The sequence below is a fragment of the Hippocampus zosterae genome, chromosome 6 (assembly GCF_025434085.1).
Source record: "Hippocampus zosterae strain Florida chromosome 6, ASM2543408v3, whole genome shotgun sequence".
NCBI lineage: Eukaryota > Metazoa > Chordata > Actinopteri > Syngnathiformes > Syngnathidae > Hippocampus > Hippocampus zosterae.
In genome coordinates, this window is record NC_067456.1 from 16167303 (window position 1) to 16239391 (window position 72089).

At 41.4% G+C, this 72089-nt stretch overlaps 3 protein-coding genes across 10 annotated transcripts in view; all 3 read right to left on the reverse strand.

The window, feature by feature from the left end:
* Nucleotides 1–14438: 14438 nt before the first annotated feature.
* Nucleotides 14439–42960, reverse strand: gapvd1 (GTPase activating protein and VPS9 domains 1). 6 transcript variants are annotated; one of them, XM_052068584.1, is made up of 29 exons: nucleotides 42801–42960; nucleotides 36611–36814; nucleotides 36203–36470; nucleotides 35537–36109; nucleotides 35354–35437; nucleotides 35127–35261; nucleotides 33477–33669; nucleotides 32820–32900; nucleotides 30169–30326; nucleotides 29842–29971; nucleotides 28895–29020; nucleotides 28571–28744; nucleotides 26638–26775; nucleotides 24936–25070; nucleotides 24188–24307; nucleotides 23886–23963; nucleotides 22903–23249; nucleotides 22376–22463; nucleotides 21594–21626; nucleotides 20958–21029; nucleotides 20724–20843; nucleotides 19902–20028; nucleotides 19718–19830; nucleotides 19191–19350; nucleotides 18918–19105; nucleotides 18575–18788; nucleotides 18209–18281; nucleotides 17909–18106; nucleotides 14439–16802 (listed from the first exon to the last, which is right to left on the reverse strand). In XM_052068584.1, exons 2-29 carry the CDS (start codon nucleotides 36793–36795, stop codon nucleotides 16662–16664), a joined length of 4452 nt encoding a protein of 1483 aa, XP_051924544.1. In that variant the 5' UTR covers nucleotides 36796–36814; nucleotides 42801–42960; the 3' UTR covers nucleotides 14439–16661. The 6 variants fall into 6 exon arrangements, with proteins under 6 accessions (XP_051924544.1, XP_051924545.1, XP_051924548.1 ...); XM_052068585.1 differs by lacking the exon at nucleotides 42801–42960 and having other exon boundaries at nucleotides 30169–30323; nucleotides 36611–36859; XM_052068588.1 differs by lacking the exons at nucleotides 32820–32900; nucleotides 42801–42960 and having other exon boundaries at nucleotides 30169–30323; nucleotides 36611–36858.
* A 1325-nt stretch (nucleotides 42961–44285) lies between these two features.
* On the reverse strand, nucleotides 44286–50885 carry unm_hu7912 (un-named hu7912). Its single transcript, XM_052068590.1, has 2 exons — nucleotides 50642–50885; nucleotides 44286–48691 (listed from the first exon to the last, which is right to left on the reverse strand). Exon 2 carries the CDS (start codon nucleotides 48640–48642, stop codon nucleotides 45442–45444), a length of 3201 nt encoding a protein of 1066 aa, XP_051924550.1. The 5' UTR covers nucleotides 48643–48691; nucleotides 50642–50885; the 3' UTR covers nucleotides 44286–45441.
* Nucleotides 50886–59762: 8877 nt separating this feature from the next.
* The window catches only part of syn1 (synapsin I), a 14594-nt gene continuing 2267 nt past the window's right edge, over nucleotides 59763–72089 (reverse strand). The window contains exons 4-14 of one of the 3 annotated variants that reach the window (XM_052068598.1): nucleotides 70987–71078; nucleotides 70253–70409; nucleotides 70072–70161; nucleotides 69524–69586; nucleotides 69300–69442; nucleotides 69143–69217; nucleotides 68945–69047; nucleotides 68713–68853; nucleotides 68116–68185; nucleotides 62674–63115; nucleotides 59763–61598 (exon numbers count right to left, since the gene is read on the reverse strand). In XM_052068598.1, coding sequence (XP_051924558.1) covers nucleotides 61469–61598; nucleotides 62674–63115; nucleotides 68116–68185; nucleotides 68713–68853; nucleotides 68945–69047; nucleotides 69143–69217; nucleotides 69300–69442; nucleotides 69524–69586; nucleotides 70072–70161; nucleotides 70253–70409; nucleotides 70987–71078 — 1506 coding nt within the window. In that variant the 3' untranslated portion in view covers nucleotides 59763–61468. Of the gene's footprint in view, nucleotides 61599–62669; nucleotides 63116–68115; nucleotides 68186–68712; nucleotides 68854–68944; nucleotides 69048–69142; nucleotides 69218–69299; nucleotides 69443–69523; nucleotides 69587–70071; nucleotides 70162–70252; nucleotides 70410–70986; nucleotides 71079–72089 lie in introns of all 3 variants that reach the window. The other 2 variants (XM_052068596.1, XM_052068597.1) reach the window with 2 other exon arrangements.

A 72089-nucleotide genomic window follows, 5' to 3' on the forward strand; every position in this document is an offset into this window, starting at 1 on the left:
TGCTAAATGTTCCAAAAAAAAAGCCATAAGGTGACAAAGGCAGACATTTTATAAGCTTGTAAATGAGTCCAACTTGCATGAAATACCTTCAAAAGGTCACAGAAACCGTGTTTGATATAGAATTTTCTCAAGAAGGCATGAAGAACATGAACATCTAATGAAACTAGTATTAGGACATTTCGAGAATCCAAAATAAGAAAGATGAACAACAAGGCCAAGATCTTACCATATTCTACCATGAGTAACTTCTGGATGTGCATCTGTGACCTTTTTCTCAGAATTGTACATTGAGGGTGGCTCCAAACATGGTTTCAACAAGTCACCTATGGCCCTTGTGCTTACACTCACAAGTGCTAGCTAGCCCCATAAGTGCACTCACTAAAACAACTTTCAATTACAAATGTGAATTGAGCATGCAAAGTGATCCAGGAATTGGAAAAATACTTGAAATTGCCTTTGGACGAGAACACTCGGTGCCTTGATTTCTTATCACACCCGAGTCGTGAATTACAAACTGATACCAGAAGACACTTGGGTGACTCCTATTACAGTGGAACAACAGAGGATAGGTTTCATCAACAGTTGCTCTCCTAACTGTATGCTTGAGACACGGACTTAAGGCTCTGGTGAAACCTTTCGAGGGATCCTCGGGAGTCAGTGTGATAAGCAGACCTGCTTGACTGAAGGCTGCTAGAGCACCTGAGCAAAAACGCACAACGTAAAGTTTGCCCCCCGGTCAGTTTGAAAATCCCTCGGAAGTCCAAACAGCCCCAGCTGTAATTGTGCGTAACGGAATAGCTTCGGGGAAGTGTGAAGCAGCACACATAAGGGTCAACAAATACTGATCCAAGGAAGTGGGCCAGCACAATCAATCAAGATTCGCTCAAATGGCTCACCAACTGCAGGAGTGGGATGCACCGACATGATTTCTGGCTCAAGTTTATCAGCACTTTGGCAGACATGACACATTCCAAGTGTTGTGCAACAGCCGATGGAATACCATAGCCCGCGCCCGAAAAAAGCCTGAATACTCAGTTAATTATCTTTCGAAAACCCATATCACCACCATGCAAAAATCCAAAGAACATAATCTTCCAACGGGCAGGCACCAAGAAGGGTCATTCTATAGTGTTTTATCACTCCTTTGTTTAAAACAATGTCTCCTATGATGTTGTAGTAAAAATGAAGAAGAAAAGGAACTTTATACGGCACCTTTAAAAGTGTTTCCATCGTGCTTTGACAGAACTCCAAAAAATACAGAATGGAGACAAAATGTGCTGCGAAAATCAATTCCTGTTCGTACACGTTCATCCAGATCGTTTCAAAGAAATTGCATATGACATCTTTCCATGGAAAGTGTTGATTTTTTTTTTTCAAACACATTTTTTGTAGGTTAGAGATACAACAATTCCATCCAACACCAGCAATGTTTTATTTCACTCTGTACAAATATTTGAAAGCTAATTTTTCAAAGTAAGATTTTAACGACGTGACTATTGGGAGTCAGTGGCCCGAGCCACCGGCTCAGTAGCCAGAACCCTTTTAATTTGTTTGCAGAATACGGAGGCGGGGGGGTTGCAATAAATTAAACTACGACTGCAATGTACCCCTAATTCAGCTTTGACCAGAAGCGGCTTCCATTGTTGTCTTTTATTTTGGAGTGTATCCACTCAATTGCTACTTCCTTCGCAGCGGGAAAGGCATGAACAAAGCTCTTTGGCATCCCCCAGCACAGGTAGGCGCCCGAGGCCGAGTCGTGCCGCACTTCCCATCCTTTTCCAGACCTGTCACTATTCATTCCTGGGCTGCCCTTCTCTCAGCGCCACAACCTCAACAGCGGTATCGCTCATGATAGAAAACAATGAGCGTGATTTGTGAACTCTCTGCGTCTTTGTAATTTCATCAGTGTAATGGGATTATATTTCAAATCACCGGTCCTTTGTTCATTACGCGTTTAAACTCCTCTGACAGGCAAAAACTTAAATAAAATGTGCATGTCAACCCTGGTTGACTCTGGCTGCTCTCGCACTTGATTAGACAAACAGTGCAGCAGGGCTGTGGAACCGGGGAAATAATGTGCTCGTTTATTCATTTTTCAGACAAGTCACAATAGATTTTTAACGACCAGTGTCTGACCTCCCTTAGGTATTTCATGCTTAGGGGGGTTAATAAAGCCTAAAACTCGCGCACCAAGGCGAGGAGCACGCTGAGGAGATGCCCGTGATGAAATAAAGACAGGACCGAATCAAAAGTCTCTGAATGGCCGCTTCAGCCCCAGAGAGAGGGGGAGGGGGCGAGGGCGAGGGTGGTGGTGTTGGGGTTGAGGCTGAATAGGGAGACTGGTATTCCACTTAGAATCCAATTCCACAAGTCTCTGTGGGACAATTAAGCTGGGAAGAAGAAGCAGTCTTTTTCTCAATGCACTGGGGCGTGTATATTAGACGCTACAGCCGTGGCCATGCAGCCGCCCACAAAAGACTTGAGTTTGCAAAGATTTCAACAAGAAAGCCTCTTAAAACTTTTGTTGCTCTTTTAGAACGCTGGGAGAAAAGTCTGCAAATTGATGTCACGGATCCTCTCTGCATCCAGTGAGTTTACCTCCATTTGTCATACCCTGCTGTTCCATAGTTTTTTTTAAATGTGTTTGCAGGGCTATTACGTGTGCAGCCGGTAGGCTTGATATGCCTGGTATCTTGGGGAAATGTCACAAGTTTGAGAGCGGCACACAGCGACAGAAAGAAAGGGAGGGCAGCCTCTTGCAGATGTGCTGCCACTTCAAGCATCCGTCTTGTTTTCCTGCTTGGCTCATTGCTCTATTTGTCTGAATCGGTGTCATTTTTGCTCACTCAGGTCAGCTGCAATTCCAGCTCCTCTTTCGTCACAGACACTTCGCAATTTTAATGTGATGCATGTGGGATAGCGGGCAGCTCAACACAGGCCCTGTCACTGCTTATACACGGTAAAGGTATACACCGCATGTTTTGATGATTCCATGTCCTGTTTACACCACTTTCTCCCAAACCATCACATGTGAAAGAACCTATCTTTGTGCCCAGCACAAGTCTAGCGCAAAGTGCAGTCTAACTGCATGCTTGAGTGGGGTTTTCTTTCCTCTGATATTTTTGTAGACGGGTGCAGTTAGACAGGGCTATTTGTGTCATTGTGGGAGTGAACAGAGTCGACTTATTTCCACTCATTCCCCAAAAATACAGAGCAAGAGAGGCGCCCAAACAGCTGTTGCCATTGCGGGAGCATTGAGCGAAGTGCGCAAAATACGTTGATTAACAACGGCTCCGCTTGCAGATGATGTCAATTTGACCGGGGCGATCACAGATTACTCCTGTGAAGTGGGAACTCGAAGACTGCCTTCCACGCCGATCTTTCATGTCTATACTGTACGTGTAAATCAACACCCCTCCGTCTAACCCCAAATTAGATGTGTTGCGGCCCAGGGAGTGTTTTGAAAACTACACTAAAGATGATGATGGTAAAAATATTGAATGAAAAAGGATTATACTGCTACGAGGATTGACAGAGTTTGATACACACAGATGTGATATTCCTGAATGATCTACCATACGTAGCCTGGGAGCAGAATGTGTCTGGCAGCACTTTGAACAAATCCACAAAAATCGCATTACACCTCCTGTGCCACTACTTAGACTGCAGGTCTTATTTTTCAGACAAATGTTCACCTATACACAGGTTGAAATTGACTTTTTTCCCACATGACCGTCTGTTACAGGGGAATTTGTATTTCAAAATGTTGTAATTTGTGAAAAAAATGATAATATTGAATGACACAAAGGTGTACGCATTTATAGAGGAGTGTAGCGACATCACAAATTCTTCCTCATACAATTCTTACAATAATCCTTCAGACAAGTGTAAAAAGAAGTTGATGCTTAAGTTAAAAACTAATCATCTAACATCCTTTTGCGATGCACATAAATTCTTGTGATGCAAAAGTATTTGCTCACAGCACTCAATGTTTCAGACTTAATTTCTGGTCTCTGCCTCATTCCTTCCTTTTCGTTGGTGCAGTTCTCCGTTGGGTGCCTCTTGGGAAGAGAGAAAATTACATCCTACCGAATAATTAGCAAAGTTCAGAGCAAACTAAAATCTGCCCTGCTCTCCTACAGTTCCCAACACTGGCAGCTTTCTCTTAGCAACTAATTAATTCCGCCTCTGAGGTTTGCAGACAGCATTGGTCTTGGATGCTGCAACAGCAGAATTAAAATTAAAAAAAACACAAAAAAAAGGAAAGAAGGATGAAATGAAGAGTAAGTGCTTTTTTTTAAAATTGTTTTTCCGTTTCATCTTTTTATACTCCCAAATAAATATGACAATGGTATTCCTGGAGGGAGTATTATTATTTCACACATGGATGCATTTTTCAAATAGAAATAACAGTGTTTGGCTGCCATCAGACAAGATAGCAAATAGCAAAGCTCCCTCCGTCCATAATGTTCTTTAATTATTATAATGTCTTCATCCATATCCGGCAATGTTGCATGAAAAAGGAACAGCGGAGCCCAACCGGTATTAAATGGAAATCACTAATCTCGCTTCTTCGCGGAGAATGAATGAAATCACACTGCTCGGAATGCAATATTACTTATGTTATCTGCACTGTTGCAAATCATATTTTTCAAATCAACTTGGATGTTCACAGCCTGGAGTTGTATCTTGACATGTATGTGTAATAGAGGTCAGCTCGCACTGAATGTTGCTACGCAAATGAAATGGTCGTTATCGCATAAATATAAGAGTATTTCCAGTAAATTTGTTAAGCTCGCTGCAAAATGATTTGGCACCACCTGAATGGTAAAATCCCTTGTCGGCTATTGTGCCTTCTGGTGATGGAAACCATGTTGTGGTTTCACAAAATGGCATGCAAAACTAGTTGTACGTAACACCTTTGTTGCCTTGACTACTCTTCTTCTGCTTCTATTTCTTCGTATACTTTCTTTTACCGGCTGGCAAATACCTTTGTTGCATTACAGTCACCTTCTTTAGTATATGAAAAAGAAAGTGACCACCAGTGGTCACGGGGCGTGCTGGAGCCCATTACAGCCGTCTTCGAGCAGTCGGCGGCCTATACCCTGAACCGGTTGCCAGCCAATCACAGGGCACAGAGAGACGAACAACGATCCGCGCTCACACACACACCTAGGGACAATTTAGAGTGTTCAATCAGCCTGCAATGCATGTTTTTGGAATGTGGAAGGTAACCAGAGTAACCGGAGGAAACCCTCGCAGGCACGGGGAGAACTTGCAAAGTTCACGCAGGGAGGCTGGAGCTGACACGCTAACCACTCGATCACCGGACCGCCCTCTTCTAGAATAATAGTTATTTAATTGTTATTTTATGTCTACGAGTGACTTTGGTTGTTAGGCAACAGAGTCACAAGAAATATATTTAAAAAAACCAAAATCCCTTTTAAGTAGGAAAGCACAATACTGTACCTCAATTGGAACACATTTTAACCTCAAAACCCAGGATTTATTGTGTGTGTGTGTGTGTGTGTTTGTTTTGTGTGTGTGTGTATGTGTGTGTGTGTGTTGTCTTGTGTTTTTGGGGTGAAGGGGGGAGGGAAGATTTAGCTTTTTGATAAAGGAATGTGAGGTTGATGCGCTAACCACTCGACCACTGGGCCATCCTTACTTTATTATTATTATTATTATTCAATTTCTTTTTCTGCCTTCTTTTGGCAGTTGGCAAATAGTTTTGATGCATTATCGTCTGTAGAAGGTGGCCGTAATGCACAGAAAGTGAAAATGATTAGGGAACTGTGACTTTGGGTGCCAGTCGGAGCGCTAATGGCCCTGGCCATGTCCAAATTTGTAGGCTTTACCCTTCAAAAGCCAAATTTTGTTGGCCACGTGACGTAACTTCCGGCGAAACAAACCAGAACTTTCGTTAATATGACGCAAAATTTGGGTGAAATATTTAACTCACCTGTTGGGTTCATTTAACCAACCCCTGCTGAGTCCAATTAACTATTGCTAGGATGGCCCTTTATTCAGCCAGCAGCTGGATGAAAATGGAAACCAATTTGGGTTATTTTTGACCCAACTGTTTTTTTGTGTGAAGTACTCCAAACCTGAGAAAACATATGGTGATTTCTGATGTAATTGTGGCCTGGTGAGCCTGTTGTGCTTTTTCCTGAGTTTGAACCAAAAGTTTATTCAAGACCATTTGTTGTGGCTGAATTTATTTTGATTTATGTTGTTTTGTCAAGATTTGATTTAGATGTTTTGTTTTTTAATTGGGCAATATCTGAAGGAGCATGAATATGTTGCACTTTTTTTCTGCGTCATAATTTTACTCGTGAATCCAACTTTTGAGTACTCTACTCCATGCATTAAGCGTGCAGTTTTACTATATTTTCATGAGATCACTTGTGAACGCATGTTCACTTTACAATAAACAATCCAAAGATAAAAGGGCAGATTGCTTTTTTGTGATTAGATACCGGTATCTTAATTTATGGGCTTTGATGCCAAAAAAAGAGTTACTTTCCTTCTTTCTTTATTCATCTAAACTTTTTTAGCCCATTTTTTGACAGCACACAGCATTTTGTTTTGGTGCTGGTGGTTATGTAGTGTCATTGAATCAATTCTGTTAATGTGAAGCAAAATATACAATCAGGTGCTTCTGTGCTACCCTTTATAGTGAACCATTCCAACTATTTATTAAGACATTAACTCAAAGTTCCTAATTAAATGTTATCTGCAAAAGCAAAGTTTAAAATCCCGATGATTTGAGCGTAACAAAAACAGCAGCTAATTGTGATATGTCATAAACCTTGAGTTAAACACTCGAGTACAAGTTGCTCATTAGAGACGCTGGGGCCACCGGGCCGGCGACGAGTGGCTGTGTAAAAGCTTTAAAAGGCAACTCAACAACCTCCTTGATAAGGCTGCGGGTTGCAGCGAGGTTGTTTATGATGTGGAAGCCATGAGAGACAGAGGAAGGGGGCAGTCATTATTTTCTCCACAATTACCTGAAGTCCTTGATAACGAGCAAAAAAAATGCCATATAATTAGAAAAACACCAGCGACACCATTATTGTCAGGAGAACGCAACGGTATAATGAAGCAATTATAAATGAGCCGCTTTGTGCTTGTCATTAATTTCAGCTTTTAAGGATGTGGAGATGAAGCATGGCTGAGCGTCGGCAGCAAAACGAGCTCAGATGACGTTTGGGGTGTACGAGGCTGGGGGAAAACATTGGTCTGTGTTGTGTGTGGGTGTGGGGGGGAATTGGTGATGAGTCCAGCAAGTCTCACTCCCAGTGGACATGCTGCGCTTTAAACATGCTATAAAGACCCTCTGCACAGTCAATTTCGTAGAGGACATTCTACTCTAAAAAGACTATACAGTATATGATCCCATTTTAAAATTGAAGAATATAATATTCAGAGTAAATTTTATCCTGGAAAAAAAAATGGAGCGATATTGTCTGTACTTGGAAAAAAAGGAGACCCAAAATTTGGAGACTGTCACCAGCGATTTACAAGCTCGTCTTTTTAGAGGTCAAATGTACTCGTGTCGGGTTGCAATTGTTTTGCAAAAACATAAGGTCTCTATTCCTCGGCCACAGACGAATATTATCCCGCAATGATCAAGTTGCCTTGAGAGAAGAAAATAAGGTGGTGCAACTCAACCTTATCTCACATATCACAAAGATTGACTTCTTCCTCTTTTACTCTGACATCTTGAATCAATTAGGTTGAATGTTTTCATTTTTAAAAGTTCCAACAACAAAAAAAATGACGTAACTGAAAACAAATGTACATGCTGTGAAACTCTTTGACCAAGAATGAAACATATCTGGGGGAACCCAAACCAAATTAACATTTTAGTTACAGCAAAGTTAAAACTAGCTATAAAATGTGAAATATTTTGTCCAATCTGAAATGCATGTTCTAATGTAAAAAGTATACGAAGTGATGGTTTGACCCCTTTCATCAATCATTCATTCATTCATTCATCATCCAGGCAACGGTACATTCAAAGTTGGCGCCAGCAGTAACCTTCGTTAGGTTTATGCTGTCTGTCTGCATGTCTAAAAGTGCATTAGCAATCAACCAATGAAAACCTGCTTTTTCGTTTTCCAATGGCCATCTCTTTTGACCGACATATTTTAAGTATTGTAGTCTCCAGTGCCATTCAACTTCACCGTGTCATGCTGAGATGTTTTGTATATTGTATGGTTTGGTTTATTTGTATTTATAGTTAAAGACGTTTGCAAAACAATGTTGCAAATCACGAGGCGGTAGGACACAGTGCAACCTTCCAGGATAATGTTACGACCGATGAGTGTGGATGGAGCTGACAAGCGAGCTCGCAGGAATGCATCGAATTCGCTTGTTTGTTTCATCAAAGGCGTCAAAAAGACCAAAGGGAGCACAATGCCACTGAGTGAGTAACGTCACCGCAAGTGGCATCCAGTGACAACACAACTCCAAAGACTGTCCTCCTCAATTAGAAATGCCGTCTTATTAATAGATCCTACAGCGCACTTTATCATATTGTCTCGAGAAGGCTATTGGAAGAAAGGGGCAATTAGGACCCAGAAGCTGCGAGGCTCCCATTATTTTAGAATTTAATGACCACGCAACACAGAAGTAGATGTAGAAATGAGGGCTACAATGCTACAATTATGCATAATCTGGCAGATCTTACCGCACCCCCCTCCAACACACACTGTGCCCGCCTTGAATAAATTTACATGGAAATGCATTCCTGCCTAATTTATTCTGAGAAATTAGAATATACATTACAAATATTTCCATGGACGACATTCGGCAACGTGCGGTTCGGAAATTTAATGACTTATTTTCCCTATATGCCGGTTTATGGATTCCGTTAGAGGGGCTCAAGGTTTTTGGCGAAGACAGATAATTAATAAGATATGTAGATATGGTGATATGTGTTGTTTTTAAGATGTCCCATCCACACACGCACGCACAAATGTATGTGTGTGCGCGAATATGCAGTCAAACCAAGCGTCATTTAGTACTAGTGGCAAGATGCATGACTCTGGACACAACCCAAAAGCAGGGATTATTGACATGGATGCTCGCCCATTAATAAGCCGCTGTATCCTTTGTGTTCGGGGTCACCGTCGCCGCAGTTAAGTATAACTTGTCAAGGCTGCTCGAGCTGCACAATGCCTACCTCATGCATCTCCTGTCAGCAGGCATAATTCCTGGATGCTGGCCCGCCGCTGATTTCTGCATAAGTGATGCGAGCCTTCGAGTAGAGTTAGGGGCATGAGTCTGTTGCCATTGAGAGATGTTCATCATTCTTGATCTGGCTCTGTCAAGACCGGGTGTTTTAGTGCCTCTCACGATTAGGCAGAATTGACAGGCCAAGAAGGCAGTGAATAGCAAAAAATGTGAGGAACTAAAAGGGGTTGGTGTGGGCTGCAGGGTGAAGTGGAGTGTGGCCGCCATTTAATCTGCAATTTATCAGTTTAGGCTGCACCATGTAACATCAGGGAGATTACATTCTAGGGAGACGGCGCTCCATTTCTCCCTTGTCCCCCCTCCCCTATCTCCTCTCACATGCCTCCTGATGTCGCCTGACGGCAGAATGTGCAGGACAAAGAGGGAGGACTGTCTTTACTGTCACCATTATTGTTTGTCAAACCCTTAATTAATATATAGCACTGTGGACTTCTGTGTGACCAAATGCCTGCGTATAGTATCCGCACAGACGGCTTCCTTTATAGAGGTTCTTGTCATGAAGTAAAAGTTGAAGAAGATTAACACGCGCCCGTTGCATTTGGAGACACAAACACACATGCGCGCGCGCGCACACACACACACACACACACACACACACACATACACTGCCATTGATGTCTGTGACCTTGGAAGACACTGATCACATTGGACCAATAAATGCTTAATTGCCATTTTTCCGTCGGGCTGCTTTATTGATGGTGTTTCCAAAGTGATTAATATGAACTGCTAACAAGATGTTGCACTCAGCTCTAAACAAAGCTGAGCAGGCATGTTGGAATACATTGACTTCTTGGAATTTTGCAAATACAGGCTGAATTAATTTCAAGGATTCCAAATGAATCCCGATAGAATTTCCAACGTGACGCACATACAATGTCATTGTTAAATTCATGAAAAATATTTCTCAATCGCGGCTTGCAAACCCACCATCTTATTTAAAAGGATCATTAAAAGGGTCACTGACTCTGTAAGGTGTCTACCAATAGATCTCTTCCTCTAGTAAGACAAAAGCAGAAATATGAAGATAGGGGCTGAAAGGAAGGAAAAGCCAGAGCAGCCTGGTGTTAAAATGGTCCAGGAGTCAAGTAGAACAAGTCTGGTGGCTGGAGGGCAAACAAAGCAGGAAGCAAGAAGAGGTCGTTCTTAATAGCTAATGGACTGTCAATGGTCCAATTGTAATATGTCGAACGCTCTGAAATATGTTTGCATTGATGTGCAATTGGCCTTTTTTAAATCCCTGCCTAAACTGTATAAATGCATCCTAGACAGCAGAGGTCACCAAGAATGGTGCCCGTGGACCACATACATGACCAGCTCACCAGTGACAGGACATTGTGATTTCCTAAGTATGGTGTAGAAAAGACCATCTGAAAATGAAAACACTTCCAGAGATTTATAGAGTGCTAAATTACTGTTGACGAGTCATTGCATGATCACGAGCTTCACGTTGGTGAATATCATTGTTACATGTACATGTACTGTAATTACACATTCTTAAAGGTACAGCAGTTGTTGAGAACGTGTTATTTCAAAAGTGTGTGTCACACTGGTAGCCCATCAAACGAATCAGTACCCAAGACGTTAGCTCTCAATTTTTACAGGATTGGTGACCCTTGTATAAAATCGCAATCGAAGCCGCCGATGACAATGTGTAGTTTCACGCCCGAAATAAGTTCCAGTCTTGATAAGCCACACTGTATACCCAGGGATATTTTGTACACGATGGTGTCTACACTTGGGGACAGAGAATTTGATCCATCCTGAAAGGCGGATTGAACTCTCACAGGATGAAGACGTGACATCCACGGCTTACTTGATGTCAGTGATAGGACAGCTCACTTGTAGATCGGGCATGTTGCCAGCCAGCTCTCTCTGGGTCTTGAATGTTGTCTCTGAACAAAGGCCAGTGACACAGATGACATTGAGGGGAAACCCGTCACCTGTTGCGTAAGGACGGGATAATCATACGGGCAGGGGGGGATGCATGACTGTGTGTGTCTGTGTGTGTGTGTGTGTCTGTCTGTGTCTGTGTGTGACTTGTCAGGACAGCAGTCAGCGCCAAGGCTGGAAATCCACCCTCGTGACAGAGATGATCAGCATCAGAAGCCCATCATCAGCCGAGATCATGTCCACAGCGAGGGTCATGGCAGGCACTGACACCACCACACTGTCCACTTGGAAGACACAAAAACGCTGCATCTTTCTAACAATGTTCAAGTCAGTCCGCGTCTCTGTAACCATTTCTCCAGGCATGAGCTTTATTGCACCCAGGCATGCAAGTAAAATATAAAATTTGTTCGCCTCACCTACCAACACTTGAAAATTGCTTAATTGTAACCCCAATGAAACAGGCGTGTTCCAATCACAGAGAGAATTTACTATTAAATTTATGGAAATGCATGAGCGAGACTTGTATTAGTTGTAGGCTACACCTGTGCTTGTCAAGGTACTCAAGTATGCTGGATAATTGGCTGTTGATTGCTGCCATTAACATCTGACGGCTAAGTGCATCTAATTCCCGTTCCATTTTCATGGTTCAATTTGATGTCGCCACCCACTCGTTCCTTCATAGGTGATTAGCTGTGCTGATAGGGTTTTTTCTCTCCCCTTTTTTAATGATATAAGCACAATATGAAGAAAGAGCCGTAAGACTGTAATTGACACATCCCTAATTGATATTTGTTGACATGAGCAGTAAAAGAAAATATGGGTCGTATCATTTATCCTTATGTTTCCATTTTTTAATGCTCAAATAAAAGGATTGGAACCAAAGGATGCTTTTAATTGAAATGATGTGATAGCACATTAGTTTTATTATTTACGGTACCTCTAGCACGTACTGAACTAAGTCATGGTTTACCTATTTATTTTTATAAAGCTTTTCTTTTCAAGTCTTTGTCTTGCCAGTTTAGCCTTTCACAGAATTGGTGCTTCCTGTTTGCATCTCTGCAGCATCACCACCTCCGGGCGCCAAGACGAGGTATCCCTTTGAGTTTTAATCTCCTCGTCTGCCTGCAGCCTTGCGGCGATTTCAGTTTAGTTTTAATATGTGCATTTGACATTATGTTCATTTAGACCTCCCTTCTCTGCCCTTCATATCCTTAATTTAATTGATGTGCTTTTGCCTTATGTTGTTTGTTTTGTCCTTCGTGATGAGATTGGGCCACCACCAACCGCCATTGTATTGCATCTGAACGGTTGATGGGGGCTAGTTTTTAAATAGCTTTCACATGCTTTTGTACCTTATTCCAAATGCTTTTATACTGTCACCTTACAGCTATTTTGGAATGTCTTTTTTTTTTTTTTTACTTTGCACTGTTTTCCACAACCTAGTCATTCATTCAGGTTCTACAACTATACTTTACTTGGTTTTATACCTTACTCAATGCCCTTTTACAACACTGTGGCCTTGTAATGTGTAATTTCATTTTCATTTTATTCCGTCGATCTTGTCATCTCATCATCGTTCCTTCATTCAGGTAGTTTTTCTACAGCTAATACTTAATTTGCCTTTGCACTTTCTTCAAAGCGCTTTTACGCTGTTAGTGTATCATTTTTACTTCATTAGTAAAGTATCCACTTGTCTTTCTTTTTCATTCAGATAGTACTACAACTACTGTATTTTAATTGCTTTTACACCTTACTCACAACTTAATGTGGTTTAATTTGCAACTTATTTTTATTTTCCTCTCCATCATCCTCCATTCGGGTGGTTCTACAATATTATACTATATATATATATAGTATAATGTATTTATTTATTTGCGTTAAGCCAAATTCATTTACTTTTGATGTCACGACACAACAATGTTGTTCTTTGTTTTCAGCTGTTCCGAGAGGGACTCGAGCGTACTGGCAAATGGTGTGTCTGCCATCTGCAGGTTCCAAGTAGAACAGCACGGACTTTTTCAAATCACGATTCACCTTAAACTTCCTTTTTCATCACTGCTTTTCATAGCAGAGCTAGAATGATTGTAAAGAAACAGTCAGCGCGACTCTCTCCAAACTAGCCACGTTCTGTCGAAAGAAGGACTGCGTTAATGATGAGGTGATGGCACTTGCTTGGGGGGGGGGGGGGGGGGGGGTTCCTCACAGTACACACAATTTTCCAAATATTCATCTAAAAATATCTGTATTTCGCCTCACATTTACACCTTGCTAAATGTGCTTAAGACTGTGTCAAATAGGAGTATGGGGACTACACAACAGAACGTGTCAATGTATTAATTTCATTTTTTTGTTGTTGTTGTCGTCTCCTTTGAGGCAGTTAATAATGAAGGAGTAAGACAGTACCTCTCACCAGAAAATAATACTGAGGATCACTGGAAGCTGTTTGACATCCGACAGTGCCTCAAAATGTGACCCTCTCATAATAGCATAAACATTATCATTAATTTTACAAACGAGACATTCGTGTCTGGAATTTAAAATGTTACTAAAACATCCTTTGAGGTTGTCGTCAAAAAAGAATTGTATGCCCCGGACCTTTATGAAAGAGTCAAGAATCAACAAGGCCTAAACGAGCCATCCTTCTTCCATGTGCATTATTGGGCTACTTCTCAAAGAAATTACAGACCTGATGTATGAATTAAACATCATAGCGCAGCCTAAACTACGAGCTCGACCTTATAACGCAATGGTTGGATTATTCTGAGACAAAACAGCAGGCCTTTTAGTTTCCTTGAACAGCTTCCGTCAAAAAGATCAAATCTCCAAATCTAGCCACTGGTCTGTGCAACTAATTAACTTCCACCGCCAAAATTTGAATTTAAATTAGCAATTGCCAGATATCATCAGGGGATAGATAACACCCTGTAAAGAAGTTTATGATGGAAAAAAAGAAAAGAAAAAGAGATGAGTTTTAGGGAAGGCAATCGGTGAATTAAGGAGAGCTTCAAATGAGGGGATATCGCCAATTACAATTTGCTGAACACTTGTCAGCAGTAATGAAATGTTTGCAGAGGGGTTGCTATTTGTGGCCACTAGATTGGATGCTGTTGCTCCACTGCCCCCGCTAACAATTATATTCCATGCATAATTTGCCTTCTATTCTATTGTGCGAAGTGCAGTCCAGATGTAGCTACAACTGTCCAAGCCGTTGAATAATGCAACACTAACGTGCATTCACAGGAGGTGTGATTGATACGTGACAGAAGTAATGCGTCAGCCAGTATAAATAAGGGGAAAACACCATGTTCTTTTATTGTTTCTAAAGAATTACATAACGGATTAATCACAGTAAAGACAAACCGACTGTCCCTGCATTTCACAGGTGAGCAAGCTTACATTTTTCAAATTAGATGCAAGGTGTCTTTCTTTTCTCTCTGCCAGCCATTCAGCGCGATTGCACAGGAAGCGGAGCAATAAAGCTTTTTAAGAACATGAGTTAAAAAGATGGTTGGGTATTTTTTTTCCCAAATATATATATTTTGATCCAGAATTATGTCATTTATACAATAGCTGCTCTGTAGATGTGTGCAGCGCGTTTCCCATGAACCCACTTGCAACATATAAGCTGATTTTCCAGTGGATGGTTCTTCTGGAATGGATTACCGATGCAGGGGGTGCGGGGGGGGAAGTGTACGCAAGGTTCATGAGCGACTAGTAGACTGAAACTGTACAAGCTCACATTGAAAGTAACAGTCAGGTCTCAAAATGGACTATTCCCTGCCAATTTATTTTGGGAACATGTGTTTTGTGCAAAATAAGTTATAGTTTCAACAAAGCAAAGAAAAGGGTTTCGCATTTTCTGGCAGGGTCACTTACTGGCCTGTTGCAAGTCGAGACTCTTTTATATCGACTAAAAATATGCAGACCACTCTGACTACATGCACGAGGGGCCAGTGTTTCAACCAATGACATCCCCGCCCCTCTCACATGCCCATTGGAGGGCCCAAAGGATACACACAAACGGCATAGCATTAACTGAAAGGCAGTAACCAGTGAACAGTGTTGAGTATTTGCTCTCCCTATCTAATGTGCATTGTGCTGTCAGCTCATTAACGGAAAGTCAACTAATGGCACATCAGTGCACAAAAACTGAACCGTCCAGAGGAAAATAAATAAGTGCACAAATGCCAGTCCCTTTCTTGAATGCATAAGGAGGTAGAGAGCTGCGTTCCAATCAGGCAATAACGTTACTTCTCAGGCATCCTGCAGATGAGAAATAAAATGGCTTTGTTCACTTAAAATAAGAAAAATGCTGGACAACTCCAAATTGCAACTCTAAGGGAAGGCTTTGATTCCACAGAAGTGATTTAGTTGTGTAATTCACCTATTTAGCAGTTGGTGTGAGCAGGCAGATAACAATGCTAATATCGAAGAAGGGCATTTGCTCAAATTCAAGTGCATTAAAGTGACTGAGTCCTGGCAATCAGTAACATGTGAAAGATGTGCTGAATGTAGTTGGCCCGGTGAAGAGCGCGTGTGCGCACTTGCGCTGGTGTGGGGGCAGGTCTATGCAGAAAACCCATTGTAAACTGTTCAGGGCGCCCCAAATAAAGGCACTATTTTCAATATACAGTGTCTTTAACGCCACAAGCCGACCCTGTATATCCTCATCGCTCAGCATTCCCAAGGCAGGACCGCTCAGGTGCATTCCTCACCTTTTTTTTCTTCACGTTTATCATAAAAGCTTTTCTGCCTCACAAATGGGCATGATATGCATGTTTAAATTTGTGAGTTAAAGAATTACATGGAAGCATAAAATTAACACGTGGGCCCTTGTGTCCAAATTATCAATCGACACACATTTGAGTTGAGATTGACCTTAAAAAAGCTGCCATGTAATTTGGAATAGAGTGGGAGGTTAATGAGAATCCACGATGGTGGGAGTCACTGAATCTCATCGTCAGTTACAGTGCTTCTAATATTCAATTTAATAGAAAGTAATTGAAACGAATTTACTCTCACTCTCGGGGGGGCAATAATAAAATGAGACAATCACACAAACTAATTCTGGTCCCTTTAAATAATTTTATCATTTAGGTTGGAAGAGGTTTATCATTTAAGGTTGGATTTGTCTAACTGCCTATATATAAAAATCCGAATACATACACCAAAATATGAAACATGACTTGCGAGACAAAAATATAAAATGCAAAAACCAAATCAAGGTCAAGGTTAACAGGTTGCAACTTTCCCCATTGCAGTTTTCCCACCACGGCAAAAACCTGGATTTGTCCACATACGCACAGAAATATATATATATATACTGTATATATATATACTTTTTTTCTGTAATCTTTGAGCGTCTGTGGCTATGTACAAGCTATACACACGACGAGCAGGTTGAGGGCCAGGTTTCAAATGCTGTGCATTGAGGGAGCAGTTGGTTGGGAAGGTTCCCAGTCTCCCGGCTCCTTCCCCCACAGTCTGCCCATACAGGTGGCTGTTCTGCTTCACTTGCGATCGTCGATGGTCTTAATGAATTCCACCGCCGCGGTGAACTGCATCCACCAATAGCACTCCTCCCCACTCAGCCGGCTGGCGTAGAAATTATTGATGTACTGAACGGTGGACAGCAGGCAAGGCGGGTTTGCCTGGAGGGGAGGAGACGCAGGGATGGGCTGATATTAGCTTATGGGAAGATGGAGAAAAAAAATATACGCTACACTGTTCACGTTAGAAATGCACATATGGCATATTTTGAATGATGTGCATGTTTCAAAAACAGGGCTGGAACAAGCATGTGAATTAAAAGGAAGGACAAAAAGGAGGAGGACTACAGTCGTGGGCAAAACTTTTGAGAGTGACACAAGTATTGGTTTTTAAAACGTTTTCACCGGCAGTTCCTTTTTGGTAAGATGTTACTATGACACAGTGAAATCTAATTACAAGCATTACAAATGTCAAAGGTTTCTATTGACATTAAGTTTATGCAAAGAGTCAATATTTGCAGTGTCGACCCTTCTTTTTCAAGACCTCTACAATTGATGGCAGCTCATTCTTTGATAAAAAAAAGAATCAATGCTTTGAGTTGGTCAGAATTTGTGGATTTTGTTTGTTCACCCGCCTCTTGAGGATTGACTATACATTCTCATTGGGATCAAGATCGGGTAAGTTTCCTGGCCATGGACTCAAAATGTTCATGTTTTGTTCCACATTTTGTTCACTTTTGCCTTATGGCAAGGTGCTCCGTCTTGTTGGAAAAGGTATTGCTCGTCATCAAGCGACTTCTTGGATGGCAGAATATATCATTTTGCAGAATATCAGTCTGTACCCAATGTTGTGGATTGTTTGTTGTCCTCTTCGACATCAGGCTTCCCCGCCAACAAAAGCTTCTCCACATTGTGCATGCAAATGCACTCACACCTGCCTACTGGCATTTCTGAGCAAATTCTGCACTGGTGGTGCGCCACTCCTGCAGCTGAATCAATTTTAGGAGACAGTAGTGGCGTTTTCTGGACTTTCTTGGGCGCCTTGAAGCCTTCTTCACAACAACTGAACCGCTCTCCTTAAAGTTCACTTAAGTTCATTTTCAAGGCAAAGAGACTTTGCAATGAATTGAAATGCATGTCATGTCTCGTCAGAATATGCTGCAGTGCATGCAAATTGCCATCATAAAAAATTAGGCAGTAGACTTTGTGAAAATTATTATTTGTCTCATTCTCAAAACATTTGGTCACGGCTGTGCATGAATACTCACCCTGATGAGGACAAAGACGAGCACGGGAACAAAGTCATCAGCTCCGGGCACAGAGTCTTCATTAGCCAGACTGAGAAGGTTCATGATGGTGGAACACATGCGCAGTATACATTGGACTTTGTCTCGGGGTGTCTTGTAAGCATTGATGGTCTTGATTTCAGATTGTGCAGAGGGCCAGGGCGCCTCCTTCAAGTAAACCTGCAACCAAGGAACGCACACACACACGAATGAACAAATGGACACAAACAGCAGAGTGTCTCTGGTCAAGGAGAAAACTGAAGGGGGGAAAAGTGTTCATACCTCTGGTATTTGAAGCGCTTTATGATTAGCAGTCACGACTTTGGTCAGCCGCTGGATATGTTCGTGAAAAAGCCTGTGGGGGCAGGAAATTCGCTCTTTAAAATGCAACAATGAGGCCAGTTGTTTTTTTTTCCAAATTCACCAGGTTGATATCATTTTAAACGACAGAATACTACAAATTACCATCCCCTCAAAAATTGTGTGAGAATGCTGAAATGCAGTTGAGTCAAGGGGCAGAATAATATTTTGTCCATGTTTTGATGCACAACAGCATTCGCAGAAATGGTTTTTCCCTCAACATACACAGAAACACTGAGTAATTATGGTGTGCATCACTGTGTCAGTGGAGAAAGTGCAACTACTAACTGATCTCTGTGAATGTCTCCATCCTGGTTGGGGTAAAAAGCCAGCTTGAAGATGCGGTTCATAACGCTGCGCTCGATGGCCATCTGGGCATCCTGCAGCTGGTCCTCACTCGCATACTGCCAAATGGCATCACGGGCCATGGCGCCGTACAAGTAGCGCAGAAAATCCTCCACCGCTGCAGTCTTGTCATCTGCTGCTGTGCACACTTGGAACGCTGAGAGGGGGGAAAAAAGGGGGGTGACTATTTGCGACAAATTCTCACGCAGAGTTCTTATGAACCTTGTCAAATATGGCAATATTTTTTTAAGCACTGTTACAAACTATTATGGAAAAACAGAGGTACCCTTGATGAAGTCAAGCATCCTGGACTCCATGTGTTCAAGAAGGAGGCGAACGCACACTGTGGTAAAATAGCGGTTGGCTACCTCCTTGTCTCTCAAAACTCTCTGGAGGAGCCTCTCCAGATGGGCCTGGGAGGTCTGCAGACCTTGGCGGCATCTCGTTAAATAGGCTATGTACGGCGCTCGTTTTCTACAAGAAACACCAACAGAGGACTTTGTTTTATTCCTGAGAAAGAAATTAAACATCCACATGGTGCTGAACTCTTGAGGGGTACCTGTAATCTTCCGCAATGGCGGCAAGCAGCTTCCTACAGGTGCGAGGGTCGAAACGGCTGACGCAACGTGAAGTCTCCTGGATCTGCGCCATCTGGTTCTTGTCCTGAAGGTTGATGGCCTCTGCTAACTGGACCTTTAGGAAGCACACGATCTCATTGTCTGTGAGGGAGGAAAGAATCATTAGACATGCAGCAAAGGTATGCAACATTCAAGTTGGTAATCTGATCAGCCTGCTTCCTCTGCGTAACAAGATGACAAGAACAGAAACATCTGTCGAGTTTTTTGCTTTTACACTCTGAAATGGGCACACTTCAGAGTGTCATTTCATTTTGCCAAATATTGTGCTTCCTCAACATGAGCCTGTGACAGTGGAGCGCTGCTTTTGTGCAGCGGTCTATTAGATGTATCATCGGTAGCAATTATACAGTTCTTAACGCACAATTTCTCATGTCGTTTTTTTTTTGTGTTTTTTTTGTGCAACTTAAAGGAAACTGCTAGCTTGTTGATTTGTTCTGAGAGGTAATACCTTCAGGGTCCATATGGTCAGGCAACCCATTTCTAGTGGTTGTAGAGGTCAGAATTGGCAGAGCCACCGAGTCTGCAGAACACAATGCCAGCCGCAACTTTTTCTTGGCATCACTGAAAGTCAACAACAATCAGCGATTAATATGGACCATAATGGTGTATATGCTGAATTGTGACAATCATACCTAAAAGAGAACTTTGAGCCATGCTGATGGGCTGTCTGACTGGCTGAATCTGGGAGGTCATCAGCAGAAATGTTCTGCAGAGCATCTTCTCTTGGAGAGTCATGAACACTTTCCTCCACACAAAGATCTGTCAGAATCAAAGAATATCGCACTGTTAACAGGCGTGCAGATTACTGATCAACTTCTTAACACTAAAAAGTATTTTTCTCGATGTTGATATAATTATGCTGAAGGGACAACAATGTCAGAGCATCTAGAGATCAGTATTATGTTGCACAACACCCAATTAATCTCGACAGTTTCAATAACCTTTTTGAGTGAATAGCCAAAATAAGATAGTCGAACTTGATTAATTTAGGAAACAATCTTTTTATGAGGTCATTCACGAGGCAGAAATGGGAGATGCAGAAAACTAGAAACATCTCCTGTGTACACACCACAGATAAAGGCAGGCAATTTGAGTAGCCATTGTACAGGCTTTGGTAATGTTTATGTACCGAGTGTTACAGAATGATCATCTTGAGTTTAAATACAGAATATTTTTCAATCGAGTAGCAGAGACGATATTGTTAAGTTTGTTGGTGGTGGTTTGCAGTTGTAATGAACTTCATCTTACCATTGGTTCTAATTGTATTATAGTATTTCAGCTACATCTGGGGCCTTTATAAAAAGCTAATTGTTCATATCAGATGGTCAAAGTGTACCTACTGTAATTAGGTTTTCATTCGGGTATATGGCAAAACTAGGTTTTTGTTGGGTTTTTTTGATGATGATTTGAAGATTCCTGTAAATCCACAATCCTGTTAATCCTGGCCCCAGCACCTTCATAAATCGCTCCTGCTGTGGCTCCATCAGTCGGGCTGGTCCTCTTTATGTTTCGGTACTTGTCCAGGATGTCTTCTGCTACTTGGACTTGGGAATTTTGTCTGGGCATAGGGTCATCTGATGAATCAACAACACATGCAAAAATAAATAAATAAATAAATAAATAAACATTACAATTCAAACAAAACAAGGTGGATTTGATTCACCGTTTTGGACATTTGATTAACAAACCTTGTGGGATTCGCTCCGGAGCAATATCATCTTTCTCATGCTTGTCTCGTTTTCGAAATGCAGCTATAGGAGCTGGGAAGAACAGGAAGATTGTTTGAATTGTATGGTGTGACAAAGACTCCAATATGACTGGATGACAGGCTGATCGCGTGCAACTCATTAGCCGTCTCTTAAAATGCACAAAGGCAGGGGGGTGGTCAACTCATGTAAAATCTCATTCCGGTTACACTACCAAAAGAAGCAAAAGAATTATAATTAAAATTGTGAATAAATCATCAGAATATCATTAAAGTCCACTGAAACTCATTATGGATAATTAGGTCTACGAAGTTGAAATGTCTATGGGGGCTTATCCTATTAACACAAATGGTGAAAACAGGACAAACAATTGAAGTACTGAGTCTAACATTTGATGAGACACATCGGAAACACTGGGTAAAAGTGTCATGTAAACGTTGCTATTCTGTGTTGTCAATACAAGGTTGCAACATAAGGCCATGGCACAAGATGCATGGATGACGACAGCGGGCATTCAAAATGCACCATGTGACATGTACAACTCTGGAAGGCAACGTCTACTAAGCAGCATGGCACGCAGCCCCGACGTTACAGCTAGCTCAATGGCGACAGCGTTACCTGGGACGTCACTCTCAGCCGTCCAATACAGCACTGTGAGGGACACAACAGACAGGGTTGGCCTTTCTCAGAAAGGCTGCCACTCTGCAGGACAACCAACTGTGTTGTTGGGCAGAGCAGCAGGACAAACACATTGCACTCGGCACAGGTTGCCGGCAGACTGGTGGTTCAGGGTCCAGCGGCTCCCAACTTTACCATGTGTTGCCCATTTTATGAATAGCAATTTAATGTTTGCTTAAGAAACACAATTATCCCAAAGACTAATGTGCAGTCACTCTGTGTGGGCGCAGCTCATTATTCCCCAGACAGATGCATGAGATATGGTGGTCGAGTAGAACTGCAACAAGAGATGTGCCATCTATCAGTGGTGATGACAGAGAGGTCCATCTAATGACCATTAGCTGCTGGATGACAGCACAGCTGGGAGGGCTAGCGGCCATACAATCTACGCAGCGAAAGCTCCTCTGATGAGTGATTAGCTTCCAACGCTTTATATAAATCTATGGCTCGAGAGACATGAGCAAAGAGCGACTGGACGTGTCGGTAAACTAACTCTGACAAACAAAACACATCATTTTCCAACTGGAACACCAGCAATTTAAAACTAACATCATTCTTTCTCATGTTACAAATGGCTTTTCGCACTGCTCTTCAAAGTGTAAGATTTTCTGTCACTTGTGATGAAAAAAAGTTTCTTCATGAGAACGAGAAATAAAGAAACTCTGCGAACAAATGTTAGTTGTAAAGGGATGATTTTTCAATTCAGAAAAGAGGAAACCTACCTTTTGGGATGGCTGACACAAAACGCTTCTTCCACCATGGCCTGTTACGATCAGACTTCTCATCATCACTGTCTTTTCTGTCTTCAGCCTATTAATGGGAATCATAGATATTTGCATGTTACAATAATAACTGAGTAGGTAGTAACAGAAAGCTATAAAACTACATAGTACCATATCCGAATACTTAAATACAACGTATGGACACCTGGTTGCTGCGACAAGAATGACCGGTAAAAATGCAACACTCCGCAGGCCAGTCACATTCTTTAACATATCTAATCAATCAATGTTTTTTCTGCAAACATTTCAACCACTTGCCCAAAAAGCTCATGATTATAGCTGAAGGGTGTGCTGTAAATTTAACAGTTCAAACCTCCACAAGTTAAGCTATGGAATCAACAATCTTCTCATTCCAAAAATAGAAGGGGAACTTCAACACCGTCTGATATCGAAAGAGGAACGTCACGATGATACTGATTCAAAATGTACCTTCATGTAACATACAGTATCTAGGGTTTGATAGTTACCTCTCCTTTCAAGGAGTCCTTGCTGGGCGACGAAGATGGCCCTAAAGCAACGGCTCCGGCAGAGTCACGCTCTTCAACTGGAACACGACGATTCAGCCCAGGGTCACTCGTGGGTCGCCGGCCTGGGCAAACAATGTCAGAGCTGCGACTACGGACCAGTCGGTCAGGGAAGGAGTGGCGCTGCTTGTTGTGCTCAAACTCAGCCTGAGCCAAGCTGTGGGGCATGATGAGAGAGTGGCGCGTCTCCTGCCCAAGAGCACTGGCTTCAGGGATAGGGGGATCTGGGGGTGGGTGAGCAGGCCTGGCATAGTGCACCTTAGGCCTCACTATTGTCCCAGTGGTGGAACCTGGCACAATAAAAGCCACAGGAAAAAGAAATGTACAGGAGTTGTGAACTCTCTATGCATTAAGATCGGATGAGATTTTATTATGAGCAATACTGTATATGTATATGACTCATGAAGTGTCCTTTCATATAGTCATGGTGACAACCTGAGAGTGCTAAAGAAACATCGGAAAAATAGTAGGCCACCTGTTCCAAGGGTACACACACTCATCTCCTGAAAAGCTTCCAAAGGCGCCTTATTTTTTCCTATAAGCACAGTGGGACAAGGAGACTGTGCCAAAGTGCTTGGGGTGGGGCTCTCAACCTGTCATCACTTCACCTTGCCACATACATGCAACGACTACAACAAATTTCTACAAAAAAAATTGATAGTACAACGCAAGGCCTATAACAATCTTGAACAAAATGCTGAACTCATACAAACACACACATACACAAAACCCAACAACAACTGGGCCAAATGAAATGGCACATGCACCTGCACTGAACAATTGGTATTAAAACTGTGCGGTGAAGAACAGGCTCACGTTTGGGTTATTTTGCTCAAGCTGTGCTGTGGGCCCATAACATTAGGGTTGAGCTTTAACAACACTCATTTCTAACCCTGATTGGTGAGCATTTTAGGAGTGATGCTTACCTTCACCACAGGAGAGCGGATCGAACATGACCAATAAAGACTCAGTTTGTGAGGCTGGCGAAGTCAGATGGTGCGCTCCTGTAACAATGCAAACAGTTATGAGATCATGAACAGCCATTACAAATCCAGCACCAACACACAGGGGCAAATCCAACTGGACAATATTTCTCAGTAAGTGGATGGTAAAATTAAGAAACAGCAATTTAGTGAATACTCTGGAAGTGACAGCGATTGATAGTTCTCGCTGTTATGAACTGGACTAATGACTTCGCAAGCCAAGTGGGGATGTGACACTCTCCTACCGTGGCCTGACTCTTCCCCATCTGGACTGGTCACAGAGTCCTTTCCCCCGAAGTCTGAGCTGCACTCTGAGCGCAAATCCTCTATCTTGTTGGGGATGTCCTCTGAGGTTGCGCTGATACCTGCAGGGCAAAAACACACACACGCGCGCACACACAAACCATGCTGTTTATGCTCAGGACAAAAGCAACTTAGTAGCAGCAAGATCTAATGGGAAATGCATTTGCGGTCAAAGGAAAGACAAAAAGAGATGTGTTTTTCCTCTTTGGATTAATTGCTCAGATGGGAGCTCAGTGAGTGCTTTAGTGTGGTGCTGTAAGGTTCCCTGGGTTACAGAGGAAAGAATGATACGGATAAAGATGGCATCCAACGCATCCAGTGGACAGAGGTTACGATAGCTTGCATTTGCTGGCAGCTGTGGTTCAGTTGTTAGAGAGGGCCAGACAGTTACACAGAGTGTCACTGATTTAACTCTCGCTTCCAACTGTCCGCTGTCCAAGTGTCCTTGGGTAAGATATTGAACCATAAATTGCCTCCAGGTCGGCATTGTAAATAAACTGTTCTCAAATTCCTTACCTGGCTAAACGGTGACTAAATAAATAACAAATTAAGCAAATAGATGACAAATGGCAGTGCCGGCCGACCACAAGAGCCATCAAATGTGGACATTTGAACTATTATTCCAAGCAAAGCTGCACTGTTCGCGTTTGTCTTTTTATAAATGCATATGAAAAGAGTTGTGATTTATACCCGAGACGACACTGAGGCCAGGAGTGCTTGGTCTCGAGCTGACCTCCCGGACTTCTGTATCATCCGAGGTGCTACCAACCCCTGAGCAGCTCTCAAGCTCCTGCAGTCGTTCTTCCTGTTTCAAATCTGGGGCTTCTGTAAGTAGAAAAGAAAAGAACTCTGTCTAAAAAGATGATTTTTGAAACCTCCTCCTCTTGTAGTATGGTTAAGTCTCATTTCAACTATGGTGTAATCGTACAGCACAGTGGACATTCTGTCACTCCACCCCTTGCCTCTTGACTATTATTGCCAAGTACACACATATGCATGGAATCAAAGGATACATTATCACGAGTGATAAGAGCCAAACAAAACCATAAAGCTAGTGAGGCCAATTCTTTGGCTGCCCAATGGAGCTGTTGGGTTCAACCCAGAGGCTCCATATGAACAGCAGTACTCATTTGCATGCTCGTTAGTAATAATGTGCTGGTGAAGTGGTCTGCCGAGTGTAGTTTTCTGCTTCCGAACCATGAAACAAGCGCAGCATTTGGAAAAAAGGCCTCTGATCGCGCTATTACTGAGCAGAGCAGAAGCAGAAACAGAATGAAAAGCAATCAAGAAACTCATGACTGTTAGCTGTAGCATATATTAAAATGTATACAGATAAAATTGACATAAGACACTGGGTTTCCAAAAATGCAATGCTGTTAAAGACTACAGATTTAAAGAGAACTAAAAAAAAATTGTGATTCATTCTCATTCGTAAAAAGATGGGAATCCTATGATTGAAGCAAAAAAGAAAAAGATTGAGTAATCTTGATTTACTTTGCTTTTAGAAGAAACTCTTGTTTGTAAATGCTTATGAAAGTACTTTTGATAATGTGAGCACATTGTGTATGAAATCTAAATAATGCTACCTTGCCTTATCACTTAGCAGTCACAAATACAGTATAGGCACCCCTGCACAATCGAATCATAATGAGATCACAAAAGACCTGTGCTTTTCCATCGTGCCTTTACAAATACTAAAAATGCTCAATTTTGAAGTTCTAATGTCAGTTAAAATATTGAGCTAAATGAGAGTGTATGATGTAGTGGCTCTTCTACACGACAGTAAACTATGCTAAACTAACTCCTTGACTGGACCATATCAATCAAAACTGAGGATTATTTTCTTGGGCAGGATTCTCGTAATAGCACTAATTATACTGTGCAGGTTTAGCCAATAAAGTGTCAGATGAGTATGCGTACGTTTGACTTATAACTGGACAATTTGCACCCAAATGTGATCACCAACGTGGCGGGATAAAAATGTACACGATTCTGGAATTGACGGGATGTAAACTGACTGAAGGCAGCTGCTGTCCTTGTGCCTCCCTCCCCACTGTTCACCCGCAGGTGCAAGCACACCTGGGGGTCCCCTCTAAGGAAACCCAGAGCTGCCTTTTACTGGCACAAAAGGATCTGCCCTGAGAGACAGGCTAGTGCATACAAATATGACGGCAGATGTGTACACACATTTTAGGTGTGGAGCACATAGTGCAACCACACCTGGCGTCCCAACCCCCATTGAAAAGGGAGTACAAATATGAATATGCATACAAACGTGTGCATGGAAACACATGTTAATAAACTGTTGTGGGAGTGAAATGCAGGCATCATAGGGATGACCCAGGACGACAAACGGTCAAAAAGTGACTGCCGGATGAACCCGGGACCACACCTGAATCACTTGGCAGGACCTCCACACTCCATGCCTCACTGGTGGTCTCTGAGATCGTGGAGCCGTAGGGGTCCAACAAGACTGAGCCGGATCCTGGGAGGCACAGCAGGCTGCCGAGCATGTTCTCGGCAGCTGCCCCTGAGAACAAAGAGGAAAAAGACTGAACCTCCTTCTGTATCTAAAGTCACCTTTATCGTCAGAGCCATGTTTTTCCATCTATAAGTTTGGAAAGGTTCTTGTTGAGTTTTAATGATCCTCATTTTTATTTAATTATATTCTGTGAAACAAATGTAGTTATGGACAACACTTAAGAAGAAATCAAGTACAAATTTCAACATACCGGTAATCTTAACCCAGATTTTACCTGAAACAGAACTGGAAGTTTCAATAATATTTTTGCAAATTGAAAAAGAACGGGAATCAATGGAAGGAAACCATCGACAAAACAAAGAGAAACAAAAGTTGTAGGATAGACCTCGAAAACAAACCCTCACCAAAAAGGTAACATGAACCAAGAAAAATGCGTTGAACTCCGCATCAGCAGTATGCTGTCCATTTTATATGTCAAACAGCAGGATTATACCCCTGCACTAAGGTTAGCAATAATTGGGAAGATATCACCTGGCTTGGGCTGCCGGGTCTCAACTTTGAGCTGTTGCGTTACACTCACATTCTTCATAAACAAATCAGTCTCCTGCATACCGTCCACTTCTATCCGGGAGAACCCAAATTAACAAGGCGGAAGAATGCAGAGGAGGGGCAAATTACAAGTGGGAGTCAGTGTACTCGGCTCAAGAGGTCCAGTGATAACCGCTCGCGCAGGTCCATCACGCTTCCACACATATGCACCATGAGCAAGCACGTACGCCACTATGTTCTGATGGGAGAGTTCTATCCCGCTGTCCATGTTTACAATGTTCAAGAGTGCTTGTCTTTCAGGTGGATGATTAAATGAGTGGCACAACAAGAAGCGAAACAATTAGAATTTCTGCCTCATTATCATGGTAATCTTATCAGTGGGATAATGAGGTATTAATGGATATTTAATGTGCATCTCATAACACAATCCCTTGGAGAAAACACATAAGGAAATCACTGTAAATTCACTTAATGACGGAAAAGTCCCCCAACGCCATATTCCGAAGAATGAAAAATGGCGCATGCAAATGAGAAGGAACCAAGGTCAATAAGACTGCAGGGACCAAATGAATGTCAGAGAGAGAGGAAGACAGAGAGAAAGAGAGCTTGGTCACGGAACCACTCAGGCAGGAACGATGGAGATATGAATACCATATATAATGAAATTGGGCAAGCCAAAATTCATGAAATAATTTGAAGGAATACTTAATCATTGAAGGAATAATGTAAGATATGATTCAATATCTCGATAAAATTGCAACACTGTAAAATGTGATCATGGCCACACCCAATTCCAACAAAGTTGGGACATTGTGTTAAAATTAAAAACAGATAATTTGTAAATCATCTTCAACCTAAATGTAATTGAATGCACTAAAAAGGCAAGATATTCAATGTTCAAACTTAATGATCATTGACTTTGATGACTGAGAATATGCACTTTGTACAATTTTCCTGTTTAAAAAAAATAATTAAAATACCCAAGTGTGCATGCAGCATGAAATGAGATCAACTACTCCTCCTCTCACTGTCTTAGCTTACCATTAGATGTCAAATGATACACCGTTTTAATTGTATTTTTTCACCCCTGCAGACCCACAAAGAATATTGTGGAAGCCTTCCATGTTCAAATATTGCCTCATGGTGTCATTTCACAATTGTGCCACAAGGTGTTGACATTTTTCTGAAGATATTTGTCCAACAGAGACAAAGCTGTCCTCATATGGACAAAAGGAATATACTTTTTCTATAAGCAGAAAAAAAATTACTCAAACGCAACAAATCATGTCCGTACCTGCTATTTCCTGCAGCCGATCTTCATCCATGTTGGGGTCAAAGTCACTGCCAAGCACGTCAGTGCTCCAGGTCTCACTGACAGTCTCAGAGATGTCCCGATCCTCTGTCAGGCCCATCATGTCTCGGATTTCAAACTTGCGCAGTTTGTCATCCAAGTTGTCCTGAGTGGTAGCTGATTGAGGTCCACCATAGAGTATTATTTATATTGCACACACTTGGACACAGATTTTACGATATGCTGACAATTTTCCCCCTTTGTTTGACAGTTTAAAAAAATAAAAAACTAAAATTAAAAAACAGGATAGGAAAAGTGTGCGCACACCTTGTTCATGCTCCAAAAGCTGCAGAGCCTCCACCCCGTTGCTTCCTGAGGGTCCAGCTCCCAGCTCAGAAACAGATTCTCCCTCCAGGTCAAGAGATGACACTGAATTGGAACGATTGGATGGGCCTGAGGAACATATTGAAAGGACCAACTTGATGTCAAGTTTGGGGAATTTCTTGATTCTACACCAATATGACACCAAACAACTAAAATATATATTCATTTCACAACAGATGTTTTGATTTTAAAGTTTCTCTCAGTGACTAACTTCAACTTAAAGTCTGTTAAACATTTAAGTCAATTTCTCAAAGCAATTCATACAAATAACCAAATATCATGGTTCCCTTGCAAATGCCATCATCTGTTTCTCCAAATCAAAAGCTCATCTCTCAAAAGTAAACATTTGTGTCATTGAACATGTCAGTGCCATCAGAGAGTTAAGTCTTTGTGTAGTTGTGTATGGATAAGACAGTCATTGTTTAGTCATGTCGTCAATATAACAGTGGACCCTGGAGGATGTTCTGACAAACTGCGACTCATGTTTCGATGACAATTACTGATACTGAACAAGATTCACATTTTTAACTGTGTGCATTGTAATATGTTGAACGAGCCATCTCATTGTGAAACAGAAAGGAAAAGACAGTACTGCAAATGGGGGAAAAAAAGAATGAACATGCATACTTGGAGGACTATACAATACATCCTGATTTATCTGGGCTATTTTGAGACAGAGCCAGGTAAAGAGAGCCCGTTTAAATAGTTTTTGACATTTTCAACATTGAGGGATAAGAAACATATAGTGAGACTTCTGTTAGATGATCCGTTTATGATTTACTTACTATAAGTCTAGTGAAATTAAGACATTTTTGTAGATTGGGCATTGATTATTGGCAAACGTGTGCCCTTTCTCTGTGCCTTTGTTTGACTTAAGACAGAAAACTAACCCTCAGAGATGCCTTCCAAGTTGTCACTGCAGAGTGAAAAGCGAAGAGTTTTGTCTGGTTTACCATGCAGCTTTGTATCGTCTGCATGGCTGTCGCCTTGTGCAGCATCAGCCATCTGCAAGTTCAAAACCTATGGTGGACAATACAGTGGAGAGTATTGACTACAAATAAGGGTCTGCATGAGACATTCATGATGATGACCTTGAAAATCATAAAATGGATGACAAGGTAACCACACTTTCACTCAGTGAGAGAAAAAATGGATTGGTTTATTTACAACTTCATTACCACTTCTTTCGTTAAATGCATTATTTTAAGCCACATTACCTCATTCTCTGACATCATTCCAGGGATAGTCTGAGGACCATTTCCAAACGATATTACAAGCACCTCTTCTGGCATCAGATCTTGCAACAACTCTTGGGAGCTAGCCTCTGCTTCCCCCTCCTGGGCTATGTTGGTACGGCTACGGCTTCGAGCAGCTGCTGTTTGGTGGTTGGAGAGGGAAATGCAAAGATCAGCCAATTATCTAAAACATGTACAGTATGTTGAACGTCTCATTTATTTTCTGATTTAAGTGCATCTTCATGTTTGAACTTATTGAATGTGGCATTGCAGCGTTTCATTATTAAATTAATGTTTGCACTGTAAGTAAACGGGCAATAATCTTCATACACTTTACCATGGTGAAAAAAAATAATTCAAGAGTGCAAGGACCTTGTTCAAGAGATACACATTGAGTTTCCTAACATGATCATGATAATAGCACATGCACATCAATTTGCTTCCACAAACAAAGCAAAGCATAATGTTCATAATTTTACTGTAGAAAATCGGGGTTGAGGAGTACAGTTTTGTGGCCATTATTCCTGATTCTGTACAAAGCCTCTCCATTTTATAAAGCGACAACTTTAGCCCGATGCATGTTAACAAGAAATTGGCGTAAAACACAATTTATGCTTCTACATGTACGATCTAAAAATAGTATATACGTAGAAGGTACATGGTCAAAACAAACTACTATGTTACATTCTGAAGTCTTTAAGACTTCAAGTTTCCCATTTTTTAACGTGTATGAAATTAGAACACCGAAACTGAGAATGATGGACAAATCAAAGTCAAGGATGAGCAAGGGCAGGCAAAATATCCTTGGAAAGTTTTACAATTATAATTTTACTTCTGAGAGTGTGACTAAGGGGAGTAAAGGGAACCAATGCTGGACCAATTAGACAAAACGTCTCATAATAGCATGTCCATATGAAATTTGGTTGCGAAGTCAAGTTATCAAAAGTTCATATTTATCCCAATACTTTGGGGAGACGGGCGGAGGGGGGGGATTGTTGACCCACCAAAATATCCGGGAAAAACATTCTTCTACGGTCACACAAAATGTAAGAGCTTGAGCTCAGCATCTCTCACAATATTTCAGAAAACCTCATGAGAATTTAAGGGAACATCGAAAAAAAAAAGTTTTTTTTCTTTGTCTACGTTATGTCTTTAATGGCTAAATGGAATGGAAAACTGTACTGGATTCTCAGCCCAGTAAAGCAAAACTGGCATCAATTATAAAAGATGATGAGTCTAATATACAGCAGGAAGTGGGATACATTTTGTCTTTGTGAACACATTAATGACAGTTAAACATTTTTAAAATGCAACATTTGCCTGCCTCTTACTGTCAACTAGGTTTCATAATTGAAACACTTGGCCAGTGGAATGGATTTATTTAGTCTCTGTTCATTGCTATGGGAGAAATGTGCTCTAAATTCACATTAATCTGAGGTCCCGCAACAACTTTGAAAACATTTGTCTTTGACCTCAAAGGTTCCACTGCATTGCTTTGGCATTAGACTTTTATAGCTGCAAACAAACCTGAAGATAGCGCTATAAAATGTATTATTAGTTCAATTTGAAGAGTCTAATGATTGGCTTGATGGGTTACATTCGTGTTGCGTATGCCTTGAAGTTCCACTGTATTTCATCACTTTGGCACATGAATCAATAGCAGACTACCAGACTTTGATCTACCGGACTGTGTGACTTTTCAGAATCAGTAGGTCTAAATTGTGCAACTTAATTTTCATCTTGGGTGTAAAATACAAATTCTGGCTATGAATGAATCAACGAGAAACAAACATCTTGGCCTAACTAATGGAGCAAATTGTTACAAAATGTAAAGCAAGCAGGGTGAAAGCACAAGTACAAGAGCAGTGCAAAGTGCCAGCGCTGGGGTTGAACTCCTATGGTGACTGATGCATGCAGGATGCTATAAGAACACTGTCTAACACAGGGGTCCCCAAACTTTTTCCTGTGAGGGCCGCATAACTTTTCCCTTCTCTGATGGGGGGCCGGTGTCAGTTTGTAACATCAACGATCGTAGGGGAGCTTAAAAAATTTATTGTTTCCCAGAAAGCCACACATAACCAAATAACCCTTCTCAGGTTCTTTACAGAAAAAAAGTCAGGAAACAAATAACACTATTCATGAAATAAATAACAACTAAATAACCCTCTCCGAGTTCTTCACAGAAAAAAACAGGAAATAAATAATAACTAAACAACTCTCTCTCTTTATAGCCCCTTGAAATCCACAAAAAAAGAGTACTGCCATCTATGAGAACGCCAACTATCTTGTCTTGTTTATTTTGTCTGCTACCGTCTTGTTCACGTGTTCTACTAATTGATCAGAGACATAACTAAAACACTGAAACATTTCAAATTTTCTGCAGTTGGGGACAATCTAGGAAAAGTCATAAAATTTCAAGTTAAAAAAACTATCATTTAGGGGGTTTGGGGGGCGTTTTTAACACAGTGATGGGTCATTTTGACCCAAGGACAACAGAAGGGTTAGAGGGCTGGGTAAAATGTGCCATATCCGGCCCCCGGGCCGTAGTTTGGGGACCCCTGGTCTAACAGAAAGCTCTGTGAAAACAGAAGATGTGTAACTTCTAGCTCCGATGCAACTGACAGGTTACCCACCAAATGGGGTTACTAATGGAATATGAGCCGACAAGGAGGTGGTTGTAGAGTCCCAGGACGTTAGAGCGGCTAAGTGTTGTCCTGGTCATTCATTGGCAGCACAAGACGGGGTAAAACGACAAAGGTGGGGAGTGGGAGAAAACATACAGAATATATCTCACACTTCAATTCAGAAGTAATGTGAGTATGAAGACTGTGTATTACAATCATATTTCATAAGCAAGTGGTCCATTTCTAATTAAGAAGGCACTGCGTTCTCATCGTTTGGCTTGAAATTACTAATGAAGGTAGTTGAAGCATCTTCTCCACCCATTCCAATTAAAGTTGAGTTCATTTATATTTGGTAATTTAATTGGTTGTCATTTCTGTAATTGAGCCCCAATCCAGACCAAGCTAATTATCTTTATAACAAGCTGGGAAGGAGCTCATTAACTTCCTATAAAAACACAGGCCTCTAACTAGCCATCACTGCCCAGCTTGTTTATTTCGCTCCTCATTACAAACAGTATTCTAATTGTTCCTCTCGGTGGCATTTAAACACGCGAGTGTAAAATGGCCCACACACCTGCACATGAAGAATTTACAAGTGGTTGCATCATTGTCAGCATGCTAATAAATTCATTATAAAAGACAGGATCAGGCAGAGGAGGTCGGTACCTAAGGGGAGTCGGTTCTTCTTATTAGCAGGAGTACTAGCAGGGGAGAGCTGGGGGGTGTTGGAAGGGGTAAGTTCCAGACTGCTGCTCTTCCCAGTTTGCGATTGGGGCACATTGGCCAGCAGGGTTTCCAGGGCCATGTGCTCCTCCTCCCTAAGGTGATCTCCGGCCATCACCCGACGCACAAAATCCACCTATGCATAAAAAGAATGACAGTCTTTGTTGAGGTTTTCACATTCTGAACAAGCAACAAAAATCATTATTTTGAAATTCTGAACGGCTGCAATGGACATGAGTGGGAGGTAGAGATTGATAAGCACATGCTGAATAACAATGATTGATAAGGGTAAATTGGAGAACTCAACATATGTTATACAAATACTTCGCAAGCTGGAGCCGACACCAGCTATCTTTGGGCAGGAAGCGGGTGACACCCTGAACCGGTTGCCAGCCACAATTGTAGGGGACACAGAGACGCACAATCATCCGCGCTCACACTCACACCTTGGGACAAGTTAGAGTGTTCAATCAGCCTGCATGTTTTTGGAATGTGGGAGGAAACCGGAGAACCCGGAGAAAACCCACGCAGGCAAGGGGAGAACATGCAAACTTCATGCAGGGAGGCTGGAGCTGGAATTGAACCCGGTACCTGTGCACTGTGAGGCCAACGCGCTAAACACTTGATCACCGGGCTGCCCTCTTCGAGAATAATAGTTATTTAATTGTAATTTTATGTCTAAGACTGACTTTGGTTGTATTAGGGTTAGGCAACAGAGTCACAAGGAATGTGTGTGTGCTCTTTTTTTAAGTCTTGTTTTTTGGGTGAGGAGAGTCAAGTCAGCTTTTCGATAAAGTCCAAAGTAAAGAATTGTCATGAACGCTCAATATCTGTTTTCACTTCAACCAAAGGAAAGCTTGAGGCTCTGTTAAGCCAAGAGGAAACTAAATCTTGGCAATTTCCAATTTGGCACAATTCAGTCCGGAAGATAACATAACATATCAGATAGCCGCGTGAAATGTGATTTGATACCCCACGGAACTCGTTTCCACTACTCAAGAGTCTAGTTGTTGCACTTGCACAACTTATCCGGAATTTCTACATTGCGAGACTAATAAAGGTTGTCTTATCTTACTTAAATTGCTCCCTTTAATTTACTTTTGAACAACTTTCCACTCAAAAATGTTGATAAAAGCATGTTTTTACTCAGCTCTGGTCAATTACTAAATGATAGATTTTATATTTATGGCGTACACTTGTTTTACACACAAATAACTACGTACTATAATCATGACTTTACTATTGCTATGTTTAGGTCAGGGGTGCCCAAACAAATGAGTGAAAATGAGACTGATAAGATGATTAGGCTGCAGTGTATATTAACACAAAAAATATATTACCAACATGTACAAAAACACACAAATGGTTGTTTTTTTTCTTCTCGACACTCTTCGGATCTACTTGGGACCTGTCTTAGATCTACCGGTAGATCAGGATCTACCTAATGGACACCCCTGGTTTAGGTAAACATTTTGACTTACGTACAAATTGGGGTTATGTTGCCAATGTAGGAACGGAACTCCAACATAAACCAATGAACCTCTTAAATTTGAATGCTATAGATATTACAATAGCATCAAAAACGTTACTTACCAATGCTATCAGCTGATGATGCGTAACATAGACTGCAGTCCTGCTTAGGCCTTCCAGAAGGTTCATTGAGGACATGGGTGGTGTTTCAACTGCTCTTCCACCAATCACGACATCCAGAAAAGCAGCAACACAACTCTGGAAAAATATGGACATTAATATTTCCTGAACAATGATTTCAAGAAATACTGGTTCGTTTGAATGAGTATGCAACTAAATGTAATTCTTACTTGATCAAATTTGGACAAACAACTTTTTCGTCTGGGGTCTGCATCATCATCAGCCATCGCCAGCTGCTGTAAAAGCTGGCCAACCTTTAAAAAAAGGTGTATATATAAATATATCATACAATATATAGTACATAACAAATAGCCTCGTTAAAAAGTCAAAAGAATACTTTCCATTTGACTTACCTGCATTAAATTGAAGCGGGCCACTTCATTAATGGGGGCATCTGAGATGATACCATACTGTTCCGGGTTAACAATTGCTGGACAGATAAAGCAGGTCAGCAGCAGGTCGGTACACATGGTACGCACCTCTCCCACCTCAAGACCTTCAACGCATGACAGTGTCTTGTACATCTGCGACACAATCCATCGCAGGCTATGAGGGAAGCAGTAGGTGTTCTGCTTCAAATAACCAATAAATTTGTTGACCAGAGCAACTAGCTTTGCCTCATTGGTCTCAACAGCTGCCTGTACTCTTTGTCTGTACCCCTCAGAGCCCTTCTCTCCAAAGCGCTCCTGCTGGACTCGAGTCAGGCGCTCAGTCACTTTGGCTGGGTCTGTCTCCAGGTGGTCCTCATCTTCCACCAACAATTGCATAATGGGTTCATGGAGGGTGGCAGTTAGGAAGAGTTTGGCTGAGTACAAGCCCTCAGAGAAGAGCTTGAAAAGGATGCTGAAGGCACATGTGCCTCGTCGCAATAGCCGCCGTGGGTTCTCACTCTCCTTTAGCTCAAACTCTACGAGGTACCGCAACACCTAGGAATAGTCAAGGGGGAAGGCAGACAATCCCATTTTATCTCTGTGTTATGCCTAATCTGGTTATAAAGCGAGTGGACGTGTAGGCCAAACCTGTAACAAGTAGCTCTCATCTTCCTGCATGATACAGTTGCCATAAAGTGAGGTGAAGACGGTGTGGATGACCCCCTGAGTGTGCTCCTGGTTCAGCCTTTCCCCTGCCACTAGGCATGATGCCACCAGTCTGGGGTTCTCCCTCAACCGGGCCAGGAATTCACCATAGATGGTCTCATTGAAGCCAAGAGTCTTGTAGCCATCAACAAACTGCGTGTCTTCCAGCGTTTTGGCATGTTGGCAGCATTCAGCTGGTGAGGCTTCCACACTTAACAACGCAAAGAAAAAGACAAGACTTCAAGTTAAGAACCATCTTCCCATCTCTTCAAAAACAAATGCACCAAGTCAAACAGTCAATAGTTTGTCATGTTTCTACAAACAGGTGAACATTCTAAATTGCCATCTGACCTGGTGATAATGAGCCGATCGAGGTTGATCCGCTGTTGCTTGGCAATCCACGCAGCCCTGTATAGCCTCTCAGCTGTCTTAAGGACATCGCTGTTGAGTCGCTGGATCAGCTGCTTCTCTGATGCCACATAAAGTCGCTCTTGCTTCAGGTGGTGGGCCAGAGTATGAATGTCTGGCTTCACCATCTTCACCAGCTCTCACAGGCTGTGCGGCAAAGAGCCAAAGCACCGAACAAACAGACAAATCATAAGGGTTAATATTTTTTTTTTTTTTTTAATGCAAACAGCTACTTTGACTGTCGTGACATAGTATGCAAAGAATGGAGAGAAATCACAGACAACACTTCGGTAGACGGCCCGTGGCATCCAGTCAACTGTATTGACTTTGAAACGCAGTGCAGAGAACACTGTCCTCCAAGTATATTTGGTAGAAAATATGACAAATACATGTTAGGGTCACCGTTGAAGTGATCAGAGAGAGGTCTTGCTGGATTCAATTGGAAACATACACGTTGATGTCGGGTGTTTCCGCAGTTAAGAACCGATGCAGATTCTCATTATTTACTACTCAAATATTTGGTGGCTGATATTTTACGACATATGTGGTTGCTTTATAAACAGGATGGGCCATACGTTTCCACACTCCATTTTCTCTTTTACTCTCGTAACTTCATCCATCCATTTTTCCAACACTGCTCATCCTCATCCGTGTCACAGGACAGCTGGAGCCTGTCCAGACTTACTGTGGGTGGAAGGGAATATGCAAATTCCACATAGGAAGGCCCGAACAAGAGTTGAACCCAAAACCTGGCAATTGCCGGTTACGTCCTGGCTGACAACTTGATTCAGAATAAGGATGCCTTTTAAAGGAGGTCGACGACGTTCATGTCACAAAAAGGGAGTCGCAGAACATTTTTCACAAGCATCTGAAATCACAACACAATGGGATATGCTAATCTTTCTGCCCCTTGCAAGCTGTAGAAAGCCAAAGCAAACAAAGTGAGCAGAACAAGCGTGAAAAATGAATGATTAGGGAATCATCTACACAATAGTATCTCTTTGTGAATGGTTAGGAACATAGTAAACACAGTTCAGGCTTTGGGGATGGAAATGAGACAAGACTGGTGGAAGCTACCTCATAAATGGAATGGCTGCAAGGCAGAGACAATGCTCGCAAGCGAATAGACAACCACAACATTAGAATTGATGTGCCTGACAAATTAAATTGGCTATACAGATTTAAACACATAATGATGAGCCATATATGGACTTCCTTTGGAAGGGGAACGAGGGACACCGATCTCAAAATGCAGATGTAAGTAGCGACTGCTGTTTGCAAACTTCTCATAAAACAACATATCTCATCAAAACTTGACACTATACTCAACTCAGCTGTATTTATAGAGCACTTAAAAACAACAACAACAAAAAAACACAGCTGTATACAAAGCCAAAGTATAGAATTTAGTTTTGAGATGAGTTTTGAAGACGGGCAGTGAGGGGCTTGCCAAATGTTCAGTGGGAGGTCATTCCAAAGAGAGGGACCAGAAACGGAAAAGGCTTGATCCCCTCTGAGCCTCCGCTTAATTCTTCTCCTCTCATAATGTCTGGTACGCATGTCGACTCCCTCGGGGCCTGATAAAAGTACTTTATATTTGGTTATGAGAGCTCTGGGTGAATGTTGTTTTCTTAAACTCGTTTATTTTTTGCCATGCCATTATTCAAAAAAATCCCTTTGTCGCAATCTGCACAAAACTGTAATGACCTTCCCTGCCTCACCTCAAAGAAGATCCATCCAGCCATTATCTGAACCGCTTAAGCACACGAGTGGCGCGGGCATGCTGGAGCCAATGCCAGCTAACTTCAGGGCAGCTGATACTGTGGAAATTAGTTTCGATTTTTTTTTTTAGCTTAATCCTATTCACTTAAGTTGTTTGACAAACATTGACAACCGTGCCAAATTTATGCATTTTTCCAATTTAAATTTCTTTGATTCACTGATTTTTCTGAAAGATTATCTTGTGGTGAGAGTGGTTTTTTTTCCGCTCTCGGACCTGTTCAGAAATGGGCCTGGGCCAACCATCGTAAATGTCAAAATGTTCACTACTTATGTTTGCAAATCCTGACGTTCGCAAATCCTTACGTGTAAGGTCAACAAGTTGGGCGGAGTCCCTAAAAGCGACCACAGGGTTACGCTGTTGCCACTCCTTTTGTACCACAACCCCTTTTTTTTCTCCCCTCCTAAGGTATTGGGTCTCAAAATCGGTTAAGATGTTAAAAATTGGTATGTGTGCATCTTGCTTCATGTACAGTACATAATTTCTAGTGGATGATTTAATGTAATGCCAAGTAACTAGTCAAGTAGGATTTTTATGAGGAACTTCCTCCTCAGAATTCATGAAGCAGCACATTCCTCCCATATTTGGTTGGAAGCGAAAAAAATTAAAGTGAATTGCTGAGAGGTGAGCAGGCATTCATCAAAACAGAGTGCACAGAGGAACTACAAAGCAGAAGAGAAACTACAAAATACGGTAAGTAACTGAAGACCGTAACACTTCATGACAAGACAGCAATTTGGATTGAAGCAGCAAAGTAGATTAACGAAATGGAAGAACCACCAATATTATTTGGTAAATGATCCAAGATTTAAAAAAAAAAACACGCAAACGTCACAGCACCATTAATTAATTAACAGGATTTCTCAAACACACACACACACACACGCCCACACAACTTAGCCAAGGCAATACTCCAACATCCTATTTCCAGTTCCTGTTCAGATATTTCCTTACACTGGCCATAAGCAAACTACAGAACTGGAAAATGACTCAGACCAATTATTGAGCTAAACAAAATATTTCTGTTCTACTTTATGAATGAAACTCAATTAAAGGGGGCGTCAAGTCAAAAATGTTCTAATATGGTCTATGTGCCCCCAGGAGTAAACACGGCATTCTGATTATTGTTGCGTTTGAAGAATATGAATAAGGCAGAAGTATCCACCTGAGGTTTTTTTCCATCTCAGGGCCTGCCATTTTGCCACTTGCCGACTGAATATGAGACTGCAGTGTGTAAGGTCCGTCACAGCTTACCTGTTTTCTGGGTTTGGTCATGTGACGGTCGTTACCTGCACCCTTAGGCACTCTGATGTCATTTTCAGTCGACAGCAAGTGGCAAAACAGCCACTTTTGAGATGAATTAAAAAACTGAATTTTGCAGCGAAATTCATACTCCACAAATGCAATTTTAATCAGACAACTGTGTTTAGACTAGTGGTGTAAAGAAAAATGTTGACTTGACTTTCCCCTTTAAAGCATAAGGAAGAAGAAACAGTGACTCTTAAGACTCTTTGAGGTCAGTTGGGAAATGTGAAGAAGAGCATCCCTCAAACGAATTGGAACAATGAGCATAGAGTACGAGAATTTCTCCACATCATACAAGTAAAACACAACCTGATGCATCTCATGAAGCAGCAAAATGCTAGCAGATGGGCTAAAGCAAAGCTATTACAGTCGAGATGATGTGTGGTTTGTGGGCCGCTGAGTGATGTGTACAATGCGTTCATGCCTGGAAAAGAATGGACGTTAGAGATCTTTCATGTTCTGTAACGAAAGGATGACAGTGACATTTTATCCCTATTTTCACCTGGTATGTACAATTCCAATCCATTGTCACATTATGGAAAAGGTACCAAAATAACGGAGCTGCATGAGAAAGTTTGCCGCTATTCTGTTGATGGAGGAATGATAAAAATGTAAAATGCTGCAGAAATGTTCAGAGTGATGCTCGAGATGCCACTCATTGATGTGACATGGGAAGGGAATGAGAAGTTAAGTAGATTAACATTTTTTATTTTGTGATTCACAAGACTGACTTTCAGTAGCTCAATACCTAATCAATATCAGATTCTCACTCAGCCTATGATTGACAAGTTAACAGCCCATTATGTACTCCATCTTTTGCACTAAGTCAGGGGAGATAGGCTCCATTCCTCATCCGGAAACCCTGAACAGGACAATCAGAACAAAAATGCATAGATGCATGGATGGAAGAGACAACATCATTTCAAAACATTTGACTGGTTTAGAATTTACGCTGTTTTGAAATCCTACACACCCTGCAAGTGTAACTAACCATGGTTGGTGCTGTTCCAAAAAGCACCTGTCAAGTTCAACTAAAATGTATTCCAATCGAATGTGATTGGACAGGGACTCTACACGCACCAAATCACAATGGCTTCATGCACTCGTATACACTGTCAGTTGACAAGAACACAAATCTTGTGTGGAAACCAAACATATCAGAACTCTGAGCCTGAAATGTTTGTCTTACTGTACCAGTTTATTTATGCATTTCCATTTTTTTTTATTTTTAAAATACCATTTGAGGAATAAAAAGGAGCTAGTTACTATGACTGTATATTGTATTACACATAAGTGTGACTGAATCCGCTGGCTATACTATACTATATAGTATACTAAAATTCACTTTTCTAGACAACTAAAGAAATGTGCATTTGTACATTTCTTTGAGGGTGTTTCTAACCTTATTTGAATTACAATACGTGCCCCCCAAAATCTAAACATCTATGTCAAATATGTACGAGGAACTTAAAGAACAAAAACAAAACTTAAATGACAGGCTATCTTCACAAATCCTACAATAACCTTTTTACAAGCAATAGATAAGGACTCCTGCATGTTCAAAGTTCCAATATCGTATTCAAATACTTGAATCTGAGAGAATTATTTTGAAGTGCAACACAGTTCTACACTCCAGCAAAAATAATTGTCTTGTCAAATGTAATTGTGGCCTCTCCACCCGTGTCAGTAAAAATTGAGCATTGTCTATGAAAAACTGGGTATTTTTGATCCAGCTGTAACGACGGCTCTCATGGAAAGGTTACTCTAACTAAGATAGGTCGAAAATGCCATATAACAGGCATGTCCAAAGTCCGGCCCGCGGGCCAAATCCGGCCCGCGGTCGAATTTCATCCGGCCCTCGGCCCCCGTCATAAAATCAGTGCCGTCTGGCCCGCAGGTTGGGCGCAATGGAACACGTGTTGCATTGACTGAGGTCTCGTAGACTGGTGAGTGATGTTTCATAGAGTACTGCTTCCCTCTAGTGGCTAAATGAGTAATAGCATTCACTAAATGAGTAATAGCATTTAGACACTAGAGGGCATCACTCACGAGTTAACAAGACATCACTCCGTGTTTATATTGACTGATATAATAATAATAAAACATTTTATTTATAAGATTTCAAATGATCCTTGCAGTTGTGGATACGTGTATTGCTTGTTTATTTCCCCGTTATTCGAGTCAAAGGTTTTGTGACTATTGAAAAGTCATGGTGATACATTTTATGTTTCAAATCAATCAATTTGCACTCAGGAGACTTCTGTTTAAGAAAAAGTCAAGTGAATAAGCAGTTGCATGTGATATACCTGTTTCAAATGAACCAAAAGAAATTCTTAAGATTGTTGAAATTCAAATAAAAATGGAAATGTGAAACAGACTGGCTTACTAAAATTTGTTGAACAATATTGTTGTTCAATGTAAAGAATGTCAGCCAAGGTCGGCCCCCCGACATTTTACCACATAAAATCTGGCCCCCTTGGCAAAAAGTTTGGACACCCCTGCCATATAACAATCCACAAATGTAATGTGCATTTGACCAGACAGTACAATAAAACAATTCAGTTTAGTCTTACAAGCTGAGCTCAAGTGATTCATTGGAGGAGTTGTTTAACAAAAAAACATGTTTCCAAACAGTTGCGGATGGACTGAATTTACTGCGTTGCCGCAATCGCCCGGCAGCTTTAAAGCCGACCACGCAAAGCATAATTATTTAATTCGAATACTCTCAAAGCATAGTTTAACATACTACCGTGTAAAGCGAGAAACTTACATTGGGCTTCTCACATACAAGCTTTTGGGGACATCAATAGAAGCCAAGCTATTCTAGTGTCCTGTGTTCGCACTGATTTGAAAGAAATACCCTCAGACACAAACGATTAGCCTGCCAACCAACGTTCACCAAGTTAGGCTGCTAACCTCAGCTAGTCAAGTGCGGAAAGCTAACGATGAGCTAACCTCGGTTGGCTACGTTAGCTTAGCTTTGTTTGCAAGCAAAACAGTGTCCTATGTAAGATCAACATAAAATGCATCATAAATCGGGCCACTCACCAAACTTAAATGGTATGTGATGTTGTATCACAGTACTATCAACCACAGCGGATCATGAGATTAATCAACCTCGAGAAATTGTTTTGTCTGTGGTTGGCCGTCTCTCACTGGGTGCTGCAGGAGCGAACTGGACTGTCACTTGCTGTCATCACGAGGAGAAGCCCACAAAGCGCATGCGCGATACTTGTTAAAGGCAGTCCTCATCAACAGACAGTGTTTTGACATTTACAGAACGACTTTCGTAAATAATTTTCTTCCTACAAATTATTTTATTACTCTCAAATAATAATGGTAATTATTATTATTTTTCAAAATAATAAAAATAAAAATAACAATAATAATTATTATTATTATTACTATTACTATTATGCATTATCACGATCACGCGCTAGTGAGGGTAAACTACAATGTTGTTCAAGACTGCAGCTTAATGTGTCTTTAAAATCATCACTCATTTTCATTTTATTTTGTATTTGAAAATTGTCGGTAGTAACATTCCATCCTGAAGTTCCATCCTGAACGAACTGCAACAAAATTGTCTTCCACAATAAGTACTTTTTTACGGTTGGGTTGCATTGCTATTTTTTTATTTTATTTATTACAATTATCCGAAAATGATCCGTAAGTGGAATCTGTGTAAATAATTGGAAGTACAAATTTAGTCTTCTATTAAATACGGAGCCTTTTTTGCAGCATACCGATTACGCTGCTGTAATAAACGCAATGCTCCGCTAGATGGTAGACTAATAAGGAAAACAACGCAAACCCTGGTCATAAGTAATGCAAAACAAACAATGCAAAGAGTTTTCATTGGTAGCTAATTGAGAAAGTCATTTGAAATGACTCAAAATCAGAGACTGTGCTACCGGAGCTAAAGTGTGCTCTAGCCCCGTCAGAAATCCGTGTAGCTTTATCCACCTAAGCCACTCCAGTATTTTAAGATAAGATAAGAAAACGTTTTTTTTGTCTCACAATGAAGAAATTCCCAATTTACCTGATATTCTAACATTATTTTCCCAATGCCCTTTGCCCCCTTTCTCCCTTAATGTGAATGAGTCTCACATTGTACACTATATTACTTCATTTGAAAATGAACCAATGGTGGTCTAGTGGTTAGCGCTTGGACCTCACAGTGCAGGTTCAATTCCAGCTCCGGCCTCCCTGTTTGGAGTTTGCATGTTCTCCCCGAGCGTGCGTGGGTTTCCTCCCACATTCCAAAACCAATTCAGGGTATACCTCGCCTACTGCCCGAAGACAGCTGGGATAGGCTCCAGCACCCCCCACGACACTTGTGAGGATAAAGCGGAACAGAAAATGGATGGATGGAATAATTCAGGTACCATGAACAAGATAAAAATTTACACACAAAAAAAATCCCCAATATTTTTTTAAACTTTAAGGGAAATAATTAACTGACTTTCATGATAGACATAGATCAATAAAGAAGTAAAATGTGTGTATGTAAAATGAGAGCAAGCAAATGAATTCATTTGTTCATCTCCATTTATTATATATCTATGTATAGGCTATAAACATCACAAAATATAACTTTTAAATCTTGCACAAAGATATAATCCAGTAAAAGAGCAATCTTAGCTTAGTCAGCAATAACAACGGAGGCAGGCATATATCTAGATTTTTTTTCAGGAACATTCTGTACCATTTAAAGAAAATAAGTCTTCACAAAACATAGTTCAAAAGAACAATTCCATACCAATAATGATAATAATTTGACTATGTTTTTTATTTTTTTGCTCTCGTATTGCATATTGTCTAAAAACATACTGTACTATTAGTTTGTATTATTCAAGTGGTTTTATAGTCAATAAGGTAACTTATTCTTATTTGTCTAAATAGTTTTAAATTGAATAATAAAGCATAATATTTAGAGCATACCTGAATTTTAAAATAACATGCTTTAAGCAATATGTGATTTAAAGGGGTTGTTAAAACAACCTGTTTAGCGAGAAGAAAGATTTAAAAATTATATTTTGCTCTATTTAAAATATTTATTTTCAAATGAAGGCCACTTCCAAACAAAGCAGTTTACCTAAGCACATTTCATCGAAATACATAGATGGAAAAGTGAAATGCTGTCTTGATTGTACTTCATTTTCTATCAAACAATAACTGAAAGACTGATATAAAAGTAGCCACACAAATACAAGTTACTAAATGAATGTACTCTCAATACTAGTCACCAGGTGCAATATTACGATTATTTCAGATAAATTTGTGTGAGGGGAAACAAGTTTGTGAGACTTATCTGGCAATTTTTTGAGGCAAGATGTGCGTGTCGAATACTATAAATGATGTGTGCTTTGTACATTGTACATTGTAGAGCAAAAACTGAATAATTCATACATGTTTAAAAACATGGATTGTTCTGTTGTGGCCAGTTTGCATGCAGCCTATAAAGTTCTCCGAGAGCATAAAAATCAAATCAAGAGTAGACATACATATGTGGATGTGCATGGGTGTATCATAGGTCAATGTCAGTGTGCTAAAGGTACAAAGAGGGCGGGAAATTGGCCAAATGCAAATTCTTGCATGTCAATCTTCAATTTTCCAAAGTAAAAGTATTTACAATATTTACATTTTGTGTAACTTGACATCATTCCCATTCCGATCCTGTGTTGTTCTAAATAATATCATCCAAGAGATGGGGGGTGTCCACCCAGTCTAATGTTCTCGGCTCAGATGCGGCCATGATCATGCACATAAACTGTTTCCCTGTTCTCTTATCTAATGGGTAAATGGTTGTTGGGGTGAACCTTTTGTTGCTCTCCACGAATTCACATAGCTGATTATAGATTTTTGGGTACTCGTGTCGAAGGAAGACTCCCCTGACCCTGAGCTCACGCTGAATGTTGACAAAGCACACCTCCCTGGCTTTCCTTCCCTCCTCCCCCTCCTGGTCAATGGCGGGCGTTCCCGGAGGTGGCGTAAGGATGAGAGTTTCCATTTCACTATCCTTCTTCAGTAGTTTTTTTTCTGGGCTTGAAGAAGCCAAGGAAACCATTGCATATTTTCGAACTGTTGGTGTTTGGACCCTTGGTGAGGGTCTGTTAGGCACTAGTTCACCAACAGCTACAGATACATTCAAGAGGAAACATTCCCTGGGGTCATACTCATTACCTGCCTGCTGCAGTTCCTTACAGTAGTCACCTAAGTTGTCCTTAAAGCCATCCAGCTCTCTGAGAGACAGGTATGTGGGCGACATGACAAGGCTCTCAAGCCCAACTTGGAGAAAGTTCTCAGTGGTCTCTGGGTTGGCAAAACCCAGAAAGAGAACACCTCTTCCTCTGGAGAGGTAACCAGCTTTAGCAATACGAGAGAAGGCTTTATGAATCTCAGAATTTTCTCGACAGAACTTGATAGTATGGCGACACACACTGCTCACGCGACCGTACAGACAAGTTTCTTTGTGGGACTCCCAATCATCCCTGCGGCAGTTTCGTGAGCAGTAAAAGGTGTAACAGCTATGACATGATTTGAAGTACAAGCAAGCATTGAACATATTTTCAGAGCGTTTGCACTTCTTGTTAGCACACACCAAGGTTTCCTCTTCCTCCACACTGTGGTCCGGAGAGCATTCTTCTGCACTTCTTTGCAAAGCATCGCACCCGCTGTCAGGGTCTTTGATTGTGTCAGGACTGGATTTTGAAGATGGGAGCTGTGTGTTCAGACATTCAAGATTTTCAATCTTAGAAGATCCCTTGACTTTTTCATCATCTTCAGTAATCAGTTGTTTAAGCTGATCCAGAAAGTCCCCACTCGGCTTCCTGCTGGCTGGTGGTTTATAATCAACCACTAAGTCGGCTAACAACTCATCAAGTTGCTCCAGACTCTGCTGAAGGGAGACATTGTTACGTTTCCTTTCTTTGGTCACTTCTGCTGTGTCAAATGACTTCTTAACATCAATCACTCTTGGGGCAAATTTCTTTTCACTGTCCAGAGTATTCCAGTTGACAGCATGCACTCCACGCTGCTCACGGTTACCGGCGCAGATATCATTGTCAGTTATGGTGATCTCAGGAGTCACAAACCAGTGGCCACTCTTGCTATTTTTCCACAGATTGCTTGAACCTCGCTCCAAAGATGTCTCAGAGAGAGACAGGGCAGCATAACGTTTTGGCGAGCTAGAAAGGTTAAGGATTACAGGTTGAGATGAGACATTGGGAGATCTGCCATGCCTGGCTTGGTTAAATAGGTTCTCGTAGCTTCTTCCACGGAGTACTGATTGTTCCCTGTCATGGCGAGGGTAAAGAATATTGTCCCAAGACTTTGAGTGATTTTTGGCCTCTGTCCTAAGTCTACCTGTCTCTGTGCCATAGGTAGAGTACCATGGTGGTATACAAGTGTCCGTACTTACTCTTGGTGGGGTGAGCTGAGAAGACTGGTTGGAATAACCAGATAAACTTGAGCGATACCAGTCATCCGAAAAAGCCTGTGACATGCGGGGTCGCTTTCGACCTTCTGTGTGGTATTGCCTTGATGGAAAGTACCGCTCCTCTTGAGCGCTAAACGGCTTGTTATAATATATATTTGAGCAACTTTGGTGGTACGGATTGAAACGGGGGTCATCTCCAAAGTAAGAGCTTGAAGGTGTTTGAGAAAAGCAGGATCCTGCCTCACTCGTAGGGTAGGGTGTACTATATACAGAGTGTGTTGGCTCTTGGTGCGAAAAATTATCCGTGTAATACGACCTGGGAGGAAGCGTATGTACCCATCGATTCCTTGGATCATACTGACTCGTCATAGTGCTTCCACGGCTGGCTAAACTGGACCTATCATCCTGAAAGTATGTCCGAGAAAAGGGATGAACTGGATAGTGGACTGGGTCCTCGGTATAGAAAAATTTTGTTGGGATGTTTGGGTTTGAATAAGCTCTTTGCTCCTGATTTAGATACATTGCTGTTTGTGACGGCATTCGGCACATGTCTAGATGCTGGTAGGAGACGGGAGACATGCTTGTAGTGTAGTGATATCCTTGTCTGAAATCTCCATTATAGCATTCACTTGGAGTTGGCGTAGGTGGGGAAATCTGTCGGGGTGCGTACAAACCTCGACTGCTACTAGCCTGTGAGTATCTTTGCCAAGCGAGTCGATCAGGCCTTAGATTGGGGACCTGCCTCGATGTGTGTTGGAGTACAGCAGCATCTGGTTTAATGTCAACACGGCACCTGACATGTGGCGTTATGGCTGATTTACCCTCATCAAAACAGTCAGAGACATAGAGGGGAGAATGGGGCTGTAGTTTAATAGGGTGGACTTCGTTCAGAAAGACCCTATTGGAGGAATGTGCTTCTCTTTGTGTTTCAGAGGACCTCAAAGTGTCTGGGGCATCCTTGGTTTGGTTGGCCTCCAGAGGAGACACGGATATGGGCACAGGAGTGAGAGTAGATTTGATTCTGGGAGCACTTCGAGATCTTTTTCTATTTACAGAATCCGACCATGTGAGGTGGCTGGTTTTGTCTTGACTTGTTTGTTGTTGGGTTTGCCTGGAGTTAAACAAATCTGGAGAGGAGAAACGAAGATATCCTGGTTGATCGAGTCCGTTCCATGTTAGATCTTTGTGTAATGTCTGCTGTTCTGGCTGTTGTTCTTTACGCTTAAAAGGATACTCCATTGGGGAAGACACAGACTGTGGGTCGTCCAATGATTCAAGAAAGTCAAAGCTGCGGCAGTGTCTTTTGTTGATGATTTCTGCTTTATCAATCATCTTCAAGTCACATTGCAAAGAAGAGTGAGCAGAATTTACGTGATCGGTGGTTGGATATAAAGGAATGTCCTGATATAGAGTTGATGTCAGGATATCAGGAGGATGTGTCCGGGTCATCTTAATGGAACTTCAATGCCCCCCATTCAGTGTGACATTTCAACACAACCTAAAGGAAGGAGAAGATAGATTGAGTCAAATACTCTATGTCCCTGAGAATCAGGGACTATGAACTATACACTCATAGAAAATACACATGTGCAACTGGCTTATACCTGCCCCCCCCCTTATGTGTACATCACATTATTACAGCACAGACATCAGCCTAGGATGAATTGTTTTTTAAAAGAAAACTGGAATGTTGTCTTTGTTAATTAGCAGGCCACTTCCTGGTTCATGTGAGATGATGAACAGAGTGTTTTTGCCATTATTATTTTGAGGGGCGTGGGGGGATCTGTATACATAATGAAGTCAAGTGTTGGAAGTAAACAGATGTATGCACACGTGTACCCAGATCCAAACTTCCTTAGCCTATGCATCTCGCCGCATGCTAAAACATCCAAGAAACAAGATTTATACTTTTTACTACTCAAGTCAACGACAGTATTTGTTTGTTGTTTGCTCAATTATTGTTCAAGTGAGTATAAACAGGGTAGCAAAATGATTGCAAAATGTCAATGTTATTTGTTGCACATAACAATTTGGCCCCGGGGCCATGGGTTTCACACCAGTGAGTTAAATGATTGTATAGATATATTGAAAAAAACACTAGTAGCATTGCTATAAATTAAGTTGTTTGAATGAATAACAAAAATCATCAGTGCATAAAAAAATGCAATCAATCTCAAATTGAAGGAATGTGAATATTTCACGATTTCTTTTCCATTTTAAAGCAAAACATTTTTTTTTCTTTTATAACACATACATAGGGTGTCTTTTTGGCCCTAACCCATGAGCTAACGCTGAGCTGCCATCTGTTCATTGTGATGAGCGAGAACTGACCAGCCATGTCCCTGCCATGTCTCGCCAACACACCTAAATATCACGTCTGCTCGCACTCAAATAATCTCAGCATCCAAGCCTACAATGCTGCACATTTCTTTTCACTGGACTGTTTGTCAAAAGTACTTGAGAAAATGCTCATACAGTATATGCATTTATGTATTTAAAATACCTCTAATTTTACAAAATAGATATGAAAATATTAACTGTTGTTTCACAATAGTCCTGTATGAATCAAAGTATATTGAAATAAAAGTGGTCAGACTGACTGTTAAATTCAATCAAGCTTTGTAACTTATACAATGCAACTTTGAATGCAGTCATGACTGCAGTCCTGACGCACAACCACGGGCTAGTATCAGCATTAATTATAAGATTTTTTTAAAAACCGTGACAAAAAAGGATCATCCGTGGCGAACTTCCATAAACCCATGCAGAATCAGTCTCAGTGTTCACACTCGTTTAGATTTTTTTTCCAAAGTTTTCGTAGGGCTTGGATGCCTAAACATGCGAAATGCAAAGTTATTTTTTTCTATTCACGGTCAAATGCAGCTCCTCAATAGATGTTCAGCCCCCTTTCTTTCATTCTTTCTTCTTTCTCACCCCTCAAGTTTTAAAATCGCATGCCACATCCTGTCTCCATAGTTACAGCACACAGCACCATTCACCGCACAAGGACCAAAATCTCTGACAAAATGGACACTGAAATCAGCAAATTGATACTTGCAACACAATCGTGTTTTAAAATATGGGAGGCCCTTATGTTGTAATATGTGTTTTTACGAGCGCTCTATCATAATTCTCTGATTTTGTGGATATTCGGGCTACCAAATGCTAAACTTCGCAACCTATATTGGTGTATTTGGAATAAGGTTAGCCATTCCTTAATGGATGTAAACACTGGGTCGGTGTTAAGTCGTCTGTTATTTTTAGTGTCGTGCTCATTTTGGTACTGCGGCACCATGGGCCCGATACGTCCGATGTGGTCCAATGACATCATTTGCGCAGGTAGGGGAAAAAAAGACAATCATCAGGTTTGAACGGGGACAAAGTAACCGGGGGCTAGACTTTTGGCTAAGTTTGCAGAAATAAGAATTGGGTGAAGGTCGAGACTTACCGGTTTCCCTTGTAGTTGATCAGATGAGGAGATGGGGAGGCGGAGGAGTCGAAGATATGTGCTGCAGCCTGCCGTACCAGCAGAGAGCCTCCACGCGTCGAACTCCTGTCTCGGATGCTTTACCTCGATCAGCTTCAAGACGTTCCCTCCTCCTGTCGTGTTTAATGTTGAACAGAGCGTGCGTGGATGTGTTTGTACGTGATGGAGGAAGAGGAGGGGGACATAACTGAGTCTGCGTGGAGAGGCGTGGTTACGTGCGTGTGCGTGTGAGTGTGTTTGTGCGCGCGCGCGCACACGTGTGTGGGCTGGGGATGTTCGCCAACTCGTGCATTTTCATCGTTCACAGTTCATGAATTGAATAAATGACGTAGATACATGTCGCTCGGCCTAGACATTTTTGGTAACGTTGGGTTTCCAGTTTGCAATAATGGGAGATACGTACAAATATTTTGTTTATGCTCTGAATTATATTTAACTCTTTTTTCTGATAGTTTTTACATTTGAAGACTTTCTAATGGATGGCACGGTGTTCGACTGGTTAACCCGTCAGCCTTACGGTGCACAGGTGCAGGGTTCGATTCTGTCTCCGGCCTTCCTGTGTGGAGTTTGCATGTTCTCCCCGTGCCTGCGTGGGTTTCTCCATGCACTCCGGTTTCCTCCCACATTCCAAAAAACATGCATGGTAGGTTGATTGTGCACTTCAAATTGTCCCTTGGTGTTATTGTGTGTGCGAATGGTTGTCTAAATGTGTACGCTGTGATTGACTGGCAACCAGTTCAAGGTGTACCCCGCCTCCTGCCTGAAGACAGCTGGGATAGGCTCCAGAACCCCGCGCGACCGTTGTGAGGATAAAGCGGTTTGGAAAATGGATGGATGGACTTTCTAATGGTTACTTTTTTTTCCAACCTTTATGGTTGATGGCATCCATCCATCCATCCATCCATCCATCCATCCTTGCAGAAGAAAAGCAACCCGACTTGCCACTTCACAGTGTGGATGGTATGTTCAAGGTGATGAGCAGTGCTCATTTTCTGCCTCACATAGCGCTTTGTGTTTCGGCCAAAAAAATACGACTTGGTCTCATCCGACCAAAGCTACTTCTTCCACAAGTTTGCTGTATCACAATGCAATGCATCCATGATGTGACGACCTCGAGTGACATGGACAAAAAAGAAATGCTGTTATGTCGATCCAACTCTCCAAAGGCATCTCCCTGCAGCGTTTTCATCTTGTTGAATTGACTTTCATGTCATTCTATCACACATTGTGTCGTATAATACTGTGTCAACTGTTGCCCACTCGGCATCCATTGTCGCCTGATCATCCTAGAAAGGGAATGATCCAATCTGCTGGCCCTTTTCAAGGTGTCTTATTTTTCCCTAAATGGGTTTTTCTGACTTTTTCCTTGACGTATTGGTCAGATATATACAGATAAGCATTCAAAGAGCAGACACACTGAATACATATCTGGTTTATATCCACATACAAAAGAGGCCCAGGTTGAATTTGAAAAAAAAAAATGGAATTGCACTGATGACACTACATGAAAAAAATGAAGTAAGGGTTGCATATGGGCAAAAAAATCTGAATTGAGCTCTAGTGTGAACATAGCCTAAGAACTTGCTGAGGCCTTTACAGAGCAGTTGTCTGGACAACAGTGGATGCCAGACAAGAGTGAAAGATTCAACATCTGAACCTTTCCAATCTAAATCAGAGCCTGAAACAATCTCAAGGCAAAAACAATCCAGAAGGGAACCCTGACATGAAGCCACTTAAGTTGTCTTATGAGTAACATTAGTGTTGTGTGTGAGGGGGGAGAAAATGACTTCCAGTATATTATGGCTTATTTGTGCATTTTCATTAAGTTTCCAATTAAACAAGTAGAAAAGATACAATCTTGCAATACTGTATTTAGAATTAATATATTCCAGTAAAGATTGATCAGATCAGATCAAATTTATCGATCGTCTTTGTTTTGTTGAGGTTTCTTTTAACCCTTTGTGGCGTCATTCTCACCTTAGCATAGCCTCTGCATCATTATGACCAATGGTGGGGACACTTGGCTGCGAGCCTCATCTCGCTCACTGCATGTGACTGCTGCAGGAAATGTGTTTAGTGAAGCGCTCCCACGGTAGATACAATCAACAGACGAGCTGTGCTGATCAGCCAGGAAAACATTTTGTTGCATGATATGCAGTTTTGTTGCTGGCACATGCTTGATCAAGAACAAATTAGCTCATGCATCCTTGTTTCAAAATAATCCTGCAAACCTGCACTGTATAACGTGTATGACTCGAGCGTGGAAATCACATTGTGTGGCATTCAGAACCCCACCGAGTGGATTATATGTGAGCATGTGTGACTCACGCTTATGCAGCACTGCTCACTGGCATCAGTTCATGTCAGCTGTTGGTTTGCAGGCATAAGTGTCTGTCAGCTGGCTGTTAGCAGGTGTCTTAGGCACCTTGAAGGCTTTGTGGATAGAAAATCGATAGCTCTCTCCTGATTATAAGTACTTGTGTTCAAGGTGTAATAATCATTTAATCCATCAAAGAATGAACATTAATGAAACACCACTTCACTCTGATGATGAAAAGTCTGTCTCAGCTTGGGTCAATTTTGTCTTTTTGGAGAATTCATAGTCAATTATACTGTTACATATACTCTCAACGCGATTCAGGAACAGGTGCATACTCTCTTTTCATTCTTTCTTGTCTTTCTTTAAATAGAAACAACACACATGTACATAATACCCCCGTCGACAGGACAACAGCTTCGTGCCCTGCCTCCTCCTCGGACGTGTGCTGATGATTTGAATCTTGACGGAAGTATGCGATGAAGTTGTGTAGTATGACAAGGTCTCATGAGAATCACAGAAAATCATAGGATGTCAGTGGGCTTCTTGGAAAAATGTGTTCTTGTCCTTCAGAAAATTAAGCCTTTGTAAAGATATCCATTTTGACTGACAGGGTTAGAGATGTAGCTACAGGAAAAATAAACTTTACATTCACATACAACTGTTTGCTAAACCGATAATTTAAATGTGTTGCTTTCTTCAAATGTATTATTTGGGTTATCTGTAATGTAAAGAACTCAATGTTAGATCCATATATGTATGGAATGGATTATTTCTCCTCTGTATGGAGATTTATAGGAATGCCATGAAGATGCAATGTGTAGTGACTTCGTAGCGTGTTTGAACGTAATGTGTCTAGCCTAAATGGTAAACCAAAACAGTGCAAACACATCGCAATATAAAAAGATGTTTATTATATCACATTCAACTCTTGAATTACATATAATTACAGTAGATGAGAATAGATAGTGTACAGTAAGTGCAGCCTACTTAATGTCAGTGGCACACTGAGACTTAAGGGTAACAGGAAAGGGTGTTGGGAAAGTATTGGCAATCTCTCTCTTGGGCATTTCTTGACTAAAGTCCACTTGAAGCTTTTAAATCCTCAATGGAATAATCCCCTGTCCACTCCTCTCACCCCAGATTCATTTTATAGTTTCAGCATAGCGGAAAGCAGATTTACAGAACCTTTAGGGGTGTTCACATGGCAACATTTGCTCCAGTGCTGCGCCATCGCTCACTGGAGGAGCATGTTACGTTGATACGTTGTCCGAATTGATTGAAATAGCATTCCATCCATCCATCCATTTATCCATCCCAGCTAACTTCGGGCAAATGCACCCATCTATCTATCTATCTATCTATCTATCTATCTATCTATCTATCTATCTATCTATCTATCTATCTATCTATCTATCTATCTATCTATCTATCTATCTATCTATCTATCTATCTATCTATCTATCTATCTATCTATCTATCTATCTATCTATCTATCTATCTATCTATCTATCTATCTATCTATCTATCTATCTATCTATCTATCTATCTATCTATCTATCTATCTATCTATCTATCTATCTATCTATCTATCTATCTATCTATCTATGTGCGCGCACACACACACACACACACACACACGCGCGCGCGCACGCACAAGGACGCACGCACGCGCGCACATTTTACCTCGAAATGAAATCTGGCTCATCATACTTGGCAAAGTCTGGTGACTTTGTTTCCAGAAAAAAAGAACATTCCCATCTACTCCAAGCAACACTCACAACACAACAAATCTGTATATAAGCCAAATCATTTGGGAGTGGTATCCATGGTAACACACACTGAGTAGGAAGGAGCAAGAGAGAGTGAATAGATTTCAAAGGGAATGAAGTAATGCGCTGATGGGAGTCATCCAAACTATAGAAATCCACGTCATTGTTGAAAATCACAACAACATGCAAATACATTGTATTGCAAGTGTATTTGAAGTAGGACTCTGTCTCAAATCATGAATGCTGTGGCATGTGTATATCTATCCTCTTCCAAATGTTCAACTTACAGTACATTTCTGTTAACATAAGGTTTACCATAAGGAGACACCTTCTGGGAGGGTTGAAAGACGGGAAGATGCCTTGACAACTACCCACACTCATGTGGGTCAACATTTAGAATAGAGTGGATATTATTCCCAGTTGCACTGAGCAAACACATACTCTTCTGTCCTGCTCTCCGGAGTCACTCCGCGACATCCCTTGGTGAGGCTTAATTAAATCTTTACCACGCACTCTTCTCTCATCCTTCCTCATCTGCCGTGTTGGCTAACGAATGACTCTGTCATGTGTGTAAGCTTAGAATGGGGAAGATAAGGAAGTGGCTGTAAAGGGCTTCTGATTATCGGAATTATTTGTGGTTGCGCTGTGTCTGTGAAATTCTTATGTAAGACTGTCACATCACACCTACAGAAAAATGTTCTTAGTCATAGTTTCATTCGTTCTTTAAACAGTGGCTGATTTCACCATTTGCCTTTTTAGCATACAGCCATCATTCGAGTCCCATTTTATCAAATAGAACAAAACAATTCTTTTGTGTCTCAGTGAGGAGGAAACAGTGATCCCCTTCTTCACATTGACCGTGTTTACCCCCCGTTCAACAACAGTACAATGCAAGGGCCTTAGGTTGTATGTTGTGGTTGGTACAAGTCAATTTTACCATTCAAACACAGCAAACAGAAGGCTGAGGGAAATTAGTGAATAATGCACCGACTAATGAATACAAACACTCTGAAATAGTATTTGAAAGTGTATATGTTGAAAATGGTGGTAAATATTTAAGTATATGTTAGTATAGCTGGCAGCTGGTTGAGGGTGGGGTGCCCCCCCCCCCTGCCCGAAGACAGCTGGGATAGGCTTCAGCACGACTCTTGTGAGGATAAAGCAGATCAGAAAATGGATAGATGGATGGACTGGTATAGCTACACAGGTCAGCCACTACCTTGTCTCACACTTCACAATGATATCCATTACAAGCGCAAAATCGTTTTGCTCTGTGGTCCCCAATCTTTTTTTCTGGTCCATAAAAGTTCATACCCTTCACAGAACGGCAAGTTGCAACCATTCACCGACATGGGCGTGGGGTTTTAGTGGGCCGTCAGAACAAATCAATGCCATTACAATTAACCAGAATCCACTGTGTTTATTTTTAAGTACGTAGCTTGGTAGAAGCACTAACACCATAACAAGGGTAACAACAATGCTGTCTCAGTCACGGGAGGGATACATTTTTTAGCAATATTGATTTTTTTTTTTGCCTGAGGAAAGCAGCCACCAAGTATTAAACTCTCAGGGCGCTTTTATTTGGTGACAAATCTCTTTTTGAAGGCTTCATTGACTCATTGGAGAAGCAGGTTGGGAACCCCTGAGTTAGGTAATTATGCCTCACAACTCATGAACCACACTGCACAGCAATGCTGATGTCTCTACAACTGCTATCAGTCTTCCACTGAAGACTTGGTGCAAGATGTAGGAACATGTTTTGGGGATGATCTCTCGTTTGTAGTTCATCCCACTGATGTTTTAATGAAACTGTGTACTCCACACCAAATTCATCCAACTATAGTTCTATGGATTTATGTCACAGACAAGCTGAGCGAGAAAGAGGCTATTCCCAAACTGTCCCTTACAAATTTCAAAGCATACTCTAATTGTTTGCAATTGTCCAAGTGATTCATCCACATCATTACTTTTGTTGGCCAGTTGGTTGGTAGAAAAAACCTTTTGAGCCACCACCTAAGTTATCAAATTGGTTCAATTTCCACTGCAAGTTTCATTGTGTTAATCAGTGCATCCTATTTACAAGTCCAGATCTCCAAAATGTATTTTTAAAAATAATAAAGCAGGACCTTTAAACATACAATCGAATGCGGTTGTTTATTTTGCTCACCCACCCATCAAATTAAACTTGCAAATTAGCTTTGACACTTTTTTCAACGTGCTGATTTAATTGCACCTTAAATGGACACCATGTAATTACGTATTGTGGTTGGCAACTGCAGTCATCCAGATGCACTTGTGTTCTCTGCTTCATATGGCTGTTTAAATGGGTCAACTCTCGAAATAACCTACCTCTAAGAAGTCGTGAGGCCTCCTGCATCACTCCAAGCACCTTCTCTTTTGTCGCTTTTCTGTTCATAACAGAGCACATATATTGCTAGCACTTCCCTCCCATGCTTTACTTTAGACCTCTTATATTATAGTCTGTAAGTGAATGGCTAAAACATGTACATGTGGGAGAATATTTCATTTCTTTTCTGTTATATTTCATTGGGTAGCTTTGATCATCAGTGAACGGCGCAGTGGCTTCTCTGATTGTATGGGCATCACCCCTTCTAAGCAAATTTAATTTGCAATGAAATAATTAAATAAAGCACTGGTCATCTAAAGAAATGCAAGCAAGCATATTATAGCACTGTGAATACACATTAACCTTATAGAGTGTTGTCATGTAACTTCCCTGGAATTTGGATTTTGCTGTCTTTCTACTTAAGTCTGCACTGAGGTGAGGAAGAATTCAACGTATTTCACACTACATTAAAAAAAACATGTTTAGGCAACCATCTGCAATTATGGATATGGAACGAGGTAGACTCAGTGGACCTTTCTGTTTTGGCCCATTACATTCACATTCACAAAATTTACTGGATATGGAATCCTTTTGCATACTCAACAGCTTTCACTCCTCTGGGAATATGTGATATTAAAGAAGAGGGCCTATTTAATAATCTCAGTTTTATTGAGTTGAAGGGGTTGGATGCCAGTCTTAAGTGCTTCACTGTTTAGCTTAACTAAACTTCAAGCACCCATTTTCTATACCACTTAGCCTCACTATTCTACAGCTGACATTGAGTAAGCGGTGGAGTACACTTTGGACTTGCTGCCGGAAAATTTGAATAGAAACAAACAAACAAACATACCTAAAACAATTTATAGTCTTCTTTTAAGCAAAGAAACATGTTCTTATTGGGAGAAGGTCGGAATACCTACAAAAAATCCACACAAGCAAGAGAAGAACATGCTTTGCAAACTCCACATAGAATTGAAACCCTCAACCTCAGAACTGACCTCAGAACTGCGGCGGATGTGCTTACCATGCCACCCACATCACTCAATATTTAAAGACTTTCTCAGACTTGCACCTATGTAGTTGTCAGTTGAACCAATCATGTTCCTGTCATACAACATTAAAGTATTGCAATAAATAATGATAATTGCGCTGTATTTTTAATACAGCAGGCAGTGCTATCTCACAAGACCCTCATTTATCCACGGTGGGCACACAGACAATGCATGGATTCATATGGAAAGCTGTTACATTGCTGCTTCTTTAAACCGTGTTAACAATAAGCTTTTTAACAATGCAGTACAGTATTTGTCACTTTGTCACTGTTTTCAAATGGATAATATGCAACTGCTCATTCCAATATAAACCAATACGAACCCAATCTGCTTCTCTTTGTTCTATGAATTATCTAATCAGCACAGTATACAGTAGTATCTTGTTCTTGGCAGTTTCAATGCAGGCTTACGCCACCTTGTGGTCAAATGCCTACAAGTACAATTACTTCATTGATTCGTGAGGCACACTGCTACTATTGTAATCAAGATTCGATGAAAGGAGATCTATGTGCAGAACAAAGCAATAGCATCAAAATAATTTGCCATTATTTATTTACCCCCGATATGTTGCGTGGGTTAAATTTTAATTAAAAATAAATCTGGTTACCAATTGGCAGTAATTATTTAAAGCATTCTGCATATTAGAGTCAATTTTATTAGTTTTGTTGGTCACTGACTTTATTGGCATGTGCATATTTCAATAACATTCATTTGCACATCATATAATACAAACATTGCATATAACATCAATTTACATATACTTTTATAATCCACCATCATTTACAATATATATTTTAATTTTGTATAAGCCAGCACTTCAGCGTTTTTTTTTCATTTACAGCTATAATTTTTTTAACTTTATGTCAGGCATCAATTGGCAATCATCTCAATTTCCCACTCACATCTACAAGGATTTTATCTTTCCACAATGAATAAACAATGCATAAAGCAAAAAGTTACATTCACAGCCAAATAGAGCTCCCATATAGGAAATCTGCTCAAAACAAAATAATATCACAGGTCAGTGGCAAGCTTTACCATGACAGAATTTAAAACAATATATAACAATATTTTACAATACACTTAATATATGACAAACAGTTACAATTACCTGTCAAGTGACATGGCAAACTGTCTTAAAAAAATAAAAAGAACCATTTGACATGCATTATGCCAATGCATTAACTCTCAAGCACCAGATTGCTTCATGAAGGAAAATAAATCTTTAAAATCATTCAGACACAATTGCACAACAAAATCATTCAATAATTCGCACACACACAAAAAAAAGAGGTTCAGAAACACACTAAATATCAACTAGCACAGAATAAGAATAAAGGTGACAATCTGCATCAGTCAAGGTTCTGTGCAACACGACAATCTGTTTTGACTCGTTACAGAACATTCCCACATGTATGCACCACAGAGCACAAGGAGTCACTGCAGCTACAACACACAAGGACATCATGAGGAATCTACTGGGTAACCAGGACTCATTTACACTTTGGGTCTTCTCTAAAAAGCAAGATATTGCCGTAATAGATACACACTCAAGTGGGAATAATTCCCCCGGAAGACATTTTAGTGCCTAGAGTTTAGTTTTCCTTTCGAGTCAGGATGTACATATGCAATAATGACCATAGATTTGGTTGTCAGTGCAGAGGAGAAACAACTATATCAGCACACGTGCTTTATCGACGACAAATCTGCACATACAGTTAATTAGCAAAGTACCGGTATGTGTTTATTTTACAGATGGACATACAGTATATATGTGACAGTCCTTGGCTTCATATTTTTTGGGCAACCATTCGCCAGGTGCATAATGTTTTTGACTTCTAAACTATACATTTTTAATAAACATGATTTAAAATTGAGCAGATGTGTTAAAAATCTGTGAATATTTTGCTAACTGCATTTGCTAACTGCATCATTCTGTGCTGCAGCCCAGTGCATTGTTCTGTTTTGCCAAGCCAAAGCCAAGTAGCTGCTTTGTCAAATGGTACAGTAGTTGAATAAAACCTGAAAATACAGTCTCAGCATCACTTACTTTAACCGATTTCAAGTATAACTCTGCTCTAAACTGTGTGCAAATGCATTGTAAATTAAAAAAATAAAAACCTTCCTCATTTGAATGCATGCTTTTCCTCCACCATTGGTAAACAACCACAGGAAACAGAATGGAGGATTCATAAATACAAGTCGCAATCAAGTGGACATCCTTTGAGACGGCTCCATTTGATTGAAGTTTTTTTTTAACTTGTGTTTTTGTGCAAGTAGAAAAAACATGGAAGAAAGTGGGGCAACACACTCACAAGGTCTACAAGGCTAACTTGGCAAGGCTCATTTCAACTAGCCGAACATACGTGACAATACATTTACAAGCGCCAATGTGCAAGATTGGAAAACACAACCATTGCCCCCTGTTGACATGCAGCTAAAACATCACCTTATGGAGCCCAATAACTCAAACAGTAGCCGGACATTCTACAACTTTACAGTCATGTGCGACTATGAGCATAATTGTATTTGGTTGGTTGGTACATCAAAATAAGATTGAACTTAAGAGTCGCAGTGCCAATAAACAAGTGGAAGTAGTATTTTGCGGCCATTCTAGTTTGTGTGTGCTCATGCATATACAGGCGTTTGTGTAGTGTGTGTAGAATAATTTAAGATCGTGGCTAGGCAGGAATGTTTCAGACTTGGTTTTGTCTTCTTGGTTCATTGTGGAATAGGCGCTCTTCAGTGATTACGTACATTTCAATATCATGCTTATATGAATTGGGACAGCAGCAGTCCTTCTGTGTGCCAGGCCTATTTTCTTTCAGTGGGAGCATGGGATGATGATGATGATGATGATGATGCCTCATGTGGTGGGATGCCTCAGAGTGGCGCGAGGGGGGAACGGCGGGGCTCTTTGGCCTCAGACACGGCTAAATACCCACCAGCCGGCGGGGAAGGAGGTGGGGTCTCACCGGGAGGTGAGGCGCCCAGCGCTCACCCCACCGAAACGGTGGGCAGTGGGAGTAGCTGCCCCACAACCCTCCAACAATAATCAGGCGAGGGCCCTGGAAGTGAACCTCGCGAAGCACCAGCGAGAGCCATAGCGGGTGTGGAATCCGGGTGGGGTGGGGTTGGGCGGCAAGTCCCTGATGGGGGCTGATTGCCCAGACGGAGGAGGAGGAGGATGATGATGATGATGATGATGATGGTGATGATGATGATGATGATGATGATGATGATGATGATGATGATGATGATGATGATGATGATGATGATGATGATGATGATGATGACGTCTCAGTCTGAGAAGAGACTGGCAAACGATTTGCGTAGACTGTGTACGGTTTCAGCCTTCACCTCATCCTGGTTAAGGCTGGCTCGTAGCGCTGGGGTTTCTGGAATGTTGAAGGTATTGGTAAGAGATTTGCTATAAAGACAGGAGATGGCAATAGAGGAGAGGAAGCGGCTATTAACGGCATGCAGCAAACCCATGGAATGAAAAGACTGGACCATGGTAAGAAAAGAGGAGAAATGGTATGAGTGGAAACTTCACTTTCAAGAAATGCGTTCACCGTCACTGTGTTTATTCAGGGGATGCTTGAAAGAGAGAATCATAAATGAATGATGCCACTGGATGCTATGTGATGCTTGGTGGACATGGCTGTCATTTATATTATTTATTAATCGAGTTCGCCTCAGTCAAAGCGCTCAATTTATTGATTTATTTACCACTACCTTAAATCAATTGCCTCAAGTGATTTTCTTCCGTATTTTGGTCACTTAAAGAAACATGAATCAAGATCTATGCAAGTTGCTGTGGTCCATATGAATCCCATTTCTTACAGTGAGTATATTTAACTTTTTTTTGGTCAAACTTTGGTATAAGCACCCCTTGGATGAGTTTGGTATGGAACAACTCGAGATCCCTGACTTCAGGGTCAACCTACACTTCTGAGATCCACAAGCACAGACATTGTGAGCTACTGCTTCTCCACCGAGGTCAGTCAACCTCTTTTCACAATCCATCCATTTTCTAAAAGATTTATATGTTCTGGGATCGCAGGTGTGCTGGAGACTATCCAAGCTGACTGCTCCATCGACCCGTCGCCAGATAATTGCACGGCTAGACAAACACGCACGGCACATCTTTTTGGAATGTGGGAGTACGTTTTTCATTTGTTTTGTTGGTTTTGTGTTTTACTATAGCACCAAAAAATGTTCAACCAGGCCTCACTTTCAGTATTTGTTTGATGGGTCTTGATCACTGAAATGTAACATTTTGAAATTGTTGAAGAACAAGAATCATGCACATTCCAGTGAATCATAACAAACAGAAAATAGATGTATCTCATGCCGATATCAATGTAAAAAGATCTGAGGTGTAAGGTTCTCTTCTTCTTTAAATGAATGACATTTTCAACAACGGGTGGTCATATACAGTACACTTGTTTTAGCCGACCAGAAATATTCATTAATATGATGTCCAGATGACACTTACTTACTTCAGTTGTGGGGAACCGCCAAATGCCGTGCTGTCCTGACTGGGTTTTTGTGGGGGCTGGGGTTTTTGTTGCAGTGGTGGGCGTCCCCCAGGACCTCCCTGGCCCTGGCCGGCTGGTCGTGGCTGCTGTGTAGTGGTCCCACCAGTGCGCCCCTGCTGGCCAGCGGTTCTCTGCTGCCCTCCTTGTGATTGCTGTCTAGGGGGCTGAGTAGGTCTCTGTTGCTGAGGTTTCTGACCAGCACCCCCTGATGGAGGTCTTTGTTGCTGCTGTGTGGAAGACTGTTGCCTCTGAGTTGGAAGAGGCCCTCCTTGGCTTCGCTGAGGAGCACCCTGCCCTGGAGGCCCTTGATTGACCTTGGCTTGGGAACTTGTTTCAGCTGAACCCGGGCTCCCTGCAGCTTGCTGGGCCTGTGCAGCACCAGCAGCACCTTCTTGAGGACCACCTGATGGGAAAAGACAATCACAGTCCTTTAAATGGACCACATGAATGGAATTGGAAATGACCAGAAATTGTTCTCAAAACAGTGCTAATTTTTTAAAAGATTATTTCTGAAAAAGCATGAGGATGTACCACTGAATTTTATCTAACACATACAACCTTAGACTTCAAGTGCAAATGCTGATTTTATTACAGTGTGGATCGCATAAACTTATATTGAAGGCTCTCAAACAATAATATTCAAATAAAAATATTGATTGTAATAAATTTGGGGTGTTCTCTAAGACCTAAATAAAATGTAATGATTTGTCAATCCTTTTCAACCGATATTAAAATGAAAACACTAGAAAGATATTTCATGTTCAAGTGTGTAATGTTTAGGGGTGCCCAAACTTTTGGGATCGAAGATCTACTTTTCGATCAACTAACCTCACGGGATCTACCCTTACCGGCGCGCGCACGCATTCACACACACACAAATTTAAGATTTACCTGCTTTATTTTATTTTTTAAATATATTTTTTGTGAAAATGAGACTGATTAGTGTGCAGTGTATATTAACACAAAAAATATATTACTAACATGTACAAAGACACACAAATGGTTGTTTGTTCTTTTTTCTTCTCGACACTCCTCGGATCTACTTGGGACCTGTCTTAGATCTACCGGTAGATCAGGATGTACCTAATGGGCACCCCTGGATAGATATACAGTGTGTGTGTATGTATATATATATATATATATATATATATATATATATATATATATACTAACTATATATATCACTAACTATAGAATGCCATCCCCCCAAACAGTGAACAATAAGGGTCTTGCTAATGAACTAAACATGTTTTTCTGCCGATTTGAAAAGGACACCCCCATTTCCCACACACACCCACCTCTACCAGAAACCACTCTACCTACCCCCCCACCCTCTTTTTCTCCACTACAGATCCACGAACAGGACGTGAGACGGCTCTTCAAGCAGCAAAAGATCAAGAAAGCTCCGGGGCCCGACAATGTGTCCCCCTCCTGGCTGAAAGTCTGCGCTGACCAACTGGCTCCGGTCTTCACACAAATCTTCAACAGATCCCTGGAGCTGTGTGAGGTCCCATCCTGCTTCAAACAGTCTACCATCATCCCAGTTCCCAAGAAATCGGCAACATTGGACCTGAACGACTATAGGCCTGTCGCCCTGACGTCTGTGGTCATGAAGTCCTTTGAACGCCTTGTGCTGAACCACCTAAAGAACGTCACTGGACCCCTGCTGGACCCTCTCCAGTTTCCCTATCGGGCAAACAGGTCTGTGGAAGACGCAGTCAACATAGGTCTGCACTACATCCTCAAGCACCTCGACAGCACAGGGACCTACGCAAGGATTCTGTTTGTGGATTTCAGCTCTGCGTTCAACACCATCATCCCGGAACTCCTCACCCCCAAACTACTCCACCTCTGTGTGTCCCCTACGATCTGCCAATGGAACCTCAGCTTCCTGACGGGACGGACACAACAGGTGAGACTGGGAGCAACAACATCATCAATACGCACCACCAGCACTGGAGCCCCACAGGGATGTGTCCTCTCGCCACTGCTCTTCTCTCTCTACACAAACGATTGCACCTCAACAGATCCAGCTGTCAAAATCAAAGTTTGCAGACGACACCTCGGTCATCGGTCTCATCAAAGACGGCGACGAGTCTGCGTACCGCCAACAAGTGGAGCAGCTGGAGCTCTGGTGCGGCCGACACAACCTCGGGCTGAACACGGTCAAGACTGTAGAGATGATCGTGGACTTCAGGAAACATTCTTCTCCTCAGTTGCCCCTCACACTATCCAACTGCCCTGTGTCAACCGTCGAGACCTTCAAGTTCCTGGGAATCACAGTCTCCCAGGACATGAAGTGGGAAGTCAACACCATCTCCATCCTGAAAAGGGCCCGGCAGCGGATGTACTTCCTGAGGCTGCTGAGGAAGCATGGCCTGCCACAGGAGGTGCTACGACAGTTCTACACGGCAGTCATCGAATCAATCCTGTGTTCTTCCATCACGGTTTGGTTTGGGGCCGCCACAAAAAAGGACAAAATCCGACTTCAACGGACAGTTAGGACGGCAGAAAAAAATCGTTGGCACCGCCCTACCCACTCTTGAGGACTTGCACACTGCAAGAATCAAGACAAGGGCACGGAAAATCCTCCTGAATCCCCCGCACCCTGCCCACCACCTTTTTCAGCCACTCCCCTCAGTCAGACGCTACAGATCCATGCGCACCAAATCCAGTAGACACTTAAACAGCTTCTTCCCTCAAGCCATTAACTCCTTAAACAGTCACTGACATAGTCACTCTTCTTGCACCACAAAATGGTACTACAAAACTACTGGTTACTCTAAAATGGTTCAATGATTTTGTTGTTTACGATGATACTAGTGCAGCGTGTTATACCGGAGACAAATTCCTTGTGTGTTCTACATACTTGGCCAATAAAGATGATTCTGATTCTGATTCTGATATATATATATATACATATATATATATAGTGTGTGTGGGGCGGCCCGGTAGTCCAGTGGTTAGCACGTCGGCTTCACAGTGCAGAGGTACCGGGTTCGATTCCAGCTCCGGCCTCCATGTGTGGAGTTTGCATGTTCTCCCCGGGCCTGCGTGGGTTTTCTCCGGGTGCTCCGGTTTCCTCCCACATTCCAAAAACATGCGTGGCAGGCTGATTGAACACTCTAAATTGTCCCTAGGTGTGGGTGTGAGTGCGAATGGTTGTTCGTCTCTGTGTGCCCTGCGATTGGCTGGCAACTGATCCAGGGTGTCCCCCGCCTACTGCCCGAAGACGGCTGGGATAGGCTCCAGCACCCCCCGCGACCCTAGTGAGGATTAAGCGGCTCCGAAAATGGATGGATGGATAGTGTGTGTGTGTATATATACATTTTTTTTTTTTAAATCCATACAACAACTTCCAAAAATGCTAGGACAAGCTTCATACATCCCCTTTTCTTTTAACTGAATGATAGAGTTTGGCAACTGTGGACACTAAAATGTAATTTGTTCCCATTCTTCCTTGATGCATAACTTAATTTGCTCAACAGTCCGGGGTCTCCGGTGACATATTTTGTGCTTTATAATAACCCAGACATTTCCAATGGGAGGCTGGTCTGGACTGGACATTCTAGTAGTGGCACTCTTTCACAACAAAGCCATGCAGTTGTAACCCCTGCAGAGTGTGACTTGGCATTATCTTGATGGATTATGCAAGAAGTCCTTGAAAAAGATGTTACTTAGATGGCAGCATACAGTTGTGGCCCAAAACAGAGAATACACCACGTCACACTGAAAGATACAGCAACTACAAATGTTTCTGTATTGATGTTTATTTCTTTTGTTTGCATTGGAACACCACAAAAAAAGCTGTGAAAAAAAGACAAATTGGCCATTCCACACTGAACTCCAAAAATAGACTGGACAAAATTATTGGCACCCTCAACTTATTATTTAGTCATACAGCCTTTGAAAAAATAAGATAACTGAAATAAATGAGTTCTTGTAATCACCAACCTCTCGGCTGGAATTTTGGCCCCCCTCTTTGTTTGCAGACAGCACCAAGGTCTCTCGATTTGAAGGGTAACTCTTACCAAAAGCTGTTTTGAAATCTCCCTACAGGTGTTAGTCGGGATTTAGATCCCGACTTATTGCCTGCCCCTTCAGAACTATCCGGCACTTTGTCTTAAGCCATTTAGGGTGTTTTTTGAAGTGTGCTTTGGGTCACTGACCTGCCGCAAGACCCATGACACGCCAGAGACCGTCCATTCTGACAATAAACAGTATATTGTACCCCGAAATACTTGGATATTCTGGAATTCTCCAAGAATTCTTGGAATTCTTGGAATTCTATCAGATTTCATGATACTATGCACAGAGTCAAGGCATCCGGTATGTGCTTTACCAAAACTCTTTACTTTGGCCTCTCATCATCAACTTCAAAAAGAAGATGTTTAGAAAATGACTAATTGGTGCCGCTGTTAAATCCAGCTTCTTTCATCTTAGGCAGCTGGCTAAAGTAAAACCTCTCCTTTCTCATGAGCACTTTGAGACAGTAATTCATGTCTCCGTCACATCTCAGCTCGATTACTACAATGCACTTTGGAGTCAGCTAATCGTCCATTAAGCATTTCAAGCTGGTCCAGAATGCTGCTGCTCACCTCTTGGTACTCGTAAGAGGGAGCACATAACTCCTATTCTGGCATCCCTTGATTGGCTCCCTATACATATTAGAGTTCTTTTCAAGATCCTATTATTTGTTTTCAAATCTTTAAATGTCCTCGCGCCACCTTACCTCTCCGAGCTCATCCGCCCCTACACACCTGCCCGGCGCCCCAGGTCTGCAGACCAGACATTATTAGAAGTACCAAAAACTAAACGGAGGCTCAGAGGGGATCGAACCTTTTCCGTTGCTGGTCCCTCTCTCTGGAATGACTTCCCACTGAACATTCGTCAAGCCCCCTCACTGCCCATCTTTAGAACTCGCCTCAAAACTCACTTGTATTCTTTAGCATTTGACTCAGCATGACTCAGATTTGATCTTAGTTTTACTGTTTGGTGCCTTCTACCACTTTGTTACTGATTTATTGCTTTATTATTGTATATGTGTATGTTAGTTGCTCCATGTACAGCACTTTGTATGCAGCGACGGCTGTTTGAAAGGGCTCTATAGATACAGTTGAGTTGAGTTGACTACAAGAAGCCAATCATATTGCAGCTGGATATTGCCTGCTTAAAAGTCCCCTCAAAAATGAAAAAAGCTCATTACCAATGACAAACACTTTTAGCAATTAACGAAACCTTGACTTTTCAAACCATGATTAACACAATTTGTTGCCCAGCTTTTTGGGAATGTGGTGGAGGCATCAAAATCAAATGGAGAAAATAGTTGCCAAAAAAAAAACACAATATAGTTCATCAGGTTGAACACTGAATATCTTGTCTTTGTAGTCAATTAGTTCTTACCCTGAGGTGAGGGTCGCTGTTGAGGCTGTGGAACTCTAGGTTGGGACACAGGTTGAGGAGAAACTGCTTTCTAAAATGCAAAACAAAAAGAAATGGATGGACAACAAACATTATTTATTCCTCAAATAAGCAGATTAAATGTGACTTTTACCTCTGCCCTCGAGTGTCATGTTTCCTGCTGTCGTAACTAATTTTGCATGGCAGCAGTCAATATGCGTGGTCGTGCTCAGATTTTCCACTGACACTAAAACAACCTGTCCCATAAGGAAATGCTTCAATGGCACTAGACCTGACTCATGGCCCCATGGGGCAGGTGGTGATGTGTTCGAACTGCACATTATATAAAAAGTGTGAATGACATGAGATTGCAGTCTGCAGATAGAGCTCTCTTTATTTTGACTAAGAACCTGGAATTATATATTCATGTACAGACAATGTTGTACATCTATGTGGCCATCTCCCTGCATAATATACTGTGTGTGTATATATTATATATACATATATACAAATGTATATAGCTGCTTTTGTTAAGATTATATTTCTCCTTCAGCAAATATTTCAGTTAAAGAAACGTTGCGCTTTCGATGCTTTGTGCACCTGTGTTGCTGTCATGCAGCCTGTAGAGGAGCTTGAAGCAGGTAGAATCATCTGGTTCATTTTCGAAACCACCAGTTCAGCAATCTGTATACGATCCTCATCCTGCTGGTCACCGATCAGTGGCATTGAGCAGTCATCTACCTAGAAACCAAAAGGACAATGCATTCGTAGGTCACTTTTTTAGCCCGCACAGCCTGCACTTCTTTGATTTGATCATCCCGCCTCCAATGACCTCTATTATGTAGTCCATTCCATCTTTGCCATGAAGAGCCTCCACGGCACAGATATCCAAACCTCCAAAGATGTTGGCACAAGTGTCCACCCATATCCTGTACCTGTAGCATCATGCCGAGCATAACTGTTGGCCTGAATGAGACATTTCACAGCACAAGCACTGGTCAAGTACAACTAACATCATGTGGAATCTTACTTGTCTGACATGGCCACTTGCTCAAGCATTGATGAGCCTGTGTTGGTTTTCCAATTGCCAGAAATGGATGTTCTCCTGTTGATGATAATAAAACTATGTGAGCATTTGCTTTTTGAACAGATGGGAGCTCAAGTGATTACTTAAATGGTCTACTGACATATAGGCCTTGTAATTTTCACCAATCTTCTGAATGCGGACATCATACTTGGCATCAATAAATGGCTCGGATGTGGCATAAGTCTTGGTCAGGGCAACAACACTGGCAATATCTTGAAAGTCATATTGGTTGTCCACTTTCACCTATGGTAGCAAGCATCCAAATATGAAAAAGTAAACATGTTCTCACACATTCTCAATGAAGAATCTGAAATGAAGTTCTACCTTTCCCATTCCTGAGTGAGCATGGCCCATTTTTATCACAACAGGGAACTGAGAGGACGTTATCTAATAAAAGAGTAGACATAGATTATTTTCAACTCTCATGAAGGAAAAAAGCATCTCTCTTGTATTTCTGGAATACATTTTTGATTGTATCAAATGATATCACATTCATTATATGACAAACGGAGGTGTCAAATCCAGGTCCAGAAAGTAAAATCCCTGCCACAGTTTGGCTTTAGCCACAGGTGCTTCGACTCAACTGGCAGGAAAATGAGCTCTAGATTGAAGCACCCACGGCGAAAGCCAAACTATGGCAGGGTTTTTACCTTCTTCACCAGAATTTGACAACCCTGATGACAAATGCAGAAACTCAAATGAAGCTGAAACTGAATTTCCTGAGACAAGACACAGACCATACGTGATTGGTGTCCGAAGGTGCACATGATGGAATATTGACGTGCTGGTCTCGTAAAGGTAACCATGCCCGCATGTTGAAGTGGAGGGCTTGTGTGTGTGTGTCTGTGTGTAATAAATATGTTGGAATTTACCATTTCTTTGTGGTTTGGATAATAAACCTGGTCAATCAGTGGGAACTCCTCTGGACCCAACTGTTTGTGTAACCTTGACATCTGTGCAAACTAGAATAAACAAAAACACAATTCAAATATTTTTCCAACATCAATGCAGATCATCAAATAGAATATGGTTTGAGACTTTCAAACAACCCACCACCCATGGTTTGTCACAGAAATTGTAGACAGAGTGTAAAGAGTTCACACTTGGCAGTCCCGCATATTGTAGACCGATAACTAAGTTTCGGTGGTCTCCATTCTTGTCCATACTGAAAGCATGCTGTCTGATCAGCACAAAGTCTGGTTTAAAGGATCTGGAAAGAAACATTTACAAAATGTTACAAAGAAGGCAAATAGAGTAAATGGCAGATGTATAGAACGATAATACTCTCTTTAAAAAAATGATGTGAAGACAATTGTTTTCAAGGAACAAAGACTCGATCCACAAACCCATCTGTTTTATACACCATCCCTATGAGGGTTGCCTGTGAGCTGGAGTCTATCACAGCTGACTTAGGGACATTGTACACTTATACACTTACTGTGTAATAGTTTGGGGTAGCTCTTTTTCTATAACATGTACTGTATGTGCTCCATTGAATACATTAAAGTCCATAAAAGCATTCTTGTTTTCGCTTGGTTTTGAAAGTTGACTGGCTCATTGTTGCCTGACCTCAACCCCATCAAGCACCTCAGGGATGAACAACGACAGATGGCAAAGTCTACTTTAACCACAAAAAAATAGCACAAAAAAATATCATAGAGGATATTGCCATTGTTTCATTTTCATTTCTTGTGGGTGTAGTCTATATTGTGTCCATCAACATAAGACAAAACTGTACCACCATAATAGCCATATTAGACACCAATCTAGAGTGAACTTGCACTTACTTGGTCACCTTATGGCCGTTCCTAATTGCATCAATGCTGACTGTGTAGGTGCCCGACGAGTCAGCCACCAGGTTGATTTCAGAAAATTCTGCCTAAAAAGAAAGTGATGAGATTTAGACACAACAAACAATTTCATCTACTGTACAACCACGTTGACCGTGACAAATCATAACAAAACAAGGTACAATCAAAATTGTCAGTCAGCCTCCTAATACCCTTCATACATGGGAATTAATGAAAATTAGAACGAAGGATCAAATTAGAGGACAAAGCCACCAAGACAGAGAGAAGGAGTACAAAGAATTAAAACCTTTTGAATGTTTCTATATTGTCAAAGTCAAAAATAATATTTCAATTTGAAAATGAGCAATATCTTCATTCACATTTGCCTTGCATTTTCTTTATTACTTACTGACATAATCCAGGATTACCGGTACTTAAAATGTTACTGGACACGTTGTTATAAATCTAATTTACTCAGATAACAAATAAGTACATCCTAATAATAATACCTCACGGATAAATGTAAATGCTCTTTGCTCTTTGGACAGCACAAGTGAACACAAAAATAGCAATGTCATGTCAAGTCTAGTCAAGTCAACAGTATTTATAGAGCACTTTCAAACAGCCAACGCTGCATACAAAGTGCTGTACATGGAGCAATTTAACATGCACAATAAACAGTAAGACAAATCGGTAATAAAGGCGGTAGAAAGCACCAAACAGTAAAACAAAGAACAAATCTAAGTCATGCTGAGTCGAATGCCAAAGAATACAAGTGAGTTTTTAGGAGGGTTTTGAAGATGGGCAGTGAGGAGGCTTGCCAAATGTTCAGTGAGAGGTCATTCCAGAGAGAGGGACCAGCAACAGAAAAGGCTCGATCCCCTCTGAGCCTCAGTTTAGTTCTTGGTACTTCTAATAATGTCTGGTCCACAGACCAGAGGCGCCGGGCAGGTGTGTAGGGGCGGATGAGCTCAGAGAGGTAAGGTGGCGCGAGATTATTCAGAGATTTGAAAACAAAGAGGACGATCTTGAAAATAACTCTAAAATGAATGGAAAGACAGTGAAGTGATGCCAGAGTAGGAGTTATGTGCTTCCTCTTA

Coding starts and splice junctions, on each gene's coding strand:
- unm_hu7912 (XM_052068590.1), bottom strand. CDS start 48,642: ATGACCCGGACACATCCTCCTGATATCCTGACATCAACTCTATATCAG.
- gapvd1 (XM_052068584.1), bottom strand. CDS start 36,795: ATGGTGAAGCCAGACATTCATACTCTGGCCCACCACCTGAAGCAAGAG. Junction 35,262..35,353: donor GTTTGTCCAAATTTGATCAA/GTAAGAATTACA, acceptor ATATTTTTCCAG/AGTTGTGTTGCTGCTTTTCT. Junction 29,021..29,841: donor CTTGGAAGGCATCTCTGAGG/GTTAGTTTTCTG, acceptor TATGTTCCTCAG/GCCCATCCAATCGTTCCAAT.